The sequence below is a fragment of the Vidua macroura genome, chromosome 1 (genome assembly GCF_024509145.1).
Source record: "Vidua macroura isolate BioBank_ID:100142 chromosome 1, ASM2450914v1, whole genome shotgun sequence".
NCBI classification, from domain to species: Eukaryota; Metazoa; Chordata; class Aves; order Passeriformes; family Viduidae; genus Vidua; species Vidua macroura.
This window is the reverse complement of record NC_071571.1, coordinates 12,124,199-12,196,287: the sequence shown is the minus strand read 5'-3', so window position 1 is coordinate 12,196,287 and position 72,089 is coordinate 12,124,199. Positions and strand designations below refer to the sequence as shown.

General features: G+C 37.9%; 1 long non-coding RNA gene across 3 annotated transcripts; it reads left to right on the top strand.

The window, feature by feature from the left end:
- The first annotated feature begins 26,586 nt into the window (after positions 1-26,586).
- LOC128809335 (uncharacterized) lies at positions 26,587-46,164 on the top strand. Of its 3 annotated transcripts, none has more exons than XR_008437687.1 (6): positions 26,587-27,019; positions 33,926-34,004; positions 36,577-36,727; positions 38,023-38,140; positions 39,370-41,578; positions 44,741-46,164. It is a non-coding gene; the product is annotated as an uncharacterized LOC128809335 (long non-coding RNA). The 3 variants fall into 3 exon arrangements; XR_008437689.1 differs by having other exon boundaries at positions 38,023-38,144; XR_008437688.1 differs by lacking the exon at positions 33,926-34,004.
- The last annotated feature ends 25,925 nt before the right edge of the window (positions 46,165-72,089 follow it).

Here is a 72,089-nt window from a genome sequence, read left to right as displayed (position 1 = left end):
GGATGAGTTAATTATTGTACTCCTCTGTCAAGGTAACAGGCAGCTTGAAAAGTAGTCTGCTCCTACTGAACTGCAGCAGTGTAGTCTGAGCTGGTGATCCCTTCATGGCAGCGGTGCTATCACTGCTCTTTGGAAATAACCCCCTGAATGGGCTCTGAAGATGATATGACCTTTTTCATCATTTGGTTTGTCTTAAACTTCACTAGAGATGGCTTTTTTTCTACCAGCAACTGTTCTACATCATTTATACCACTTCTCTTCAAAGGTGCTGTTAAACTAATCCTTAATTTTATAAGCCAATCAGCTCAGTGTGTGGTACGGTAACAAGGAGATAAGAGCTCTTGGCATGTGCCTGTATGCAGCTGTGTAACCTTTCCCACCCTGCAACACTTATCTGACTTCAAGAGGAAAGCATCAAAAATACAGCATTGTGAACTATTTTCACAGCATATGGGTCTGGCTGTGCAGTGTTTTAAACCCCCTCTGGTTCAAGTGCCACACATATTTTCTGTAGCATACATTCAGTGCTGAACTCCAGTGAGAATGGCAGCAGTGTCCTGAATCAACAAAAGCATTTATTCATATTACCTTTCAGATGGCCACTATTGCCTCTGAAGTCAATAGGGACACAAGGGTTAACTGTTTAAATTTAAACAGATGCCTCAGAGCTTCTTGACATGAGAACAAAAATTAAATCCTGGGGCTGTTAAGTAAAACTCCTTCACTCTGGTTTTGGATTCTCTGATGAGTGAGAATTCTCAAAGGGGGCTGTCTGTGGAGGAAACCAAGAATTAACAGTGAAGTTACAATAATATTAAGCTAGTTATTACATTCAGGGGAAGGAAGAAGGAAAAATACACACTCTAAAGCACACACAATATTTCATATTCAAGATTTTTAAAAGTTTAAATTAATCTTGAAATATTGAAGTTCTATTTTGTTATTATTTTTGTCATACTCATAAGAAATATTTTTTCTTATTAAACCATACCAAATTTTAAAGGAAGGAAATACAAAGAAAAGAGGATTTAGAAAACATTAAGTAATTCATAATTGAAAATCCTATTTCATCCTGGAATTTAAAATGTTTCCCATTTGACCTGAAACTTAAAATTAAATTTGCATTTCTGTTGCAGAGTTATATTATCTTGACCAGAAAGAAATAGTAGCAGTACTAGTGATTTCTTTTTCGAATATTCTTTTTCAAATTACAATCCTTTTACTGAAAAAAAACATGCAACGCTAGATCCTCTGCTGAGTGATGGAGAGGAGGAGGATAGAAAGGGAAAGCAGCTTTTGATGGGTGAGATTCTGTCTTGTAAGGTTTTTTATTCTAGCAAGCATGGGGGAAGGTACATTTTCAGCCCTTTCAGCTCTTTTTTTTGGGTGACAGTTGCTTTTCCTACCTGAAGATATACTCTACGTTAGAGGAACAGATAAAGAACGCCAGTGATTGCCTGACTTTGTTTCTATTGTCATATTTGTTGATGTTATCTTGGTTTATGTGGGTCAGAAGGCAGCCACCCTTGGCTCTCTTGCTGCTGCTGTCACTTACAGCTCTGAACAGTGGCCCCACCGTGTTACCAAGTTAGAACAAAGGCACTTTTCACCCATTTATCACACAGACAGCTGAATACACATGGTGTAAAACATTACAGAACCAACCTCCAAATCCTTCTGCTTAATAGCATTGTATTCCAGTACCAATTGTTCTCTAGACAAAGAGGTGCCATAGGGCACCAGAGGGAAACATATCATTTCAGAGTGTAACATATCATAGAGAGCAGTTGTGAAAGATGTCCTTGCCCATGGCAGCAGGGTTGAACTAGGTAATCTTTAAAGGTACTTTCCAACACAAACCATTCTATAACATAATCCACACAACTGTGGCTGTAGGAGAGTTTTGTTGTGTTTTACAGCTAAGTGACATTATTTTGGAATAGCAAACAAAACACACAAACAAAACAATCAGCTGTGTCAGAATTACACAGGCAAGATTTTCTAATTTGGGGGGCTGAGGCTTCAAGGTCACTGCTGGGATTTTGAAAAGCTGATGTAAAGGCTGGGGCAATGAGTGGTCTCAGTGGGACAGGAAAATAGTACAAGGAAGGAAGTGATGAGTCTGTGAAGGGACCTCTAATTTTCCCTTATAAAAAGCATTTCCCCCTTTGTCTTTGATAAGTGCATTCAAAGCACCGAGAATGTGAGACATTGGTGGACATGGTGAACTCAACAGCAGAGCTGCTGTTACCTTGTACAGGCCACGATTTCAAACAGAAGCAGCTCTATGAAACCCAACTTGGAGCTATTTGAAAGAACCTGAATCTCCTTTCAGAGAATCCTTGTTTTACACTGAGTAATCAAAACTAGAATTTTTAGAGTGGCTCAGTGTAATTGTAAATAACCATCATCATAAATATCCACATAGCACTTCTGAGAATATGTAAAACACCACATTCTGAATAACAGTACCCTCTTTGTTCAGTATTAACCCCCAGCCATCCTGGCTTTATCTTCGAGCAAGATACTGTGGTACTGAACTCTAATATTTTCATCTACAGCTACTGTTTTAGGTGTTGCTATTTTTGTTGCTGCTTATATTATTATTATTATTATTATTATTATTATTATTATTATTATTATTATTATCTATTATCATTATTTGCTCTCTCTCTATATTAGTTATTTCTTAGCTCTGTAGCTGTCTGTGATTGTTCATATCAAATAGTGGTCTAGTGATGTACATAATCAAAATTGATTTAAAAGTAACATTTTATGGAATCTGAGGAATGAGTAATCTCTCACAGAAGATGATGGATGAATAGTTCAATACCTGGCATGTGCTGCTATTTCAAGTTCTTCAATCTTCTTTTTTTTTTTTTTAAACTCGCTAATCAAAAAGTTTGCTTTAAATACATGTATTTAATTTATATAATATACACTCAAATTTTAACTTGGGGAGGAGGAAGGGGGAGTGATTCCCTGTAGTCCAGAGATTTCTAGAGTGATTTATCCAAAATGCTGCAATTTTTGATCTCCAGCTCCAATAAGAACAACTAAAGAAAATATTTTTCAGAATCAAAATCTGTCTGGATGTTTCACTATTCCCTCAGGATACACATTACTGAGTTTCAAGAAAATCTTATGCTGAATAAGCAGTCAAATATGCAAAGCAGGATTTATCTGACAGGAAAGACACACCCTGCCAATCTGTGGTGACTTAAAGTCATTATTTGGGATTCCCAGCAGGAGATAAAGCTTTGTACTGAACAAGGCATAAACTCAGCCTAAGGTGTCTTTCCCATTTCTCACAGAGCAGCCAAATCACCAGGTTCTCAGGGTATGGGTGAGTCTTTTTATCTGCCTTGCTCTTTCCTAACCCTTCCCAATCCCTTAATTTCTTCAAAACTCTTGTGTTACTGTGGGAACTTCCTATTACAATAAAGTGGAATTTCCCAAGGAGTGAAATTCCATCATTACAAAATTCCCAATTATTTCTGCAAAGATTTCTCATTAAATTAGCTCCCTAAGCACTGCTGGGTGAGGATTCCAAGTTCTCTATATCAATGAAAAACAGCTGTATCTCCTGGGAACTTTAAAAGGCATTTCTCAGGGGAATAAGAAGAGCCCTAAGGTGATGCAACCACTAATTGTAGTTCTGGAACTGGTGATAACACTCATACAATTACATGTTTTTAAGAGATTTTCAGACACATGTTTCTTATAGTACCTAAGTTATCCAATCAGGAGAACAATACAATAGTGTATTATTTAGGTCATCATTGGATCATGTTGTGGCATTTCAATAAGAATACAAAAATTAAGAGCTTACTAAGCATTTCTAAATAACAAACAAATCCACAAAAATCTGAAATTTAAATGGATTTTAGATATTCTGCAAGCAGAAAAAGGAGTGAAATAAATCAGATACATTATTCAGCACAAAGTACTCTCCCAAGTCCTCTTTTTTTCCCCTTTTTTCTTTATCTAGCAAACTACAGAACCAGCCATTGCTTTCTGGGGATTTCATTACCATGTGGAAGACATATTGTAAGAAAGCTTGTCCACTAGGGAAGCATTATCTTTTACTGGCAATCTGTGAGTGCTACTGAAAAATGACCTTTTACTATCAAAATATTAATGTCTTTATCTCAAGAAAGAATTTTAAATCTAAACCTTGCATGAAAGTGGAATATCATTTTTCTTTGCATTCCATGGATATGGTTTCTTCATAATGTCTGTATAATTCTCTGTTTTACATGCACCTGGAGCCATATTATATGATAACTAAAAGTTATTATATTTCATAACTCTATGGTAGTGTTCCTGTCATGGGGAATGAAAACTGTAGACTACACATATTTGTATCCTGTACATAAAATTTTGGGGTTTCTCTGACACAGACATGGATAGTGGGCAGCAAGAATTAATATTTGTGTGAACCTGGAGGTGAAACAATGGAGGACCGCTCAGTTTAGGGGCTTACATTACTGTCACTCTCTTGATTCTAAAAGAAAAGCAGAGTGAGCAATGATGCTTCCTTTGTGTGCTCATGCCATCACAGCTCTTACATCACTTCACTCATGACTTTGCAGCACCTACATCGCTTCATTCCAGGGAAAGAAGTGGATAAGTCCCACATTTCCCTGTGAAGAATGTACTATACTGCTGATTACCTGTGCCCCTGAGTCCTGGGGCATCATTCCACCCAGAGGAAAATAGGTGATGGGGAAAGAAAGAATGAGAAGGGCAGTCCCAAAGCACCGGTCTAAACCTAAAGCCTAAATGTTCATATTGATTTTTGATTCATAGGTTTAAGCTTGGTCTCCACTTTTTTACAGCTGGCCACAAGGGTTTAAAAAATTATATATGAAAGAAATGCTGAGATTATAGAAAATGGAAAGATGAAGCTACATTATATGCATGTGAGAAGTAACACACAACCCTTTTATACAGATAAGAACTGAATTGTTCTTATATAGCTAGATTATTTCTTGCAGAATTTCTTTGAACCTATGCCTTGAACAAGTGAGACTGTCACTTCCTTCCTGTAGTCATGCTAATCCAATGCTATTGAATAATCAGGAAAAGACAAATTCATTTAAAAATATTTACATGGATTACTAAGGATATCAATAAGCATTTAAAAATGCTCTAGCTGAATCACTTTCCTTAGGACATAGTAGAAAAACCTTAACTCATAAGCCAAGGACAAGCTCTGAAATTCTTGCATAATTAAGATGATGGAATGGCTTGATAATATCAGAACGGACAGTCCAAATCCTTTCCCCTTACCACCATCCTGAAACTGATGTGTCTGCCTTTGATTCAAATCTGGTGCTCAGTGAGCTGATTTAACTCTCTAAACAAGTAGAAAAATTAATCCAAAAAGAAGTTGTTAACATTTTTTTTATTTGACTTTGTCAGCTCCCGTAAGAAAAGCATATGCTATAATTATATGTTGCACTTCAGTTCTACTGATATCCACAGGAATTCAAGAGCGTGCACAACATTCAACAGAAGCTTTCTTTCATGAAACCAACAGTTCATCATAAGGAATAAGCAGAATTCAGAAATTGGAGCCTCTTCTCAGATGTACTGACAACACAGGGCTTCAAATGGGTCTAAGTTTCTTTAGCTCCCTCTCTCTGAAGATACCAGTTCACTTCTAGAGGGGAGCTACTCTTTTTAGTGGTGCTAAAATTTAGCTACGGTCTCATATCTAAAACAACACACAGGCCAAAAAAAAACCTCAGGTAGAGGCATCTAATGCTGCATGGTTTAAAGTGACTGCTGTGACCAAAAATTCAGATGATAAAAGAAAGCATAATGTTTTTAAGAATTTGCAAATAGCCTTATTACCTAAACCCATCAATGTGTGAGTTTAAAAAAACAGCATTAATATAAACATTCCTACAGCAACACTCTGCAGCATGGAGATTTTAGGTCAGCTTCATTTTAGAAGGATAAATAATAAATTGAAGTGCCAAATCATTTTGTGGACACATCTTGTAATGCAAATGCCTCTTAAAGGCAAAACAGAGACTCATACTTAGAAATAACATAGAAAAATCTGTCCCTGATGAGTCCTCAGTAACTACATTGTAATTTATAATAGATTTCTTCCCTCATCTACTTACATGAAAACTTGGCTTTTTTTCTAGCATCTTCCAGTAAGGGGTCTGATTTCATGGTAGAAGTAAAGGTATTAATGTCTGTATTGTATTGCCAGCATTTTTTTACCAAAAGGTAGAAAAATGGATTTTGGCCATTGATTTCAGTCACCAAAATTCATGGTCGAGGACTGTGGTATAAAATTCAGGTGTGAACTGAAAAGATTAGGTCTCAATAGATATATTACTTGGCTGTCTTATTTCTAGAAAAAACAAAAACAAAAACAAAAACAAAAAACCAAAACAAAAAAAAAAAAAAACAAAACAAAAAAACAAAACCAAAACCAAACAAAAACAACAAAACAAAAACAAACAAACAAACAAAACACACACAAAAGAAACCAAAAACAACAGGGAAATCACAGAGACCTTTAAAGTCTTAAATTAACAATAAGGTTAGTACTTTGCTAACAGAGCTTAAAGTTATTTTGTCCCCAGATCCTAAGTCCCTCTGTTAGGATTCACTGGGACTATTTAGAGAATCAGGTTTAATGCATAAGCAAATTTCTTGTTTCAGACCTCAGTTTGACTAATTAATCAAATTGCATTATTTTTAATAGGTTTTTACAAGTTGGATTTAGGGTGAGGTTTATGTCCTATTTAACCTGTGTTTTAAATGAAGTACTGTGAACTTTCACTATCTATGACTTAGTCTTATACATGATATCAGGAGATCAAAATGAGCTAAAATAATTGGCCATTAGCATCCTTTTCTCTCTTTTCATAAATCAGCAGGAACAAATAGTTTGAGTTTCAAGGATACTAGGTAATTCTTGTCACCTTCACTTCCCAGAGTGTTGGACGTAACAAAACAGCAATCATAACTGAGGGAAATGGGACAAACCACAAGTGGGAATCCCTGATCCATTGCAAAATATAATTTCATACAGAATAAAAATCTCTTCAAAAGGGGAGGTAGATGCATTTGGGTTTTTTTCCATCAAATTTTTAAAAAGGTTGGCATTTTGCTTTGGTTTGATGTGCTTTTTCATAAAAACTCGTTTCCCAGAGCTAAAAACTGAACTTCTAGCTTTTCCACCATTTGCTGAAAGATTTTTAACTTAAGATAATGAGGGGTTAAATTTAACATCCCTTGAACTCCAGAGATCATGAGTAATGCCTCTGAAATTAATGCATTTCCTCTACTTTCAGATGCTAGATGACAATCTTGGCAAATATCCTACACAATATTCACTAAGGGGTAGCAAAATTCTCTCCACAAAATATATGATTCTCTACTAAATTATAAAATGAAAGTGTCTTCAGAACTCTGAGAATTTATTGGCCTATGAGCTGTGGTCAGCTAGCCCATCCATCTAATGATGCCTTGTCCCATGACTCTCAAAGAGGTCTTATTCTGGAGTGTGTGGGGAATGGATTTATCCCAATAAAATAACCAGTATGCATGTAGAAAGACTTACTCCACTGTAGGAAGACTGAACTGTTTGATTAAGTTAACTACACAAGTGGAAAGGAAAAATAATTTTCAGTAGCTGTTCAGTAAAAATGAATAAAGACATAGATAAATTTGTGAAATAATCTCCTCATGTCAGTAAGTCTTTTCATCTAGACCAGAAGGTATTTCTTTACATAAAATCAGGAAGAGGAGAAATTTCTAAATTCTCCAATGTGAGGTGTGGTAGAGAATTCCCACTTGAGTAATACCATTGTCTAAATAGATAGTTTATAGAGCATTTGGTAAAGTTTGAGCACATGATCACTAATTTTCTTCAATTGTAAGCAAAAACATTAAGTATCTAGAATTTGCCGACTTTCTGAATGATCTGCACGATTTCTTTAAAAATCATGTCTAATTACTACACATCAGTTAATCTCACTGAGTCATTCCATTTCAGAGCCTTGCCTTGAATTTATAGGAGTTCAGGTACAATTAGTGGAAATCGTAGCCCCTTCTTACACCATGAGGAAAGATTTTTTTCCTTACAATCAAATCAAATTCTTGATTTAATTTATTTAAGGTTTTTGAAAGACGCAAAGTCACTGAAACTCCACTGACTCAGAAGAACTACTAGATAATTGCATTCAGTCACAAGAACACAAATGCCCTGATCTGATGCTTGCACAAGGAGGGTCATGTGTCTTATATGATTCAGTAAAACACGAGTAGCATCAGCTGGTGTCCAGAAGCCAGCTTCTTCACGTGATTATAATTAGGAGCAATGAGTGCAGTGAATTCACAAGTAACTTCTCAGTTTCAGGAAAAGCAGAATAAGATGATAAATTTGAATAATAAATTGTGTCATTTACTGCATGGTTCCATTTCTCGGTCTCCAAAGATTATTTTATAATTGAGAGTCATCTGACAGCTACAATCTGCATCACAATGTTGTTTTCACACATGAGACAACACTGATTACTAGAAAACATCCAACACATTGTAACAAGAACAAACAGTGTAGCTCCAGACATTCAGCTCCTTTATACCACTCATGCTCTTGCCTTTGCCTCACACAGACAAACATGATTCCTTCAGACAAATCTTAATAACTTCTTCCAACATTTTTAAACATTGTTTTTATTTAGCACTGCATCTTCAGCAATATGTGAGACTATTATATTGATGTGAGCAGCCACATTCATTGGAATGAGAATCAGGGGCTTGTAAATCAATGGCATTAGGCAGCTGACATGACATGGACCTAGGGGCTGATTTCTCACTTTACATTGCTGATTGAGTAGATCATGGAATCATCACAGAACAGATCAATGCTCTCCCACCAGAGGACAGCTGTTTTCACTGAATTACCAAACTAGCACAGAATTGTAACACATAAGCTATTTTGCAAATGGCCAAACATGGTTCAGGAAATGGTTCTTCTACTACAGCAGCAAAGTCACAGCTTTTCTTTATAACATACAACTTGTTAATAAGTTATCATTTCTTAAAGTTATAATTGCAATTATCATTTGTATGGTTAATTCAAAGCCATGTAATTGAACCATGCAATCCTACCAGTGTTAGGAAACAAGAAGTGAAATCTCTTGTCCTATACTGAGCAGGCAGTTTAAAGAAAGGAGCACAAAAGTCCTCTCCTTCCCCAAAGCTATAGAGAAGTGCACAGAGAACTATCATTTTCCTGCTGATCAGCAAATACTGACAAGCATTTCCTTTTGGTCATGTGACCAGCATACAAAAAAAAAAAAAAAGTTTGTTCATATTTTTCTGATAGTTCTTCTTCTCTATTCTTGGAACAGGTTCTGAGTATGTGATAAAAAATATCAAATCCTCTTGATCACACTGAAATACAGTTACCTCCTTAACCCATCACATGCTTATTCATGATGCCATTGTCACTGAGGGACGCAGGAACATGGCACACAGAGAAGGAACCTGGCACACAGAGATGGATTACTCAGTCACCAGGTTCCCTGCCATTGAAGGCAATCACATCAGACACACTTTTAAGTAAATTTATGAAGCTCCACTGAAAAAAAAAAAAAAATTGAAAAAATTGTTTTAGCATCCTAGATTTCTTTAGGAAGGCCATTCTGAGACCTATCAACTGCTCTGATTTTTGAAGTAAACTGTGAGATTGTGAGATCAATTTTGGTATTGAAGCAAGCCAGAATATGGAATTTGTGTCCAGCAGGAAACCAGTGCAATAATTCCAAGTACCACAGACATAAAGTGAGGAAAGAGGATTCATACAACTGTTTTGGAAATGTCAAAACAAAACAAAAAAAAAAAGGTTGTTTATCAAAATGGAAGACTTCAAAGTTCTATAAGGCAAAACTGGAACAATCAGCTAAAAAGGGGATGTTTTCAAGATGAAATGTAGCAGAAAAACAGAAAAATAATGTTAAAGTCAATATCCCCCTGCAGTATATATCAGCATTAACAAAAATCTAATTAAGATTTTATTTGCTAAAGACTAGAAGACATGAACTATTTTCTTGAAGGTGGAGACACAGAAATGTGGATAACTGCATTGGAGATGCCTGGGAAGACCTCAGATTCCTACTTTGCTATGACAGTATATTCTCTAAAGGCTTTCCAAGAGCTACTTCTCACCACTAATCATAAAGCAAGCCAAGGGCTTGCTGAGCTGTAGATTTCTGTAGTAAAAGAAAATTAACCCCATACTGATGTTTCAGTGAGGCAATTATTAAATGTTTTGAGTGCATGTGCATAAATATTTCAAGTTGTTGCAATATTTAAATGATGATTTAAATATTGAAATGGAAATAGCATTACTATATTCACAGTAGGATGATTTATCTTTAACTGTTACTTTAGTTTTGTTGTTTCATATGCTCTTAGAGAATCCTCAAAATAGAGATGATTGACTGCTGGATTTTAACTCCCAAATAGTGAGATCTTCTGGCAGCATATGGATAATTCCATTGTATCATACTGCCAACATTATTATGCCATGAATCTAGAAGCACATCCACGTATTTATATGTATGAATTTGATTAATCCTGTTCAAGTTCTCACTTGTAGAGAACTTAGAACACATGTCACGATTTGTGAGATCAGAGGCCATGACTTTTGACAGCTGAACACTAAAGAGCCTTACTGCACTGGTTTATTTTTCCTGGGCCCAGCAGCATTCACTGGGTTCCTTTTAGGCTCACCATCCCCACTGGAGAGTTGGGGAAATGGTGCCCTTTTTCAACCCATTTTGGGGGAAAGTATGGTTACTAAGTTAATACCTGAAGGCTGAGCTGAATGCCAGCTTGCTGTTGTGGCTGAGAAAGAGGACTACTGACACTTACTGAGGTCAAGCAGAAACACAGAACAAAGAGTTGTGGTTAAATAACACCTTAAACTTCTGCAGTTAAGTAAACTAAAATCAATACCTTAGACATCAGAGAATTTTTATTTGGTAGCGTTTGATGCTTTGTACTTACACAAGGAGTACTGTACAAGACATTGTGTGCATTAATAAAAGTATGCAATTTTTAATACACAAATGAGGAGATTAATTAAAAAAAACAAAGATAACAGCAAAATATAAACATTTTATACTGAAATGGTTAAAAATATGTTGAGAAAGTATTTAAAAACTGCTCTGTACCCTGATGGCTTGGAAAAGGTAAACAAGACATTAAAAATGCAAATTAAGGAAAAAGATGTTCTTTATCCAAGTAGAACTAGTCTTGGAGGAGAAAAAGAGACAGTGAAGGGACTGAGTTACAATTATACCTTTCTAACATCTCTTTTTTTTATACAGATGTGTCATTTCACTGTTTCATGGGAGACTGCACTGGGGCTGTATGTGTATTCAGATGAAAGGAGAAGATGTGATTGAGAGAAGCAAAGGAATTCCCTTTTTGGCAAGCTTCCCTCCTGAGCACAGCACTGCCTTCAGAGACCTGAGCCTGCAAACCTATGCTTAGATATAAAGATTGCTGTAAATGGAGAAGAAAAAGACACACCCCCTCAAAGCAAATGAACAACAACAAAAAAAACCTCCTTGAAAATCCTGTGCCTGACTGAAACTGGAGGAGCTATTTCATGCTGTATTAGCACAATGATTAATTTTATTTTGAGACTTATAAAAGGACTAATTGCTCTAATAAAAATTAAAAGGCCTTTGCCTACTAAAAAGATCATCTTACAAGCTGATATTTAGTGTTTTCAAGTGACTAATTTAATGGCAGTAACCTTAAAAGGGCCTGATTTGTCAAGCTGTCTCATTACTGCTGCAGCTTGGGCTACAGCTGCTCCAATGAGAATTGCTCCTTCCTGTGAAACCAAAAGATCTTGTCTGCCAGATTCAAGAGGGACTGCTTATTTGAAAACTATATCTGGCAGTTGCAGCATTAGTTTGAATGAACAGTTCCTCTTTCCTTGAGCCGTTTTACTGCCGTGTTTCTAATGTTTGTTTTGCCCTGCCATTTGCACTGCTGTATAATTACTCAAAGTATAGGTGACCTCAATTAATGTTGATTTGCTGTTTTCTCTTCTGTTCATTCTGACCCAGCACCCACTGAAGTCAAGACTCCAATGTGCTTCAGCTGCAGGAGCTGGATGTCAGTCCACACACTGCAATACAAACACTGACTATGCCCAAGTACACTTAGCAGCTGTACACTAATTCTTTCTAGTCCTCTCCTCCTCTTAAAAGAAGGGCTTTTCTCATCCTAAAGAGCAGCCCAAACTGAAGAATGAGTTACCAGTCCAGTGTTCCTCATGACAAAAGCATCTCCCATGTATATATATATATTTTAAAACACCTGGACACCTTCAGTTAAACTTTTCCCAGTCAGCTTTTCTGTGGAGAAAGGCAGTATCTGTCTTTTAGAAGATACCTTTAGCTGCTTAGAAGTGTGTGAGTCATGTGAGAAACATCCAGGATCCTTGAGCAAAGGAACCTTGATCCCCCTATGCAGATTAGGACAACTGGATCCTGACTGGGGTAATTCACATGCTCTCAGCAGCAGAGGAAAACAAGCACATTCAGTCAGATGACAGGATTACATCAGATTCCATCTGCTGTGCAAAGGTGTTTTATCCAAATAAGTAGAAGATCCCAAGATACAGAATACACTAAAGCCTGACATCCCAGCCTTGTATTCTTATCTCTTTAAAATGCCTTATGGCTAATATCATCTTTTATTCAGCACTATCACCTCTTCAATTTTTCATTTCAATCTCAAAGCTAACGTCTTGACTGAGGTTCCTTTTACTGATTAATATACAACAGTAAAATCCATTTTAGGGGCAACTGACACTGCTTTGGGGATTGTACATGACAGTAAAATCATGTCAGTGCCTGCTCTGAAGCTATGACTTCAGCCCCTGTGTATTCCAGCTGGCAAACATGCAGACAAGGACTGGCTGGGATCACAATGCCCCTGAGGGCACCATTCCCAGTGCCTGCCCTCCTGCTGGGTGCAGGGTCACACCCTGCTGGCCTCCACCAGCCTGTGCTGGGACATGATGGGAGAGGGTTTGGCCTTCTAGCTTGGCAATGAGCTCGTAATGCCCCCGTGAGCTCGGGACACAGCTCCAGTTGGCTGGAATTGTGAGGTGAAAGTCCCACATCTTTTGGAAGCTCTCTTTTTACGTCGGGTGCACCTGGGCAGTGGGAAGGGACAATTTTCCCACAGTTCTGAGGAATCAGGGCCAAGCTGTGGGGAAGAAGGGAAGGAGTGAGGTGGGGCATCCAAATGTGCCACTTGAGTACCTAATGTTTTATGAGTGAGACGTGACAGGGATGCTGAGGATTAACTCTGTGTTATCTCCCAGCTCCCTTCTATAGCTGGCAGGAGAGAAGGCTGAGACCTGACCCCTGCTTCAGCCATCTGTGACTGTGGTACTGTCCTCTGGGGGCTGAGCTCATCAAGGGGGGCTGCTCTTCATGGGATTCTAATATAAAGCATACCATGGTGTTACCAAGCCCTGGTATGAGTTACACATTTATCTAGCACATTTTCAGAGCTTTTAAGGAAAGAGAAATCTTTGTATTTTCTTCTAGGCTTTTAACTCAAATACATATGGCTTTTCTCCTTTTCTTTTCTCTTTCCTTTTCTTTTCTTTTCTTTTCTTTTCTTTTCTTTTCTTTTCTTTTCTTTTCTTTTCTTTTCTTTTCTTTTCTTTTCTTTTCTTTTCTTTTCTTTTCTTTTCTTTTCTTTTCTTTTTTTTTTTTTTTTTTCCCACTGCCTGTTGTGATTAGGAAAATCCATTTGCAGCACTTCTATTTTTTACAAGTCTATGTTATGAGGTACAATATAGAGGGAAAACCTGAAGGTTGCTTTACTGGTCAGTACTCAGGTAAGCCAAGAATCCCAGCACTGACTCATGAGATTTGAAATACACTTTGAGAACTTTGTGCATTTCTTTCTGCTTTCTCAGAATTTTAGCTTCACAGCACTCACTTCCCTGAAATTTCCAGTAACAAAAACGACACGAATTTTACTCTTTAATATTTAACAAAGTTTAGGATAATGTAATACATTGTATACAGCTAATTTTAAATTGGCCACGAGCTATTGTTATACAACAGCTTTGGGAAATGTGGCTCAGCTGTGACAAAAGAAGTTTGAAATGTCATAGCAGTGCAGGAATTGAAAGTGGAACATGGGTTAAATCAATCTACTGTCCTATTCTTCTCTTCTTTCTTGCGGTGCACAAATAAAAAAGAAGCAAAGCAGACACCCAGCTACCTTAAATATTAAGACTTCTAGGACACTAGTGTGGACAAAGCAGAATAAGATATAGTCACTTCAGGCTTGATGTAATTGCCAAACAAGCTGCAGTGGCTACCAGGATTATCTTTCTCCAGGCAAGAATAGTGCAACATGCATGACACAGCTCTGCTCCAGTGCTTTGAGTATCTTTATCCCCAGAGACACCACACCAAATCAGAAAAAAAATCAGAAAGTTATTAATTTGAGTCAGCTAAGTAAAGGAGTGACATAAGAGACTCTGCTTTTGTGTGCTTGCCACCGAGCAATCTTTATAAGTGACGTTTCCTGGATTGCTGACTTGGGTTCTGACTGTATCAGCCGGAGGTGAGAACACAACCTCCAGGAAATGGGGTGAAAATGCACTCTCCTCTAATGAGCTGTAGCCACTTCTGTAGCCTTCACTTAAACAGTTTAACTGCAGTGAACACAATTGCTGTGCCACACAGAGTAACTCTGAGAGAGGTAAAAGTCCCTGAAGTTTTATAAAGGGAACCACACTGGAAAAGGAAAGTGTCTTGGGCAGCGCCCTCTGGAAGAGCTGTCTCTGGAGGTTGCTTGGGAAACAGCTTCTGGCTAATATCCTGTCCCAAAACCAGAGCAATATCTCCATCATATCTAGGGAAATGGACAGGACTGAAGTTCTTGAGTTTGCCTTCCTTCAGCTCTCGGAGAGAATATCAGGTCTCCAGCCTTTTGTCCATGGCAATAGAATCATCTGATGCTGCACTAGCAAAACCATAGAGAAGTTGAATGAAAAGGTCTGTCATTCTCTCAATAGCCAAGGCTGGCTCACATATGTAAATTTTACACATCCCCTGGTAGTCCCCAACATCCTTGCTCAGCAGTTCCTGTCTGATTCAAACAGAGAGCATCTGCTGGGGAGGGTGATTTTGCTCTGGTTGATAGGGGATCTCAGATGTTCCCAGTGTTGGACTCCCAAGGTGACATGAGTTTTTCACACTCTGAACTGTCTGGTGATGGCTTCATGGATGTTCAGTGGAGCTTAGTTCTAAAATCACACTTTTTTAAATTACCTAAGTGGGGTTTAATCTATATATTTCTACTAGCACTGAAAGATAAATGCTCTTGTGACTCTACTTCTGTTTCCAATCTATAAATACACTCTTTAAATTTAAATTCCCTCATATTACTCACGTGTGTGACATTTATGCAGCCTCAATAACCACATAGGTTTACACCTTATTTTTCATGATACTTTTTCAAGTCAGACACAAAAAATAAACCTGACTTTCTAAGCCCATGTGCACATAGAGAATTGGACACCGATACTTGGACCATCTTAAAAACAGGTTATTCTAATTTGAGATTCAAATATATGAATAATTTTAAATACCATTCAATGGACTGTGGTAGGAATCAGGTCCAGTTTGTACTTGAGTAGCAGAGATTAAAAAAAAAAAAAAGTTGTTTTCTTTTGCAATTATAATTGCAATATTTCAATAATTTAAAATGTACAGACTGATATTTTATGGATATCAGAAGCTCAGGGTCCTATACAACTTGTCTTTTAATCCAAGTGTGGTTTCAGGTGAGACTGTTCTTATTTCAATTAACAGATCTTCTGTTATGAGGAATATATTCTGGATTATGTCTTGCCATTCAAATAATTAGTTTCAATATTAGAATAAAACAATAATAACAATATTAATAATAATAATAAACAGCAATTATTTTAAATAATTTTTGAACCAGACTGAATCTGACTTCCAAATGTACGTAAATATTGTTATTCTTTTTCATGCAGGTGAAATCTGAGACCCAGAGGTAAGCTTTACATGACACAAGAAAAAGAGAAGCTAGAACTGGGATTTTAAGATTCTTAAACTATTATCTCATACTTCTGTAAAGACTTGATGGCTGTGTCTTGCTGGATTTTCATTGAAATATGTATTTAAATAACAACTTGAATCTTCTATTAAAAAATCTTAAATGCTGTTCACATCGTTTTCCAACTAATATTTACATTTAGCTAAGCAGAGCATAGCATAATGACTGTGAACTGAAGTTATGGCTCTGTAGTTTGTTTGTTTATGGCACACCACATGTTCCCATGGAAACAACCCACTGTACCTATGGTAACAGGCACAGTGGTGTAAACTGTGAAACCAAAAAGAGGAAGTCAGTAAGCTCAAGTTCTAAGAAGAACTTGTCAAAATGGAATACTTCCTGTAATGAAAATCTGTTAAATCCACTGGGCGATTGTCATAAATCCTTGTTTCGACCTCAGATCTACTGGAGGATCCCAGATATTCAAATATGCAGCTCAGCTGGGGTTGTAAACAAGGTCTGTGTGGGGTGAGCACATTCTTTTACCTCAGGAGCTGCATTTATTTAAAGTCATCAACAGAGCTTATGCTCATCTGCCCACAAAAATATCCTGCAAAGGGTTACGTTTTTCCTACATTGTACAAAAAAATACACAAAATTACTGGGTGGGTTTTTTTCTGTATTTTACTTGTTCACCAGAATTCTTTATACTATTTAAAAAACAAACAAAGCTTTGCCACAGTAGAAGATATCCACATAATCCTATGCTAACATTTTCCAAAGTTGTTCCGAGTCACCATCTGGAGATATTGATCTCTCTCCATTAACGACAGGGAGGACTTAAGTTTGTAGGCTTTGGTAAACTGAATTTCACAATAATGAAATGTTCAAAATAGCCTTTATAAATACCATCTCTCAAATATTCAAAACAAATACAGCACTTGAACACAAATTGTGTGTATTTCTTCTTAAATGAAAAACCAGAACCATCATTAAAACTACTTAATGAATTGCTGGAGTTCAAAAATTCAAGGCCTTTTTTTATTTTGAATTTCACTATAGATGCACCCTGATTACAAGCTCTTACTGGAAAATTGACCACAGAAGGAAGTTAAACAGGTCAAAATTTTATGTGCAAATAAATATACATATAGATTTGGAAATATATATGGTCACAACTGAAAAAAAAAAATGTATTGGAAAAAATCATGCATTTGGTGTTTGCCACGCTATCAGAGATCATTATTCAAAGTTTGTATCATTTTCTGTAGCATTGGCTCTGGTCCAGGAGGTGAAAATGCCCTACATGAGCTTTGGTCCATCAAGGATATGATCCTGTGTTTTCAGATTTCCTGCCTAAATCTTTCTTCTTCAACTAGCATTTTTCCCCAACCTTGATCCTAGCAGTGAATCTGGAACAATTTACAGGACAAAAGCTAGTATGTGCAACAGCTCTGTGTCCGAATTCACCTTTGTTAAATGCAGAATCCTTCCAAAGGAGCAGAAGATTTTTAACAGGAAACCCCAAAGAGAAGCTTGTATATATTTATGTAGCCCCATAAACTTTATGGACTCTTGCATGTTTTTACCAAATGAGATTGTGCCTCAGTGCACATTTGACCCATCCAAACCTGGTGTGAAAACAAACTTGGATTTTAACGGGGTAGAGCACACGTGGCCATCCATAAAGCAATTACTCAGAAGTCTTACACAGCAGTTGCATAATTCCTTTTCTATATTGTAAAGCAAGTGATGTGCAAGAGAAAGCAGAATTGTGCTTAACTTAAACATTGTGGTCAGGAGGCAGTAATTTATACCACAATTTTCTGTTCTACTGTGCCATTATACCACTGTGAAATTATGGAATACAAAATCCCCATGCTGGCAGAAACCTGGGGAAATAAAGTAAACACTCACGACCAGATGTTAATATTTCTGTTAATGATTTTCAAAATACATTGCAAAATCTGAATCCTTAGAAATACCATCTCTTTTTTTTTTTCCATCAAAGATAGGATTCCCAAGAAACCCAGTAGCAAAAAGGTTTAATCAAAATAGTTAAGATTTCAGTGAAAAACATATTGTCTTTCAATTTTGCAATTTAAAATGAACTTTTCAATGATATGCAGAAATTTACTTTTGATTATGTTTTGCTTTTTTTTAGCTAAAAAGATTATGGCAGCTGTGCCATATCAGACCAATTCTGATTAGGTCTTAAATTAGCATTAAAAAACATTTTTACAGCATTTAAGCACTGCTATCAGAATAGCAATATAAGTTACCGTAGCCTCTTGGAAGTTTCCTACAAACACATTGGAGCCATGTATTATATTCCATTTTTAGAATATCATCATTAATGATCTAAAAGAACATATCAGTTAAGGTTGAAGGTCATATATTGAGATGTATTTCCAAAATTCCAGAAGTAGCGTAAAAGGAAAAAATGTTCAAAACCACAATTTCCAATAAGAGGCATATATCCTGATGATAGCAAGGCCAGAATTACTTGAGATTGGTAATGGAAAAATAAATCATAAAAGACTTTTCACTTTAAGGTGCCAGTTCTAAAACCTCACTGTTTTTTGCATTATGAAAGACTGTCCTCTTCTATATAAACTTGGGTCCATGAGAGTTGGATTATTTCATCCTATGGATATTTGGGTTGATTGCTACATCAGTGGCTGAAAGCTCCCAGGGAAAGCACGTCTTGTCTCTGGGTATTTCTGGATATCACACTAAATCTGGCTTACCATCTCTACCCCATCTCCTTGACTCATCCCACATGTCACATCTAATCAGACTGTTCATGAAGCAATGCTACTTTCTTCCTCTATAAATATTTGGTGAATAGTTTGGACAAGTGATACTCAGCTGATGATTTGTTTGCAAACTAATCATTCCAGCTATTCATCACTTGGTCTTTGTTATTCACAGTTGTTCACCCAGGTCACAGAGTCTTAAAGACGTCTGAAAGATTGTGATAATTGTTTTTGGAGGAAGAGGACAGTTTTGATATTTTTATTTATTTATTTTAATTACCCATATCACAGCACAATCAGATTAGTGAATATTTATTTTAAAAAAACAATAATTGCATTTCTATATTTTTCTGACCTCTGACCAAGTAAACAAAAATATTAAGAGCAAACTAATAAACTAATGAATGGAATAGGCATTTTCTACACTCAGATGTCATTGGAACAAGATCTACCAATAAATCTTGAAGGGGAAGAATTTTGTACCACTGTAGAGATCATGAAGAAAGTGGTTTAGATCATATTACAGGAAAATCATAATTGGAAAGCCAAAAGAAAAAAAAAAGAAAAAAAAAAAGGAAAGAAAAACCTGCCAAAAAATATAACAAAAATATAACAAAAAATATAACAAAAATGCCAAGGCATTTTAATGAACAATTACTTATTTATGTATAGGTTTTTGGATGAAAAAAGGGGGAGAGGGGTATGTTTCTGATAACTTCTGATACTAAATCCCAGAACACACAATTTTATAGTGTGTGGACACATCTGTGATTTTAAAGATGACTCATTTTTCACTGGACCATGCCTGTTTTCATCTATTCACTCACAATGGATGTGGCCAAATGAGGCAGCTTAGGGAGCTTTCCTTCCCTGCTGAGCCCAGGGACTGCGCTGCTGCCCCAACACAGCTCTCTGCTCAAAGCACTATTTTAGTCATTGATTGCAAGAGCTTTGGAGCACTTCACACAACCAGCTGGCATGTTTTAGCTTCTAAATAGCAACTCTTTGAGAGGCCACAGCCTGCTCACTTGCAATTGTTATAAATAATCATACATATAGAAGTCAGAGCAAAATTATTCTTGCCTGCCTTTGTTTGTCCTTAACAGTTAAATGGGGCCAGACTAGAAGAATAGTTTTCCAATGTATATCTAAATAACTGATACAGGAGACAAGGAGACAAAAAAAAATAAATATTCATATTTCTCATACTACTAAAGTCCTAGCAACAGTAAAAACAATTGCTATTTTTCTGTGCAAAAATACTTGTTCCAGTATATTTTAAAAAATACTCTTTCACTTCCTGTTTGGTGACAAAGAGTCCTTGCTGTGGTCTGTGTTGTCTACGGCAGCCCTGAAAATGTTTGTTTGACTCTGTTTTGAATGAAAATACAACATATTAGGAAATCATAGTAGAATTATCAAGAAGGCAATTCTGCAGTTAAACCTTTAAGATGTTTTTGAATGATTAACCAAATAATAAACCTACCAAAGGTGTTCCCCGGGAGGAAAACAGGCATGAGTAGTAGCAAATTATTTACATAAAAGAGAAAGAAAATATTACATTCCAGATGAGGAAGCTGAAAATCCTCATTGTATTTTATTGTGAAAAAGTGTAAACTCATCTGGATAGAAGACTTATGTTTCTATTGGGTTCTGCTGTGAGCTTGAGTAACTAAAGATAATTGTAATTTCCTGAATTCAGCTGAAGATGTTCACCTTGGAGGTCTTTAATAATTTTGCAAAACATCACAGCCCAAAAAACATACAACTCAAAGAGGTAGTAATATGTGATTACACAAACCACCTCATTCTTCTGTGTTCTTGCAGGTTAGAGAAAGAGGTTTAAAATAGAATAATTGAGGCAATCAGGTAAGAAGTTCCTAGCAATCAAGGACTATGCGGAAGTCATGGAAACTTGCCCTTTACTGAGTAAAAACCATAATAATCAAAATTACCTCATACTTTTTACAAAGTCAAATATAAGAATACCAATCAGTCTTAGCACTGCAGTATAGATAGAAATGTGTATTGTCAGGATAAGCAGTAATATAAAATGAAGATAGAAGACAGCTACTACACAAAAGCAAACGACTAGGAAATAACATAGTCTGGAAATTAAATTTTCAAACAGTCACTTCATTCAACCTTCCATTAGGAGACGTGGGTAGGTAAAAAAAAAAAAAAAAAAACAGTTACAGGGAAACCTGACATATTTACAGAAGTGATTTTTGATGTGAGGGTATGGTGAGAGGCAGTGAATTTGCTGATCAGGAAGCTCCTACGGCAAGTGTGTTAACTCTCCTTAGGGGAGACATGAAGAGAAAATCAGAGAAATATCAATTAATGAACATTAAAATTTGTCATCAATTTCAAGCTAATTTCATGTAAAGAGAATGAAAAAAAAAAATTCAAAGTTTTTGGCTTTATCTAAACAGCAAGAATTTGCTAGAACAGGTGCCAGCCTATTAATCCCAGAAAACCATTCAGACAGAAGTCAGTCTAGAATGCCAACAGCCAATTTGCCCATATTGCTAATACCAGTTGGTACAGTGGCAAAAAGACTTCACTCTTTAAGTTCATTTACTCTTTGGCTTTTGCAGGTCTTGTAAATTCCTCCTTATTATAGGCCTGGGGGCAAATCTACAGCTGGTGTCTACGTTGTTTTACACAGTCTCTCTGAACAAATATGAGGTAGCAATTACCTTATTTTTTTCTTGCCAAACATATATTCTGATTATTTTCATGGTCCTAGAAAGTTTAAGCTTACAGCACATTTTTTCACTACACACTCAAGTTTGTTGTGGCTTTTTTGGTTTGTTTTGGCTTTTCTTTTTTTTTTTTTTTTTAACAAAACCCAAGGATTGCATGGCTTCTGAGGGTTTGAGCTCAAAGCAAATACTTAATATTGCTAGATTTGCAATAAAATCATTAAAACTGCTGACACTGAAATTTACCTCCATTTACAACCTGTCCTGCTTTTTTTCCTCTTGAAATCTAATGCAAATTCAAATCATGAGAGGAACATCTGCAGCCCTTCTGATCCTTTATTTTCTGTTTAAACTCTGAATCCCTTCTAGTTATTGCTAATTCTTTCTTGTTTTGTGATAAACCTTTTGCAAGATTTTATGATGAATCCCATTAAACAAGCAAGCAACTATTTGGTTAACTTTGAAAAGCAGGTGCCATGTGTGGAGAGAGCCTTGTGTAGGACATGCACAGGAAACAATGCACCATTGTCTTTGAGGTAAATTGCTACATTGGAGGTTAATTAAACAGAAAATGCCAACACTTTTGGACTGTTGCTATGTTCATCAAGACAGAAAACGTAGATCCATGGTGTAGAATAGCTGGTTTATGCGAAGGTGGAGTTTTCTGCACCATAATCAGCCCAGAGTTATCTGTAATTCAATTTCCTGTCTAGCAGGTGGGAATATTGGTTCTTACTTCCAAGAAAAACTAAAAGACCACCAAATTAAAAAAAAAAAAACAAACCAAAAAAAAAAAAAACAAAACAAAACAAAAAAAAAAAAAACAAAACCAAAAAATACCACAATACTTAATCTAGTTTAAACATTTTAAAGCTTTAAACAGAAACCCCCAGAGGTGTGGACTCTCCACAATGAATGCTTTTAATGACAGATTTGAGTAACATCTGTGAGTAACAGCTTCACATAGCTTGGCTGCCTAAAGGGGTGAGGCAGAACCAGATCGTTTCCTGAGGTCTTTTCAAATCCTGAGGCTTTAGGAGTCTGCTGGTAGGTGGTTAGAGCCCTTCTTTGGGATGCAGTCTAGCTTCCAGTCACCACTTCAACACCCAGGTAGGACTTCTAGGACAGAGACACCTCTCTAATGCCTGGTGGTTATGATGCTGACTCAAGACATAACTCAGGTTCCTGCTGAGAACCAGAGGGGACTTAATTAATGCCTCACTATTAGCACATAACAAGACATTTCTCATCCTTCCACTCCCACTTTGACCAAAATTTCATCAAGAATATGAAAAAGGCAATAAAACCTAAAAAAAGAAAATAAATTGTGTCAAAACTAGTCAATTCCCAGAAGCTTCTTTTGTTCCAAGTCGTCATTTTCCAGACAAAGGAAAAAAACCCTTAACTAAGTAACATGAACTAACTGAAGAGACCATAGAAATATTAATCTAGAATCACATCTAATTGTGATAGTCTGGACACATCTTTATACTTTCATATATCTTAGAGTGAAAAAAAAAGACAGATGTCATCATTAGGTTTTTTTACTCAAAGCTCCCACCTCTTACAGTCATAACTATAGTCAGCATTAGGGGAATAAAAAAAAAAATAAAAATGAGAGTGGCATGCACGATTTGAGGATACACAATAGTAATTGCCATTGTATTTTACAATTGTTGGGTCAACCAGGCAACAACAACCAATTAACTAACCAACCAACCAAAACAAAACAAAACAAAAAACCAGCAAAAAACTAAATGGTAAGAAAAGAAACCACACAAAGCCTGGAAACTACTCTGACTCCCTTGGAGCCCAGGACAAGTAATAACTACAGCAGCTTTGACATTTCAGTAAGGTTTCCACTGTGGTTTTACACTAGAACCAGATCTAATTAGTTTCTGATGATCTTATTCTCATTTTAGAAAGAAATAAAACCTGATGTAAGTTTTAAGGAACATAAAAATACTAAGAAATAGGAAGGGAGAATTGTACATATTTTTTTCTTGACACGATAAGGAGACATTCAGGTTAGTTTGTGCTATTTTAACACTTTTGGCAGAATAAATTCTACCCTCCTCTTCTACACAGAAAAGAAATCTTATGTGGCATGGGGGACACAGAACAGAACTTGTAAAGCAACCAATCCTACCCACTTTCAGGCAGCTGTCCCCAGCTGCTGAGCTAAGTTACACCAGCAGTAATGAGAGTCAGGCACCTCCAGAAGCTGGTTCTGGTGATCTGAAGTCTGTTCACTGATTCTGGATGGGAATTGCAGGACTGTCTTGGTAATGGGAGCACCTCACCTCTGTAGGACAAATCCCAGCTGGGAGAAGCAGAATGGCTCATATGAATGAAGTCTGAACCTGGGCTAGTACATTCTAAAATGTAAGTTTTCAAAAGTATCAGTAAGTATGTACTTATTTACCACAGGACTTCTGACAGCTGCTTGAAGAGTAGTTAAAATTTTGAGAAGCCTAAACTATTCTCAGCTGTAACAGAAAATGTAGTAGCCACAAACTGCATCTTAGAAAGTTTCTTTTGGTGAAAGAAAGATTTTTTTTCCACTGGAAGGATGAAGAAATGCTAGAAAAGGCAGTCCAGGGGGCTGTGGAGCCTCCATCCAAGGACATTTAAACAATTTAGGGTAGACAAAGCCATTGTTGATGTGATTTAGTGCTGGTGACAGGTCTGCCTCAAGCAGGAGACTAGAGTGATTCAGAGATCTCCTCCCACCCAAGTTTCTGTTCTGTGATTCTGTGGCTCAATGAGTATTTCTTCCTCCACTATCATAGCAGATGCTAAACAAATCAGCATGTCAGCTGGGTCATCCCATTCAGAAAAATGCAATAAATATTCTGGCTCTTAGTGAAATGCTCCAACAGATGTGTGTTTTGCATTCTTCTATAAATACATCTCCATGAAAACCAGATTTTGTTGGTGTAAGACTAGAACTTCTCCTTTGCTTATCCACCCTTGCAGAGTGATGTCTGCAGCAGCACTGCTGTGCCCCTGTGCCTACTGGCACAAAGGCAATTTGTAGCCAAGAAGGGAAAGTAATCCATCAGCCAGCATTTATAATCTGCATGCATCTTAAATTTCAGTCTGAAGATCTAATACATACTTTTGAAACTAGTGCAAATGGTCCCTGTGTAGCACCTAATTCAATGTTGTATTGTTTTGACCTTTTGTACAGGTGTTTTACATTGAAAAAAACAGACTTCTTTGTGTTACAGGGATGTCAGTTACAGGAACTGAGTATGAAAATCTTACCTGGTAAAGCTACACTTTTTATGTATGGACTCACCAAACATGAATCATATGTGATATTTGAACAAAGCATAAAACTAAATGTTATTTTATAGCAAGGGTTTAAAAACAGAAATAAAACAGGAAAAAGGGATACCTTTTCCTGCACTGATGCATTTTACTGTCAGTTCTACTATAAAGGGAATACATTAGTTCCTGGTACCTGGGGGGAAAAAGCCAAAACAAAAACCAAACAAACAAAAACAAAACAAGAAAAACCCTGACTGGATTAAGCTTGTTTCAGTAAATTAAAAATCTTCTACAAGTCAGAGATTTGGAGAGCTGGTAGGAGTCACTGCTAGACTTCCAAAGAAAGTGCAGCATCTGTGGGGGTGAAAAGTCAGTCCCTCTGGGCTCTAACTCTCTGAGAGAAAGGTTATTCCAGAACAGCCTGTCAACCTTCAGCCCAGCCACCACTGGCACTTCTCCCTCCTTGTCTCCTTCAAAAGATCCCTTTTTCTAGGACTTGGAGAGGATTTCTAAGATGTTGCACAGGACCTGCCCTGAGACATGATTATCCCACACCCCACTAGCTTTCTGTTAGTAAGGGGCTCTCACTTCTCATAGTTTGGGTACAGATGAATGACAGAAGAATTTTGTGAAATTATTGGAAAGCCCCAGCAGAATCCCAGTCCCTGTTTCTGGAACAAGCACAAGAATCTTTCTTGGGGTTAATCCTTACCTAAAAACCAAGGTATCTGGAAGATGTCCCTACTCTATACTTCAGAGTGCACCTTCAAAATTGTTCTAAGTCTCATAATTTCTCTATTGTTGCATTAAGGTGATAAATTAATCACTTTTCAAAAGAAAATAATTTTTTTTCTTATGTTGAAGGCAATTTTTGATTGAAGACTGTTTTGGTTTTTTTTTTACAATTCAAAACAAGTAATTTGATTAATGGTCATATTTTATCTTGAAAATAATCTCAGCAAAATTTTTTTCTTAGGCTTAATTTTGGAAACTTGCTGTCTGAATATCCATCAAGGTTTTACTATGCCTGGCTGTGAAGTGAAGTTCAAATACTTCACATGCTGCTGTTTTCCTGATGTTGGAGGGGAAGAGCTGTTTTCTAACATGAGAAATGGATTTGCTATCTATTCATTTGGGCTGAGGTGTTTAATTTTAGGCAGTCAAGCTTCTTGTCTCAAGTCCTTTGTGCCTCAGATTATCTACTTCTAAAAGGGATATAATGTTCTGTGTTTATCTCCAAGCACTGACAGAAGGTTTACTTAATTTACATCAGCAAAGTACTTTGCAATCCAAGTAAAACGTACCCATTTAAATGCAATGCTTTATTACAAGACAGGAGTAAGTGCTACTGTCATTTATCCCGGTGTCAAATGGGACTAATCCCACAGAAAACCAAGAAATTGCACTTGGAAAAAGGCAGTGGAGAATCAAATATGTGATCCTCTTGGGTACAAAAAAAAAAAAAAAAAAAAAAAAAAAAAAAAAAAAAAATCGTAAGTTGGAAAGGATCTTTAAGATCTTTGCGTGTAAACGTCAATGCAGCACTGCCAAGCCCACCACTAAACCATGTCCCTGACAGACTCATCCACAGGTCTTCTAAATACCTCCAGGCACAGTGAATCCACCACGTCCCTGGGCAGCATGTTCTAGTGCTCCGCAATCCTCTTGGGGAAGAAATTTTTTCTACTTTCCAATCTAAAACTCCCCAGGTGCAACTTGAGGCCATTTCCCCTTGTCCTGTTGGTAGCTGCCTAGGAGAAGAGGCCAATCCCCACCTGTCTAGAACCTTTTATCAGGTGGTGATACAGAGCAATAAAGTCTCCCCCGAGCCTCCTTTTCTCCAGGCTGAGCCGCCCAGCTCCTCATAAGAGGGTGGTGTGCCCCAGACGCTTCCCCAGCTTCGCTGCCCTTCTCTGGGCACACCCCAGTGCCTCAGTGGAACCACAGAATTACATTTGCCCTCCTTGGCTCCCCGTTGCCCCCCCGAGAGCCCCGGGCCGTGGCTCGGTCCGTGAGGGACGCGGGTGCCCAGCGGGCCGGGGTGCTGGCCCTGCCGCCGTCCCGCCAGGCCCCGGCAGCGACCGCCCGGTGCCGTGACTGCTGACAGCTGAGGCTGAGCAGCTCCGGCAGCAGCAGAAATCCCCTGGCCTTACAGTAAGTCCTGTGACACGCTATCGTTTGACTGCATTAGCTCAAATGACGGGGATATAATTGACCAAGCGCTGCCTGGAGCCGTGACTCAGCCTGTGCCAGCCGGGCCCAGGGGCTCCCCAGGGAAAGCTGGTGGCTGTGCCGAGAGGGATGCTCCACACACGGGCAAAGCTGGGGGAGGAAAGCATTTATGAAACTGATTTCAAAACCAAAAGTGAGTGAGGGTCAGAAACGAGAGGCCAAAGTGAAGAAATATGGTAGGTCAACAGAAATAACAGGGTCAGAAGTTATTTCTGGCATCGTATCTGGCGACTGTGTTTGAACATTGGTGATTAACATATCAGTTATGCCTGAGTGTGATGCAAGAGGCTGGGTGAGTGGTTTGTCTGTGTGTTCAGCTCTCCAGCCTGTCCACTTTGTCCAGACAAAATCCCAACATAAAAGGCTTATCTTGCAAATTAGCCAGCAGAGTTATCCCAGGGGTTTATTTGTTTTAAGCTGTGGGCCCCAGGGACAGACACACCCATTTAAAAAAAAACCAAAACAACTACTGCCCTCTGCAATAGGAGTTTCTAACTTTTTTTTTCCCAAAAGTGGCCAAAAAAAATTGCAGTACATTATAGACTAGCACAGACCAACAATGAAGAAAACCCCGATCTGTCTCTGTTACAAGTTGGTTTAATGGCATAGTAGGACCCAGGTCTGTTATCTCTGTGCACAGTGGTTGTGGTGAATGGGGAAGTGTGAAATGAAATAAAAGTTGGTGAGAAGTTCAGAAGGAAAAGAGAGTTAGCAACACTCTGAAACACTGTCGGGGAAGTGAAAGCACAAACTGGTAAGTAGCAGTAAAAAGTCAGATTATGACATGGAAAAATAGAAAATAAAAGGAATTAAGAATTAGAGCATTTTGAAAGAATGAATGGGTCAAAAGAGATTGTTGCAGAATATAACTCTGGACCTAACCCTACACAAATGCATGTCTGTATTCGTAGTGAGGTGGGTGGCAGGGATAAGATACCTGACATATTTGCAGAACAGCTGGGGCCTTGCAGGATGTGCTGATTTTTTTGAGAGCTTTGCCTTCTCAGAACTGCTTAATAACTATAATTTGAAATAGTCAAGAACACATGATAGTGTGAATCATGGCTCCTGTGGCAAACCTGTGGTAAGAAGTTGTGCCAGCAGTAGTGCAACAGTTTATTAGAAGGTGAACATATCCTTTTCATCCAAAAAGGGACATAGCAAAGGCATTTTGAAGACTGAGAGTCCATTAATCAAAAGAATATGTTTCTGTTTGAAAAATAAAAATTCCTTCATGTACCCAAACACAAATTATCCACCTACTGCTTTGGGTCATTTCCACTAAACAAAGCTTTTTCTTCTTTGGAGAGACAGAATTAGCAATACTCAACTGTACACCACACCAAAAATATGTTATATCTTTAATTGCACAAATATTCCACTAATTTAAAGGAGGTGGCCTAAAGCACCGAAATTTGCTGTTCAACAGCTTGTCAAAGGCTTGGAAACACTTTATAAAGAAGAATAATTTCTGACTGAAGATTTCTGCAGATAGATGTAGAGGTCACATTCTTAGCTGGTATAAAAATGAGGTAAATCCAATTAGATTATTCTAATTTATGATCTTGAGACATTTTTGAGACAGTATCCTAATTGAAGCTTGAGATATTTTTCCCTTAAAGGCTTTCCTCCCATGAGACTTACAAAGTGATACATTTTTACTTTTTTACTTTTTATTTTTTACTTTAAAATCTATTATTTTACTGTTTTTAATTTTCAATCTTAAAAAAGTAAAAGAAAGAGATTCTTAATAGGTGAATCAAAGGTGGCATTTCTCACTCAAGGCCTGGGTAAAAGAACCAAGTACCAGGTCTTTCAAGATAGTTGAAACTTGAGATTATTTCCCTTTAAAGTTTCTAAGATTTTTTTGAGAAACAGTATTAAGAATGTAAACACTTATTTTTCCTATTTGAAAACATCCCTGTCAGAATGTTTTTTGTAACAATTCCTGGATTGCATTTCCTGATGACATAGGAAAAAAATTGCAGCTTTCTGTTTTAAGTTGTAACTTTTCTCTCGCCTTAATGAGTTGAAAATGTATTCTCTACCATATATAGGTATATAGAAGAGTTTAAATGTGAACCACAGCCGAGTTTTCAACCATATGAGCTAAGGCATAGGCAAGGATTTAAATCTGACTTCTGCATGAGGATTCCATCATTTGATGAACAGCAATAGCCAAACTGGTGGACTAAATCAAGTTTGATTTATGAATTTTAGCCCCAGTCTCTGCTCTGAGACATCAGGTTTTGGACCAGATTGTATCAGAGGGTTTGAAAAAGAAGTTGTTGCATTGCTTTTTAGTGAACTGCAGGGTGTTTACTTGCCCACCAACATTTAAACACAGAATGTAATAGCTATTCAAACAGAAGTCCAGAGGGTTGATTCCCCAGAGCCTTAATCAGCCTACAGGCAATTTTACACTAGTGCATTGTTTCATTGAGAGATACGAGTCAAATCACAGTGATGTCTAAAGTCTCCAGTTTCTGACCATAGTTTAAAAAAAGCAGAATCCAAACCATCTTTTCCAGTAAAGAATTCTTGCTCAAAATGGTTCCATTTCAGTCATAACTGTGGCATTTAGGAGGAAGGAATAGCCTTGCTGCTGAGATGCTATGAGGAGTGGGTTTGCTGTTATTCCTGTTTAATAGAGCTCTCATGCAATGCTTTTGGTCCCAGAGGATTTTCGTACTGTGTTTTCTGCCTGCCAGAATAGTGGGTACCAAATCACAGTCCATACAGTCTATCCAGAGAAACAGAAGGAGAGCCTAGACAGGTCAAAATATGTAAGGCTCTACCAAAATCACACCATACATATTGAGTGGAGGCCTGAGCTGCCATCAACAGCACAACACAAGCTTGCAACACTTTGGGAGGGAAGGAAAACAGCCACAACAGTTTAAAAATCCTGGTTCCTCTGTGGTCAGAAATGGTATGCTGGAACTTGAACTAGTATGCAACCACATTTAAACATAACTGTGGCTGGAATGGTTTGAATTCTAATGTGGACAGTACCTAAATTAGAAAATGCTTGGGAGAAGCTGCATGTAAATGTGCATAAGGAAGTATAAATGACTGGCACTAGTGTCACTTTCACTTTGGTAATTAAAGCAGCCTCAATAGTTTGAAAGCAAACAGGATTCAGAGAAGTGGAACTGGCTGCTGCTTTTAGCACAAGGATTCAGAGGCCCTCTAATTTTAACTCTTCATGAATGTAGCATCTGAGCAATTATTCTTATGAAATAGGGAAGAATCTTCCCATTCTCTCAATATAGGCAGCTCCAGCTGAGATGGTGTCATGTTCTGGTTTGGAAGCAGTCACGTTTCTCCACACCCATTCCTAGACAACAGACAATTTCTTCCTTATGAGATTTTTTTTTTCCACTGGGAGCAAAGCTCTTCAGTATTTGCAGAATACAGTGTAGGTGGGGGTCACTTCTCAGCTGTAAGTTAAAGGTCATTGTCATCTACTAGAGGGCAGTTGACCAGCAGCTGTGTGTTTTCAGCATCATAGTGTATCCTGCTGGATTGTTTTGTCTCCCATGGCAAGTGGCCTGAACCATTTGGTGAGCTGCAGCCTCCTTAGCTCATTGCCTAAAGCCCACTCCTGAGGCAGGATAACACATCACAGGACTATCAACTTCCAGAGAGGCTGATCCTTCTGGGCCTGACCAAGCTTAGGTGATAACAAAAGCAGGGGTTGGATCACTGCACCACCTTCCCTTGCTGCAGGTGTTTTCCAGTGTTGATAAACATGCTATAATGTCAATTTTTACACAAAATAATACCACTTGCTTTTCACAATAGGCCTACATACCTCTCAGTAAAATGTGCTGCTATATGCTTATGACATTTTTAGCAGGGTGTTAATAAGCATGCAGGTTGGCCTTGTCACTGCTTCTGAAATAAATTAAGGTTTCTTTTGTCAAAGCTTTTAATAGACTTTTGGATTGGAAAAGTGCCGAGATGGTCACAGGATCGCATGACTCAGAGGGCTACTGATATTTAAAAGTGTTTTAAAAGCTTAAAACAATAAAAATAGCTCTACTGTGTCATTTTTAATAGATATAAATGTGTGTTACACAATTCAGACCCAGAAACTCCTTTCAGTAATGAACAAAGATCATCATCATAGCTGACATTTCTGAAATGTTTGAAAAGTAAGTTCAAGGTCATGTTTGAATGCAAACATGTTACACACAGTAATTATCATGAGTTTGTTATATTTACTGGCACAAAGTATTCCGAGAGTCATATATCAAGTAAACTAATGGTCTATTATTGAGCAAAGTTTAACATCAAGCAATGTGCTATGAATTTTAAAGTATTTTTTAATGTCAGACACAGAAACTGTAATGAGAAAAGTATTTTGATTACAGATTTACGAAAGGAGAGAAGAGGGAAGGGGGGAAGGAGAGTAGAGGGAAAATTTCTTTAAAAAACAAAACACAAGACAACATTTTCTAAATGGATAGCATTTAGACCCTGCTGTGAGCTAACAGGATGGGATCAATGGAAGTGAATTAAATTGTGTTATGCATATTAATATCTTGAATTTCCCAAGGCAGGTGAAACTCTTTCCTGTTCATTTCCAAGCTTGTACATTCTGACCCAGTGTCAAACTGAAACCGGAAAGCTGAAAGTGCTCTCAGCCTCTCCAGGAGACCTCTGTGAGTAATGTACAGGTCTCATCTCTTGACACAGGATCCCTTTGCTGGAGGCGGTTTCAGTATTAATCAGTCTGTCTGTCGCTAGGGGCTACAACCTGCTAACAAAACCCTCAGACTTCTCCCTGATTCATTGCACTCCATGCTCTAATTTTACAGGGGTTTCATTTAAGTAATGTAGTTGCCCCCAAGATTTTTTTTTAAGAAATATTTTTTTGCCAAAAATATTTATTGATACCATGATCTTTTCGTACTACTTGTTTCATATTTGTACTGTGCTAAAATCTTGGCTTGCCTGTTTTTTAAAATCCCTGGGAAAACACTTCTGATGTCACAGTGGGGACAAATCCTGGACAATTGTCCAGGAAGACACATTAACATCTGTGCTGGTGGCACAGCAATACCTTCCAATAAATTGAGTGGGAATTGGGTTCAGGGCCATATTTGTTCAAGGCATCTCTGGAGGCAAAGCAACCACATGGATTTCATCACTTCATATTGGTGTGGCCCCAACACACAAAGTTCCCAGAGATGAAATTCACTTAAAAAAAAAAAAATCTAATTAGGTGCTTAACCAAAATGGCATTACTGTGGCTATTAGAGATAAGTGAAAGGGGTAAGATTCAGACCTGAAGGGCTAACCCACATGAGAAAAATAAGAGATGTGATTTAGATGTCTCCATAAGTTGAACTCAAAGTTGAGCTCAGCAGGGAAGAGAAAATGCAGTGGTGGGATCCAGTAGCTCCATGAAGGAATTAGACACAATGCTAAGACCCAGAAAATAATCTTGAAAGGTGTAATTCAGCAAAGCATATCACCACTGTTCAGATATTTTCCTTGGCCAAGCACAGGCTGTCAAATGGGAAGCTATAGAAATCACAGAGAAAGATGTTAACCTCCAAATAAAGAGAGAAATATATTTTCTGCCTAAAAGATGTAATTGGCATTTGATGCAATCAATAGTTTTCACCTTCTGAGTGCCCATCTAGTGAAAGGATCTATTTATGGGTTGTTACTATCTTCATTATTTCAAAAGTCCTGGGAATGACCACTACAATCACTGTAACAGTCCTCAGCCTTCTTCCTGTGACAGTTTTCATTGGCAAGTCTCAACATTCTCTACAAGAGAAGTCAAAATCATTACTGTCATCTTATAAACAGGATACGTAAGGCAGAAGAGGGACAGAGGGGGCAAGATCTCTCCTGAGGACTCAGACACAAGCCCGCACAGTCCAAGGCCAGTGGTCAGCTGTGCGGGTTCCTAATCCATTCCCTCTGCTCATCTGTGTTTGGTCTCTGGTGTTTTTTTAAGGTCTATACACATAAATGTAGCACTGATACAGAATTGATAGAGTTCAGGATAGATCATTGACATTGTTTCACTCCTGTCATGTTCAAATATTTTTTGTTCCCCACCCAAAATTACTTTAGAGACAAACAAGTTTGAATAACTCTAGGAGCACCTGTGTCTACTTAAAACCATTTCCTTATGCAAAGCCACTCCCAAGCATAGTGGCATATATAACATTTTTTAAGCAGAGCATTGAAGTCAGTGGTTGTGACTGGAATTTATCTGCAAAGATATTGCAATACTTGGACATGTTGGGAAAGACTTTTTAAAATTCCACTTACTGAAACTATGGGAAAAGAATGTAATTTATATGCCATTTTTAAAAAAATATATAATTCTAGCCCTGGTTTAGGAAATAAAACCAGGAGAATGTGAGCTTAGAAACTCTGAAAATGGGATTAATTAAAAGATTCCATCATATTTTCACTTTTGCTTATTTGTATACTTTTTATAAGACTTCTTGTTTTAGGAAATTTTGCTTTTCATTTTTGATGACTTAGCAGTAGTGACTGTTTAGATCCAGAGAGGAGTTTTTTGCTCCAGAGAGGAGTTTTCATATTTCTTATGGGAGACTCATGGAGAATTATGGATCTGGGAGATAAAAGCATGCTGGGAGCAGATTTCCTGGGCACAAGACGTTTATGGTGACTGAAAGGGTTGACTGAAAGGTGCAGGGCTTTCATTAGCCTGTGTCCAGATTTCTGTGCCTAACTCTGGTAACAAACCCACCACGCAGCTCTGGGAGACAAAGCAAGGGGGCTGAGGCCCAAGGCAAAGCACTAATGGGGGCATGTGTCTGTTTTGAACAGTTGCTGGAAGATTTCCCAGAGACAGAAGGATAAACTCTAAGCCAGGATACAACTCTTTTGAAAACCTGTGGCCTAACTGGTAATTCTTAAATATTATCCCCAGTTCTGTGCCTCTAAAAAGCTGTTTCTCTTCTACCTCACACACAGAGAGGAGCATATCAATACACTCTTCAGAGGAGATGGATGGAGGGCTTAATTCACTTTGCAAATCTATGGAAGCAGCACTTTAGCACTTTGGCACAAACCGCCTCTGACACTGAAAATTAGTAAAAGAAAAGAAGTGGTGAAAATGCCAGGAGCGGGAGGACTTCATTTTTCTCTTGTTTAAAATGTCATCTGTTATCTGCAACAATCAATGCACAGAGACAACTTCCCATACCATAATGATTTACAGTATGTTTATAGGCACAGATAGAAGTAATCACAGGGTTAGGCGAGTGTCTCTTGGTGAATTCTTCAAGCCTCAGAAGTGCTTAGTTCTGCAGTTCCCTCTTCCCAGGAATGCAGGGGAGATCAGCATGGAGAGCTGTGCAATTTCTGCCTCTCCATACCCAGACCATAAAATCTGCAGCCTATCTGGCTTCAGCTGTGTATAAACATACCCCATGATCACATGCCTGTGACTTTAAAAAAAAATATTGTCTTTGCCTCTGAAGAAAAGGCAATAAATATTTTTCACTCTTTTCATATCTAAACAAATATGTACGAAAGGAAGTACATTCATAGTCTTGGTGCTAGATTTAATGTTTTAAGCTTTCCATTGTTTGGAATTTCCTGTTTAATGCCTTGGGAAAAAAAATTCCATTACTGATTTTTGTCCTTTCCCAGTGAGAACTCATTGTCCAAATCTTTTAAATGGTGCTGAGATGAATGAGTCCAAGTTTATTCATTTCCTTTGTGTCCACCAGAATTTGGGATACTGCTGGATACAATATCTTCTTTGCCCCCAGAATTCCTGTTTAATATTCCTTAGCAACAGAACCTTGGATGTCTTGCTGGCTTTTGTAGCCACAGAGATCCACAGACATCACGTGCTCTTTTCCATCCAGTATTCCATGTGAAGCAGGGAAGTGTTAAACTCCCGTTCTATGGATGACAAAGTAAAATAAAAACATCTCAGCACTTAATACTTCTGAGAAGTTTTAATCTGAAGTTCAGTGCACAGAGGTAGAGTAAGGAACGAGTGTCAGGGTTTCATATCTTGGGCCAGAGCCACAGTAACTTATTTGTCCTTCTTGTCAGCGTGTGAGTGATGGCTTTTAATAAATAAAATGATTCCTGCATCTTGAGGCCACTCCCCTTCACATTACCACTGTGGTTTTCCACAGGAGTTACTCATACTGTCCCCACAGCAGCTGCTACCAAACTCCACCTCATCCAAGTGAAAGGTGTGGTGTTTGTCTCATGTTCAAAATTAGAGCTGGTCAAAAATTTTCAGTTGTTTTTTTTGTTTTGTTTTTTTTTTTCTTTAATAAAGATGCTCTCTAATCTTACAAGTCCTAATTCTTACAAAAATTCAATTTCATTCTTTTCATGAAAAAGTTGAAGAAACCCAATCTTTTCATCTTTTACCCTCTGAAAGCATTGAAAACTTTCCAAACCCAAATCAGCTAAAGCCTTTAAGTCCAAGTCTTACACACTCACAGGTATTCTAACTATTCTTTTTCTAACAAGCTCCTGCTCAGAGGCTGTCATCTCTTGCATAACACCCCCAAAGCCTGGTATATTGTGAATATTATAGAGCATACAGTAGGTTAGTTAGATCATGGGTTAATTTATTCAAGTGGTTCCATTTTACACACTCAGTGGTTCCCTTAAAAATGAAACATATGCTTTTGGCCCTTGGCATTTTCACAGTGCTCACTTGCCAGTTCAGTATTTATTTATTCCCAGATTTGCTACTTTCTTGGAGGGTGACCTTGAACAAACACTTTCATTTGTCCATATTTTACCACCATTTCCTCTTTTTCTGTTTTCAGGAGCTTCACAGCAAGTGTTATCCAATAAAGGGGCAATCTGATTTTTGAATTTAAGAAAACTACCACAGTGAAGCAAAAAAGTATTTTCATGCCATTAAGGCAGAATAATATGAGTAATAAATAGTAAATAAGTGGCATGACCTGAGTTATAAATTTCAAGGTCCTGCCCTCTGCTTGTTTTACTACTCTGTGCTGCTTTTGAACAGATTCTCAAATATCCTCCCAAAATAGACCATATAAACACAACTCATAAAAATCAGAGAAAAGACTATAAGCTCATGCAATATAAAAATAAGGGTTAATTCACAACTATAGATGGCATTTCAGCTCTGTTTGTATGGTACTCAGCATATACTCACTAATAAAATCTAACTTGATGCTTTATGGCAGTAGTGATGTTCCTAGAAATCCTTAGCATAGTAACATTTTGGAAAACAACCCTCTACGTGAGGGGATCAGTCATTTTCCTTCTGCAACAGTGAAAGCTTCAGGGCTTCAAACGGATAAACGCTGCAATTTGAGCTTTGTGAGTCATACTTAACAAGGCAGATGTGTGCCGAGAATTAGCAGTCCATAATGCATGTGTGTTCCTTGTCTCTGGTTAAATTACGTAAGACAAATCAGGCAGAAAATGCAAAGACTTGCACAGCAATGCATTTCTCTTTGTTCCAGGACACAGGGGTCGCTCCGGTGATGGCTGCATGGGGAAGGCTGCAGTGGAAGAGAGGAGCCACTCGCACATGACGGTGCAAAGAGGGATACGAAGCCTCCCTGACACAGGGACAAGGATGAGCCCGGGGGCAGCTTAGAAATTGACTGTTAGGTCAGACTGAACTCTGAGCCTGTAAATCACTGCTTCTGTGAACCCTATTCAAATACATAGTTTCTTTGAAGTCAACAGCTGGTATGAAAAAAAGAAATCAAATTAATGACATTACTTACCTGCATAAAAGCCATATTCATCTGAAGGAGAGAAATAAAGCTCTGCACACAGCAGAGGAACATCCTTTTGCTCGATACAATCATTCCTGACTCTTTCAAAACCACGTTTCGCATTTTGCTTTACCTCTTTGTCACCTTCATTTCATCCTTGATCCTGAACTTTTCTCAGCTCCTATTTTTCCTGCATCTATTAATCTACTTCAGACACTCCCTGTGACTGTCACCTTTGTTTAAATTCCCATGTATATCACTCTTCCCTCACCTTGACTGCTGCTCTTTCTTTTTCTACAACATCCACAAACTCCAGCACACAGTATTTGTAAAATAATGCTGCCTGATTTCTAGGATATTCAGAAAGCTCTGCTCATCCTACTCTCAAATAATTCCACATACCTCTGTATCAATTTCAAATTGCCTGTCCCACTGCACACCTACTGCCCAGTTTAGAATTTTCATTCCCATATTGCAACCCATTTCCTTCCTCAATAAATTTTTTTAAAATGAAAAGTCACTATTGTTTAGAAAATTCAGTTCCACCCAGAATAGCTTTTCTGTTTATTTCTCCCTCGTTGAATTTTGGAGCCAAATTCATATCTTCTGTAGTATTTCTTTTGAAGGCAGTGAAACTCTGTCCATTTGCTACTATTTTGCCCCATGGAGTTAAATCTGGCATTCTTAAATGACAGAAAAATGAAACAACATATTTTATAACCTTTGATTTCACTTTCTGAAATTCTGTATTTATTTTGTAAAAATCTATTGCATATAATGACTTACTCTATCAAGTGCTTTATAAAAGACATACAGATATAGATATATAAAATAGTTGAAATCAAATTGCCCCGTATCTCTGCTCCTGTAAATCCCTGTGCTATCTTTGAATATATGGTACGTCTTAATCATGGAATCACAGCTGAATACTAAATATTTGTACATGTAAGCCCCAAGGAATGCTAAAATTCTTTTTTCCTTTTCAACTAGGTATGCTATTAATTAATGCATAGCAAAATGATTAAAAGCATTTTTCAAATAATGAACAATACAGAGACAGACAAGTTAATTGATTGATTGGTGTATGAGCAGGGTCCTAATGGATTAGCATTTGCATATTAACACAGATGCAATCTCTCTCTCTCTTAATGAGCTGCTTGCCACATTTTGTCTTCTTTTAAGCAGCAGTGAGAATGATAAAACAAACCCACTGGATTGCTCTCTCTCAAGAGACCAAAAGACAAACTTTAAAAGAGGCCTTTCTCCAGCGCTGATTTATAGAAACCCTCTGCACATCTATTTGGTAGGTATGTGGGGACAATCACTCTTTATCTCAAGTTACTTGTGAAAGGAGCCATTCTGAAAATCATGGAAAATTAAAGCTTCTGCTTATAAGATGCTCATAACATAATTTTCCCCACAATGATCTGGCATTTGCCACAGCTGTAAGGTTTTGCTGTATGGCAAGATGGAGTGGGATGTCACTGGCCAGCTCATTCCATCTGTGGTCTTTCCATTGCCATTGGCAGCTGGACTGTGCACATCCATCTGATTCAGCAGTTCACAGGGAAAGGATCTGAATAATTTCAGGTAGGTAGATGGTAATTTTTAGTCACTGGACTCATTGAGAAGGATTTCAAACCTTCCAGCATCTCCCATACTCCAGGACTAGATGTAGGTAGTGTAATGAAGATAAAAGCAGTGAATGCATCTCCCACCAGGAGCTTTACCACAATAGCATGGCAAATCTGTTGTCTTGTTTATTCAAGCATATATCAAAAGAAAAAAAAAAAAAAAAAGAAAAAAACTCAGGTGATTTGGTTGTGTACAAATTCTAAGTACTGCTGTCACCAGGTAAATCTGTGTGACTTTAGGTGCACTATTGTGCATGACAGGACACAAAGATTTCTTTGATACCATCCATACCTACCAGTGTGTATATATCTGTGACCATGTGTTGTAGCCGAGTTATCTGGCAATCTGAGTGACTTCTGGGGCCCACATTCACATCACAATAAGGAACTGCATTGTGCCATCTAAGAAAGTACTTGAAGCCATCTCAGAGATCTGTAATACACCCCTGGTTTGAGCCCTGTAGACATGCCCTTTGAGTTCTTGGCCCACAGCCTTTATTAGAGTCAATTGGCATAGCCGTGCTACAGTCATTTCCCTGTTTACATAGGATGAGGATCTGGTGCATTATGTATTTTGGCCATGGAGTACAGCTCTGCCTTCTGCTCAGCTGGCTGGCTGTGAAGCCTGCAGTTGCTGGGTTTTGAACTCAGCATTCAGGCTTGGGCTGGGTGACACTGCAAAGCCTCCGCACTCAGGCAAGTTTCCAAAGCTTCCAGGAAACCCGTGTGACCTCCTGCTACCTGATTTTCTCTGATTGTTTCACTTAACTCTGATGGCTACTGGGATCAACATTTACTGGGTGCTCAGAAAGACTCATCCAGGTCCTAGAGGAGCTGGTGCACCAGCAGTGAAGGGGACACCGGCACCCAGGCACTGAGGTGATGTGCTGTTTTGCAGGGGAGATTGCCACACCATGAACCAGAGGCACATTTGGGTGTCCAAATGCAGCCATGAAGAGACTTTGCTGCTGTCTTGATTGACATTGTTCATAAGATGTGAAGAGAAGAGTATTTCCATGAGGGAAGTACAGATACAGTTTAAAGCAACCTATAAAAATAGACTTATAAATGGTTTTAAGTCCCTGTTTGAGTAAGATAGATAATTAGTCCACTTACGTAGGGTTCTTTTACTGTTTCTCTCAAGTGGGTAGTCTTAAATAACTTGTAATCTTATTTATATTAGTTTAACACAGAATGTGGGACTGATCTTTTTTCATTGTATGAATGCTTTTTTAGGTTACATCAACCTGCTCTAGTAATTTCAATTTTGAAAGAAATTTTTAAAAACACTAATTATTATTCTGTTTATGCTATGAATTATTATTACAGGTTGCGTGTTCATTATTAATGAAGTCCATCAAGGAATTCTAGAAATCAGTGTTGAAGCATTATGTTACTGTAGTAGTGTCTGGTGGTATCTGTCATATTTTTCATGGAAAAAAATATTCCAGGCATGTGTAGCACTCTATCTATCACCTGTCTATCTGGGCATGATAAATGCAGCAAAAAACCCCAAAGCATTGACATTGATATGAGTTTTCCATTGACTTCTATCAAACAAGAAATAGACCCAGTTCAGGGGCCTGGCCAAGGTTTCTACTTGTAATAACTATTTTAAGCCTTTTTTCTTTTTCCACACAAAGTTATTATTTTATGGAAAGAAATATAAACAGAAATGAAATGCCACATATATCCAATATAAAAATTAAAAACCAAAGCAGGAAAACTATCATCTACAACCTTCTTTGCTTTAATTTTCTAATCTGCCTAAGGAGCTACTGAAATAATTGGGGCCTTTAAGATTTTGATAAAATCTTTTTTTTTCACAATTCTGCAAAGCTGAAAAAGGCATAACAACTACGGCCAATATTTGTATACTTGTCTATTCCTCTCTCTTTGTGTTTGACCCGCTTTAATGTAAAATATTTCTGACTGTGCAGTTAGCCAGAAAACCAAAAATAGGAAATACTACTCCAGCTCGGTTTGCTAAGGTGCTAAAAAGGCTTGTGGATAAATTCACAGAGTGTGTAATGCATCTGTGATTCTGCCACTTCACAGCCCCTTCCCTCTCCCCAGCCTCCCCCATGCCTCTACTGCATCTGTGCATAATCAGGGAGAACAGAAACCTTTCTTTTACACGGTCTTATCTCAATATCCTTTGTTCATGCAAAGCAGCAGCTCATGAATGCCAGTTGCTTTGCTCTTCCTCTGTCTCACAAAGGTTGTGGTTTTTCAGTTCCAAGGGGAGAAACCTATCATTCCCAAACAATTGAAGAGATTTGTATCTGAACCTAAATAAACAAAAGCTGTCCCTAGGGGACATGGAAAATGTTTTTCTCTAGAGAAGCAGTTCCTTCAGGTGCCCCAAGTCCCTGGGGCCATGCTGCAGCTCCTGCCGAGGTCCACCCTGCAGCCAGTGCTAGATGAAAGGAAGGCACATCTTGGGCTGAAGGGAAGGAGTGCAAGGTACCAGGGGCTACTGCTCCTTCTGGGGCACATGGCAGGAGGTGTCTGGGGCTGAGGCAGAGAATGGGAGGCAGGAAATCCTTCCCCCACCAACCCCGAGTGCTGGGAACCCCAGGGTGCTGCCCATCCTCCCCAGGCTGTCCCAAAGGATCAGGGCATGAGGGGAAGAACAAAGGGCAGCTAGAGGGACAGTCACACTAGGATTTGGAGCTGGTGGACAGAGTCTTCAAGGACAGAAGAAGAGCTGTGTAAACCAATGAAGCTAACTGTTCACCTTCACAAAGGTAAAAGGCAATTTTGAAGGCTTGCCTAAGAACCTCACCCTTACACAGATCTCTGATAATACCCTCTCCCATCCTTAAACCTTTCCTCCAGTCAACTTTAACTCTCCCCGTCTTTATCTTCAACCTACAACCTAATTCTTTGCCTTTCTACTTGACAAATCTTGTTTCTCATGGTGTCTTTTCCCTCTTCTCAGAACTTTTAGTTCTGCAGAGGACAACACACCTGCTTTGATCCACTACTCTCAGAATTCAGAAGTTATATCAAGATAGAAGGGATCCATAAGAATCACCAAGTTCAATGCCCTGCTATCCACAGGACAATTGTTTCTATGTCTGTTCCCTACAGCAATTTAAATGGTGATGTTATTTAACATTATGTCATTTAAACATCATGTTTAAATTATGTTTAAATAACAGGGAATGATGCTATTCCCTGTTGTGTGTCTTGCAAGACACAAGAAGGGGTACATGCTTTTTAGCTGGTGTGATTCCTCTCCAGGGACAATTACATCTCATAGAATCATAGATTATGCTGAGTTGGAAGAGATCCATAAGGACCATCTAATCCAACCTCTGTACAACTCTTGGTCCAGGATGCTCCAAGAATCTCACTAAGTACTTGAGAGCATTGTCCAAACATTTTTTTGAATTCTGCCAGTCTTGGTGCTGTTACCACTTCCCTGAGGAGCCTGTTCCAGTGCCCAAGCACCCTCTGGGTGAAGAACATTTTCCTGATATCCAACCTAAACCTTCCCCAGTACAACATTGGACCATTTCATTGCATTCTGTCGCTGGTCACCACAGAGAAAAGATCAGTGCCTGCCTGCCCCTCTGCTTTCTCTTGTGACGATGTTGAAGACTGCAATGAGGTCTCCCCTCAGTTTCTTCTTCTCCAGGCAGAACAAGCCATGTCCTCAGCTGATCCTCTTTTCAGCTGCATTTTGTAGCCAAAGAAATTCAGAATGAAACACTATGTAGGCATGAATAAGCATAGATTTACTGAATTAAATTTTATATTCACTCTAAGGTAGTCTAGGCCAGAAGGTACTAAACACTTGGGGAGCCTCTGTCAAACAAATTTAATGCAAATGTATGAGCTTATATCCTATCCTCTAATTAGAAACCTAATTACATCTACAGGCCATGGGTCACAATTTGTGTAATTTCTTTTCACTGTAAAGCATTCAGGACATTTGCAAGAGACTTTGTGCTGGAACCCTTCAAGTAAAACAATGTGTTTTCAGCATATTCACTGAGAAGAAGGCAGAACCATAAAAAATATAATCATGCAACATCCAATAACATCATTGCAGATGGAAAATAGGAGTTATTAAATAAAACTCAGAAATGGGTGACACAATTGTCAACAACTTGTTCTTGCAGGGAACATTCACAGCTGGTGTAACTGCACTGATTCCTGCAGTGATACTGACTGCAATGACCTGGAAATGTATCCTTCCAGTATGATGGTCTTCACTTTTGAGGGGATATTTTGCTGTCCTTTTATGTACCTCATTACAGCCTATTTCATCTGACTCATATCCTCCATGTCATGGCATTATTGCACCATCAGTTAGTGAGACAGACACTCATCATCTCAAAATGCTCATCAAAACTCTTGCTTCTTTGTGAGAAGCAAACTGAATTGCCAGCAACAAGAACAGACTTGATAAGAGGAGCTGGCCTTTTGCTCCTCTCCTAGTGCTTATATTTTGATAGGCAATATGTCAGGAATAATTAGACAGTTTGGTTTATTTTGCATCAGCTTTTTTTTCCCCCAATAAAATAGAAATAGAAAGTAGTCTGCAAGAAACAGACATTTCAGACAGAACCATTTCACCAAGATGTATGAAGCAGAGAGGTCTTTTATAATGCCAAAATCTGTTTTAAATGTAAACATTGCTTACATTTGAATATGAACACTCACAGAAATGAGATATGAGAAACGTGTGATTTGGCTCCTGTGGAACTCCTGAGTTTTCTGTGACTGGCATTTCTCCCTGGGGTAATTTATAAACTAATATTCCCTGTTGCGAGAACATTGGCAGGCTTGCAGAGAGAATAGCTCCAATTTTCACTCTAACATATCTGGCTTGCATCCAGAAATTGCAGAAAGAATTTGCCACAAAAGTGAGAAAAAAGGGAAATTCTTATAATGTACACTATTAATGACACTATTAAAAAATAAAATAAAAGTCATAATTTGAGAAAAGGTAGATCAAGACACTACACAGAAAAATAAAGATGCAGAATATGGATTAGCAAGGTGAATTTTTTTTTTTTTATTACAAGCAAATATAATTTATAAATTGTACAAAAAATATAAAGAAAACTACATAAATAAGAACACCTTGCTAGCACACAACACTAAGTGGACACTGGAAGCTGCACAGATTCCCTTCTTAAGCACTGGAGTTTTTTGATCTAGGTCAAAGGTTCCATGAGCTACATGAATCAACAGATGTAGTAGGTTTGAAAATGTACACTGAACCTCTTTGGAACTTCTTAAAATAGAGCAACTGCTGAAACAAGATACAGCAGCGTTGTCGGCTGCCTAGACACCGTTCTATTTTAATAAGTGTCATGGATGCTTTGGGGCATATCAAAAATAAATGGCAGTAAGTAGGTAGGAAGCCAAGCAGTCTGTGACTTCCAGCAGAATTGCAATGCAAATAAACTCCAGTGAAGTCTTTCACAACCTCTCCAGGGTTATCTCTACACCATTGTTTCCAGTCAACAATTTATAAACTTGGATTTGCTGATTATCCTTGTCTGGACAATAGACTGCAGCTGCTAATGCTTTATATAATGTCAGAGTTTGACAAGTGATTAACAGTCTAAACTAACTAATTTCACCTTTACGAAGGTACTGCAGTCAGTGTCCATTAAAACCTTTGATTTTCTTCTATCGGTTTTTACCTCTGTGCAGTTTCACTGACTTCAAAGAAGATGAATACCATTTGTTCTAGAAAATGTGAGAAAAGAAAATTAGGGCCAAGAGATTTAAAATGTAGGCAAAAAGAGCCTTCCAAAATCCTAAGCAAGTTTCAGAAAAATCCTATGAATGAGGGGAAACATCATAATACATCAGGCATTGTCCCCAACTTCTGCCCTTCCCCTCTTGTCTTACCTAATTTTTATTTTCAAATATAATTGAATATTTCAAATAACAGAAATATAGTTAGGCAGTTATATTCACGACTAGACTTGTTTGCCAAATTGTATGAAAAATTAGCTTTTTCTTATTACTTTAACTCCATCAAATTATTGTTTTTTAATCCTCAAATTGTCTATATAATGGAAAATTAATAAATTATTTATACATTATTACAGCAGCCACATGAAACTCTTAGTGTATGAACAAGTGCATGTGAAAAAGATTTTGGACAAGAAGAAAGCACTAAGAATACCAGAGAAAATGCATACTTTTAGAGAAAGTCTTTAGATAATAGTGAGATGCAATAAGAACATTCAAACCCCCTTGTGTGTTCGCATTAACACTGTTTTGTTTTTATTCAGGAGATTGTCAACCGGCGACACCCTGGAGGAGAGTTAAACACGTGGACAGAACTTCTGTGTGGAACGTTTTGTTTCCAGCTATGTACATGAAAGGCATTTTTGAGAAGAAAGTTGCTGCAGTCACAGCCTAGCAAAGCAAACTTACTAATTAACTGCAGGCTGCACCACTTGCACTTAGCTACGTGCCCAGGCTGACAACACCGCCTTCAGTGCCGGTTTGCAAACAAATTTAAATATTCAGTGCACAGCTTCTGGGAAAAAGGCCATCTTTCTTCATGCTGTAGCTTTGGGATGTAACATTTATTAGTGACTTATGCTTATTTCCACTGGCTTTGTGATGCCAGGAGAGTTAGCAGCAGGCTGAATCCTCTAGTTGTATACACCCAGTAGGAACAGAGAGGGGAAGGAGCTACCATGGGGGATGGAGCAGAGGGAGGAATGTGGAGATGCCTGTGTAATGCTGGTTGGCAGTATGGCTGTCTGGAAAAGCAAAATCTCCTTTGTGGCATATGCAGAGGTTTAAAATCTGTTTATACTGTGTGTCAGAATGTAAATTATTTCTATTAAAAAAGTACACCAAAAGTAAGTAAAAGCAAAGAATATCTCCACCAAGTGTCTGATAACCAGCCTCAACATCTTTTGGTCTTCTCTGTGTCTCCTTCAGCCAATTGGCCATTCCTTTTCTGCCAGGCTCACAACTTTGATCCTCTGCTAAGTGAACTCCCCCTCCCTTGTCCTTTTTTCCTGCCTTCCTGGAAAAAGGATGCCTTTTCTTTTTTGTTGGTCCCTCAGTCTGAGGAATAGCTGCACTTAATTTGAGAGGGAAATGTTGAAAGCTTTTGTCAGACTGTTTATTGTGAACTCTTGGAGATGACTGGTGTTAGCTTTATGCAGCATCAAGGGTTCACTACTTCAGGCAAATAATGTATTTCTTCCCCTTTTAAAACACTGTTCCTAAAAAGGTTTCTTGCTCAACTTGTATAAACCTTAGAATAGCAACTCCAACTTGATAGAAAGCATCAAATCAAGTCTCTATATCTGATAGAGAAAAAAAAAATAAAATAAACCCAGGTTATAGTATACACTTGTAGAGAAATCTGACCTTATTACTGGATAAATAATGTTCATCCTCACTTGGGATTGCCATAGTTTAAATCTCTGGACAATGAAGAGAAATAATTTACAGACGCACAGCCTTTTTACTAAAGAACAAGTTTCCAGAGATTTTCCCAAGGCTGACCTAAAGTAATCAATTTGCAGTTCTGACTTCATAATATGACTTGTGATTCCTCTAATGCATGTGCTCTCTCCTGCAAGTGTGCTCCAGCTGGTTTATACTCACCATGACTGAATTCGTGCTTCCTAATAAAATTTCTGAGGGAGTGTGCTGTGGTGTTACAATGTACTTGAAGTGATAAATGAAGTGATCCTGACGGAGTGTAAGCTACAAGATGACAAGTGGTGTGTCTATAAATGTAAGGTATCATTATATGCTCTCCTAGGCCATGGAGACCATTTCTGCTCTTTAGTGTCTAATATAATTTGACTCTTAATTTCCTCTGCAGAAGAGACTAAGCTGGAAACAACTCCTACTTCTACCTCTAACACCTTCTGAAAGCATTTGATGCATGAATTAGTTTATTCCGTATCATAATTAATCATTTTCTCTCTCACTTTAAAAATGTACAGTGTCATTTACATTGCACATGTTCATTTACTATTTACACCAATTTACTATGAACATGCCACTGCCTACCAAGAAGATGTTAAGTTTTCCAATCCACACTTGAATCTGCACTATGAAGCAAAGAAATGCACATAATTGACATTGCTGACAATGTGGGAATTTTAGGTGCTCACCTTGAATCAGCTTGAAAAAACCCACATGATTTTGAGGATAGGATTGTCAGTAAAAGTCATTATTGTCAGACCACACTGCTATTTATACTATCCATGCACATACGGCACAGGTTCATGATGCTGCTTCTGCTCTGTCACGGTCATTACAGACTTCATCAAAAGCACCATCCTTCTATATTCTCTTTAGAGTGATGGTAATCAAGATGAAAGACAGCTAAAAAGGGCAGGAGCCCTTCTATGAAGATCCTTGATTTGAAAGTATGATAAAAATTTTCATCTTAAGAAAAGAATATTAAAATCAATAAAATGGATGAAAGAACAGAATCATATTTGATGATAGGCTGAATTTGATGCTGAAAAATGCTGCAATGAAAGGATCTAATCATCAAGTAAGGTTAGTCCAGTTAATTTAAAAAAAAACAAACAAAACAAACAACCAACCAGACATAAAAAATTCCAATGGGTCTGCTATCTTGTTTTTCCTTTTTTAACACACACTGAAAAAAATGTCTCAAGAGACTGCCCATAGTACTAATAATATACCACACCAAGCTAGCAGGAGACAATACATTGAATGGCCAATCTATCCCTCTTAAAGAATATTAGACAGATACATAGAAGGACTGAAACGATCATGTTAGGTACTATCTACAGAAGAAAAGACTCTGGCTCCATCCAGGCATTCATTTTGGGTTTGAGACTGGTTGTCACCAGATCACTGAGAAAATGGCAGAAGACCCTCCAGCAAACATGTGGATATAACTTGTCTCTTCTGTCAGGTATCAACTGGTTGTGTCCAGCACTTTTGTCATTGAGCCCTGGAGCACAAGATTTGATGGCCATTTCAATGAGTTTAATTGCATTGTTTGTATAACTGCAGGTACCACTGGGATTATTCAGTCTTGCTATGAATCTTCATTGGCCTCACTTCCTCTGAGAATGAACTCTATCACCTAATAAAACACTGTAGAACAAAAAGTGTTTCCTTATAACGGTTTCTGACTTGCACTTTCATTTTTCTTCCTTTTCTCTATGTATCAGAGAAAAGGGATATTCCCCTTCTTCCATTTCAATAGCAGTCAACATTCTATGTACTTTTGATATGTTTGCTCAATTCCTCTCCTTTCTAAATCAAATAATTTCATCTTTTGAAACTCTCCTCCTTAGAGTTCTTTTTGTTCACTGCCATTATCTTTCTCTGATCACAATAATATATGATGTGTAAATTCAAGACTTGATACTGCAAGATCCCTAACACTGCTTGTCACTCACCAGATAATTAATTTAAAGCATAGAAATATTCCCTCTGCTCTCAGTGGGAATTTTTGTGTAATTTAATAAATATTTAGAAGACATTGCTGCTGGATGCTGCCAAATACATGTTTGTGCCTACAACCAAAGAACTACATGCAGTTTTATTAATCACCCCAGAAGGACAATCTATGTAGCTATTGATTTCAGCAATGTATTCATATGCTTAAAAATAGGCCCACAGTTAAGCTTTTGCTTCTTCAGATTAATGCCAATCTGCATGTGTTTGCTCCTAGAAGACCACACACTTACTACTATCTGAACACACAATGAAAATAATCTGCATGGAAACAAAAAGAGATGCTGGGGGAAAAATGAAATGAAAAAAAAAATGCAAAGAGAAAACTGAATTATGGAACCAAATTATGGCTAAGCACAATGACAATAAATACTTTTAGCCACAGGCAATAAAATATTGCATCGTTAATAAAGCTAAGTGGAGAAAAATTTTGCTTGTCACTTTCACTTATAACCTAAATTTTATAATTTAGCCTTACATGTTAGCTCAGTACATTACACATCTCTCAGGCAATTCCCCTCTGGCCCCAGGAAGCATGAGTTACTGTGGTTTCAAAAAGTGGTGAACTGGGTAAATGGGAACTGATTTTAAAGGATGAAATAATGGCCTAATTGAAGACTGTAGCAGTTTTAAAGGAAAGACACTTGAGACAGGGAAAGAGGAAGTAATTGATGATATGGAGGTTAAAACTCCAAGTTCTCATGGTGGTGAGAGACAAACTTGAGAGGAACTTTCAGAGCATTCTTAGCACAGGTGTGAGATTAATCATTCATAGTTTTACACAAGCTGACAGTAATAGATACAAATAGTGCTGCTCTTGCCTTTCCCAGTGATCCAAACACCAAGCCCATTCCATGTCCTAACTCATAGAGACCATTCAAGAGACTGACCAAATTTGAAGAAAAGCCTGAAGAATTAGGTTAAAAGAGCTCTTCATTTTACCACTTGGCTCCAAGAAAAGCCAGGAAGAAATAGTGACAAGTTATCTGTTAGTTATGCAGTGTAAAGAGCTCATGCATCATTGATGTTTGTGAAGAAGTGTCTTTGCTACATTTGCATTTCTTCAATAAATTTAAATGGGAATAACTCCACTTATGGCCCTAGTTATGGCTGCTTTGGGTCTTATCTTCCATATTTTTTTGGTATATCTCTATTTCAGGCATCAAGGCTAGGAAGATTTACTGGGTAGGAGCCCAGCACAGCAAGTTCTTCCCATATGAAGTGAATTTTTGAGAGACAGGCAAGAAACAGCTGAAGATAAAACTCCTGGTATTACCAGCTTCATGAGGAAGCAAAAAACTCACCTGCAATCTCAAGGGAAACAGATATCAAGGGATGTTAAAAAAGACTAATAGGCTAAAAGTTAATTCCCTTGAAATCTCCCTTCTGCCACTACAGAAACTAATCATTCCTACCAGCTCCTGTCCTTTCAGACATTTAAAGGATATGGCATGTCAGCTAAAGCCAAGTATTACTTTTGGTTTTACTGTATGAGTGAGCAAGCAGTGAGATAGATATTTTATTATTTTACTGCACTGTTTTCTTGTTCTATGCTCTTATGTGAGGGCATCTTATGGACACCTTGTTGTAAACTGCAGAGTTTATGGTTTATTCCTCTAGTATGTTTCATACTGAAGTTGAAAACTCTGTTGTGGTAGACAAAATTGAATCTAAGTAAGTGAGTAGCCTAGAAATAAAAGAGAAAAAAAAAATAGCAGGAAAAAATCACATCAGCTCAACCTAAATGTATGGGTAAAGATTTTGAGGATTTACTATCCAAGGAAGTAAATGGAAAAGTTGGTCATGACCTTGGGTTCAGTGCTGGTACCCCATAATGTCCCTTCCATTTATCCAGTAGCAAAAGAGCCTTCCAAAAACTCTTCTAAAGAAAAAAACTGTGCAAGAATCTTTGGAATTCACAAATCCATTTGTTAAATTAGTGCTATTAACAGTATTCCTTTATGTGATGTTTTTGTGTATACATGTGTACATTAAATAGCAACTGCTTCCAGATTCCTAGTGATTCCCAGTGTCATTACTGCTATTGGATTCAACCATATTCATTTAAGCTCTGATTAAAACACATGAGGGTTCCTTGGATCAGGAAAGATTGATACTGGCAGCCTGGAGATTAAAAGGAAAGATTTAATATAAAGATAAATAAATGAACTTCTCGCCAGTGTCATCTGAACCTGGACACAATATAAGAATCTTGTGTTAGGTCTTGTGTTAAGAATCACTGCTTGCTACATCGATTAAATAAGTTCATTTTTGCAGTTAAACTTTTTTATATAAACAGTATTAGAAAGTGTTTCTTATAACCTTATATAGAATATGTCTGTTCCTTGCCTCTTACATGCAATAATTGGCATTTTAATGCACTGCCAGGCTGTAAGGAATTAATGCATGACATTATGTAACTATGTACTGGGATTCATTCTTCTGCTGCAAAATGTGCACATATTCAGTATTAGACCTATTATTAAATCTTTTAAATAAATATTTACATGTACTTCTATATTTTTATCTACGGGCACTAAAATTTCAATTTTACAGATAGACTTCTGATTACAAGAAAACTGAATAATTCAGTTACTACCATATGTTTTCCCATAGGGTTTAATGGGAGATTACTATTGACTTCAACGGGTGTGTATCAAACCATTAGGAAGGTGCATGAAAATTAGATATCTGAGTCAGTTAAATCTGAATTTGACTGAATTTGAATTTCTCTAAACAAAACTCTCCCATTGAAACCACGTGATTGAAAACATATTTATATACCAACATATGCACTGGTAGATTTCATGTAATTAAAACCTGTTTGCATAGAAATGTTGTGATCTATATATTTAAACACTGCTAATGGGGCCCAGCTTTAGTTAACATATTGAACAATTTGTCAGATACAAAAGCTGCCTTCTGACTTTGCATTGTATTGATTTCTACTGAATTCTTAGAGAACTACAATTCTGTACTCTGAAAGGAAAATTAGTCCCTTATTTTCTTATAATTTTTCTTATTTTTACTTGGGATCAGTTGTAATTATATAGATTTCTCCATAGTGAAGAAACAGGTCTGAGCTACACAGGGTGACTGATCTCGAAAATGGATGCTCCAGACCTCCTGCAGTTCTTTAATCCTCTTGATATTATGCACTGTGATAGAAACTAACATTTTTTTAAAGCATTATTGTACCAGAAAGCAACTCAGTGGATGTCTCACTCATGAATGAATGGCTGAGATGTCCTTTTTCATAGTCACTGATTTATGGATCAAGCTGTCACTGTTGAGCTGTGGTGATATTTATTTTCAACAAACACATTCCTGAATAACTGTTGCTATAATTATAGACAGGTAGCTGAAGGCAAAAATGGAACAAAATAATAGCAAGGAAGGAAAAACAAACCAAAACCAAGCTGAGCCAATAAACAAACAAACATTAAAAAATTAACAACAAAAAAAGCAAATGAAAGGGAACGAAATAACCATTTGCTATAAAGATTATGTACTGAATAATCCCAACAGAATATTGTCAAGGTGTTGAGGCCAGTCAATGTACCAGTAACTTTTAACATTAAAAAATTTTTTTGAAAACTGAGCAAAATAACTAGTTTTTCAAACTCTTTGAGATGTCTCTCATATTAGGTTCATTTAATGTCTGGTCCACTGGGAACCATTTGGATTTTCCAAGGGCAATAATATCTCTTAGTACACTTTATCTTATTTTCAGCATATTTTTGTCTGCATGTCACCTTTTAAATTGTTTTTAATTTCATTATTTCAGCTCATATTTTCTTTTCTCCAAATGTTTTTTTCCTTATGAGTCCATAATTCAGTATTCTTCCACCAGCAGATACCTGCTTATCATCTCACGTAACAGAGGTCTCAAAAAGCTTTCCTGATGGAGAATTATCTGCATCATGACTTCCATAATTTTCATCAGATTTCTCTTCACCATCCCAGCATTCACATAGGCATTTTGCTCCAGCTGTACAAAGTATGAATTGTCCTTTCTTCCTCACTGGCTATCAGTCTGGAACAGTTTAGTCCTGAGCCTATACAATTTGAAAATTAGTATCATATAATATCCCTACAGATTGTTGTCATCACCTCTGTGATTTGCATGCACTTTTCTGTGTATTACTCATTAGACTTCTACAATTCAGGATGCAGAGTCCAGTTTCCCAGGCTTAATGGAGTCAGTAGATACCTAGGAAACACAATTGGTGGAGGCACAGGATGCAACACCTCTTTTCCTGCAGTAAACATCTAAAATATATTAGTTAGTGCATTCTAAAAATGCCTGTGCCTCCCCATTGACTACAAAGGGAACTCACCCACCCAGTCAGCTGCAGGCATTTATACTGTGGACTTCTAAATTGTGTGATGTGTACTCCCTCTTGATGACCACATCCTTGTTTCTGTCAGAAATTTTCAGCAATGAAAAGAGTTAATATCACAATGAAAATAATAAATTATAAAACACTCCACATGAAGTTTTAGGTTGGAAAAAATCTTCCCAGGAAAGGGGTGGAAACTTATTTGTAACATTAGATGCAAAAATACAGGAAATATTTCTGTGATTAAAAATATTTATCAATGATAAATGCTTCTCATGAAGCAGTTTCTTCTTACTGTCTAAACAAAAAATGAGCAAACTTATCGAAACCCACAAATCTACTATAAATAAGAATGTTCCAAGTTTCTATTCCATATCCTTTTATCACCATAAGACTGTTATGCTGACATAGCAACTGGAGTGAAAGAAAGAAACAAAATAACAGAAACTGAAACTACTGTACTGAAGACTGGCTCTATTTTTATTTCTATTTATTCGAGAGGGAAGCTTTTATTTAATTGGTAATAATTACCTTTAATTGTCAGATGTCATGAGTATTTTCTCTTGCTGGTGCCCCTTGAGGCCATAAACACTATTAAAATGAATTCTCTGTCTTTCAGGAATATTCTGTGAAAAAAATTGTTTGCTCTGCTAAGTGTACAGTGATTTTTGTGGTTGAAAGCCCTTCAGATTTCTCAGGCCACCTCTCTGCTTTGGATCCTAAAAGAAAAAAAGGTCTAAAATCAGGCAAAATGTTAAATGAAGAAACCAATGTTGAGACTGTCTTTTAAAGCACATATTTTTTAAAAATAGAAATTATTTCCCTGCCCAAAATAAAAGGAAACATGAATAAACATTTTACTTTGTGTCTTTTCTTGGAAAAGTTCATTCCCATGCCCAAAAGACTATGAATAGTAGTGATCATCTCACTACAGTGAAAATAGTTAAGCAACATGCAGAAGTAATAAGTTCTTATTTATAGTAGTACTGAGATAGTAATCATTCCAGCAGTCCAGTAATATTCCAGAAGCACTTATTCCTGACAAACTTTTAACTCAAGCTTGAGTTAAAGCAAGTTGCAGCAGTTTTTTTCCTTTGTGCAGTTTAACATGCACTCAACTACTTCAGCTGAAAAAGTTGTGATTGAAGTTTCCTTTGTCTTTGGAGCTCCAAAACCAGGCAGCATTATCTCAGCGCTGGATTTGATGCACTCCTCTGATGCTGCAATAGGAACTAATAAGGTTGCTCAGTTCTGTAGCAAGAAAACCATGTAAGGGTCATCTATGTGCAATCAAAATAAACAAGGAGTGAGTTGTCCTGCTGAAATTACCTTCCTTGGAGAGAATAAAAACAGGTGTTAAGAGATCAGTAGAACAACATCTTTTAGACACTTACTACAATCTCCTTTGAAAAACTTGTAGTGATGGAGCAGCTGAGAGATGTCTCAGAAAGGTAAAAAAATCTTACAGATATAAGAAAGGTGAAACGTAAAACAAAGTAACAGAACAGAAGCAATTACTGAAACCACAGTGAAAACCACAAAGACCCCTTAATATCTACCCAAAAGAATTTATTCTCAGTAAGTTTTTGACCTCACATAAGGGTTTGTCTTTGTATGTAAGAATTCTTACATAGAAAAATGGCAGGTACAGAAGCTAATCCAAAGAGGAAAATTCTGGGAGATAATTTTCTGCAACAGGAATTGAAGGATTAAGCACCTTCATTCAATGAGTGTTGTCAATGTTCCTGTGCAGCAGAATGGCACATCCTTAGCAAATATGATGGTTGCTATCTGTTTCCCTTTCTGAGCACTCATCTTTGCTGCTTGGACCTTCATTATTTAAGAATGGATAGCCTAAAATTCACAGCAATCTCTCTAACAAAGACAAGATGGTCCAAGCAAGATATAAATCAAAATATTCACATGATAGAGAAGATAGTGTGGTTTAATTTATCTGTGGGCCAAGGCACACAAACTTGCATAGCCTGAGCTAGTCCCCTAAGTTCAAGCATGGCATGAACTCTGGCATGCTCAAAAGCAGCATAGTATGGCACTATGTCTGAGCAAATCTCTGTCAGGAGCAGAAAGGAAGAACATCAATAATTTATGACATCAGGAGTCCTTTATCTGATCAAACAGTGGAAAAAAAAATATTAATGAAAGTAAGAATAGGAAGGTCTTTTACTAGATACATTCAAAGTGCTACTGAACATCTCCAAAATAAAGACAGAGATCTTTAATGACACTGTTGTGTTGTATTCACTCCAATTTAAATAATATCTAAGAGCCTCTTACCAAAATGCTTGACCATCCTGATGCACCATTAGCAATAGAAATAAATCATAGCAACATTAAATATCTCATCAAGACCTTGGCCAACCTACAAAATTACTTTTCTATCCTTTCATTTCCTTGGAATGGAAAGTGGAAAGCTCCCACTCAGTTCCTGTCCACACAATTTCCTCATCCATTCTTGAGAGTCCCTGAGGAACTACAATGGAGCTATGAAGGACTGAAGGCATTGACAGAAGCCTGGTAAAGTCTGTTAAAGGTACTTGTCAGCACAGACACATGAAGCAGCACAGAGCTACGTGGGGTTTTGGGCAGGTCAGATAAGGGAGCAATAATAGACTTTGCAGCTGTGTAAAGCAACTACTGTCTTGTACTTTGACTTTCTCTGGATAAAGTGAAGTCCTGCCCATTACATTAGATTTGCTGTTTCCCTCTCAACGCCTTTCTCAAGAGCATCAGGCAAAAAAAAAATAAAAATACCACCTCTGAACCAGAGATCTCAGAGAAATAGATTACTGCCCTCCTGGAGAGTCAGGGCAGAAAACACAGAACTGTGAGTCTTCTCCAGTTCTTCTTCAGTCCATGGCTGAGGCCTCTTACCACTGCCACAAATTCCACAGAGCATTTGCTCTATAGTAGCAAATATACAAGGCCACATCTCTGCCTCTGTGACTTTTACACAGCCAGTGGACGAGTGCCAGCCAACAGAGCTCTCTGGAGTACTCTGGCTGCTCATGCAGATTCACTCTCACCCCACTGACACAATCTGAGAAGGATCTATAAATAACCGAAAAAATTCACTCAGTGCTGAAATAAACACAAGGGGCCAGATTGTATTTGTGTTACTGTCACAAGGAATGTGTTTGGGCCATTGGTGTTCATCTCACAATCAGATTGCAGCACTGTGCAGATGTCTGTAACACACTGACCTAGCATACCATGGAGATAGAAATCAGCCACTGTGTCATCTGTCCTTACACTTGGTAAACAACAAAACCAAAGATGTATTCCTTAGTACTCCCTGTTAATGCTGCCTTCTGACCCAGTGTCCCTGAAAACGAGAAGCAACATTTAATTGTCATGGAAACTTTCTCTTCTTACACTTGGATTAATCTACTCTGAAGACCATGCAACTAAACCATCAGCTTGACCTTCAGTACTTTAGCCAGCAATATACTCTGCCTCCCTAGCTGTTCTTGCACCATTGTTTTGATAAAGAGGATCCAGAGAAAGAATGGCTGACTTTCCTGCAAAGCATCTCTGGATAAAATTAAAAAAAAAAAAGCTTCACATTCCCTCTGTTTAAACAATGCCTTCAGCCACAGAGGGGGTGACATTGCTGAGAACAATCACATCTATTCAAATTTCTAAAGCAAGCTTTTGATAGACATGCTGCCTCCTGCACAATAACTTCACTGAATGAGCTGTTAGCTTATCTAGCTTCTGCACTTTGAAGTATACATTTTGAGAAAGTCAAGCACATACCAGCAGCCCTAGACTTGTTTATTAGCTAGAGAAATGTTTTCAGTTTCACACTGAAAAGAACTAAAAATGTGACAGCTCATTTTATTTGCTCAGCTTTTGCTGATTGACAGAAATGAGAGTGAGCACTAATTCACCATGCAGTTATGAGGACTCCAGTAGAGAGTGATGAATTTCTAAGAATCATCTTTCTTAGGCCCTGTTACATAATCTTACTCTTTGCTGTATTCACAGTTGACATCCTACAACACTTAATCCTACGGAAGATGTCACCTAACACGGATTCATTGTGCACATTAGTTGAAGAGATCTGTGCATGAGGTGCTTGTCTCCTTATATTTAGGCCTGGAGCTGATCTTGATGCCACCAGAAATTATTTTATCAAGTAAATCAGTCATTCAGATATTTCTGACATTTCTAGCTAGACAGGATAATTCACACACACACACAAAAATAAAAGTAGAATAAACAAGTTAATATTCTATTTTAAAAAGGCTTCAAAGTTACCCAGAAGTTACTACCTTAAGTAAGAAAAAGAAGGAATGACCCCAAGACAGACCTTAGCTGATCCTGACCTAGGAAGGAAGATGCTTTTTTTGATAACACACTCTGCCAAAACCAGCACACACAAGATACACTATAGTCCTCACTTCAGCTAAAAAGAGAGTTATAATATTTAACAAAATATAAATTATGGAATTCAATAGCATTGTCAGATCACACTAATTTTGTTTTTTAAACTTGAAATAGTTTGCAATGTTTGCTAATTTTTGAACTTCATGGAGCCTGCTTTTTTAAAAGAGCTGTAGCTCAATTCCTTACAAAACTTAAACACTGTTTAAAAAAAAAAATGCAAACATTATAGAAGTACTCATACTGAAAGGCAGAAATTATGCCTGTTAAGATCATCAGGAACACTTAAAAGGATTTACAAACATAACAAATAAGTTTATAAACAGAACACAAAATGTTGCTGTCAGATTTGTAGAGATTCCAAACTGATTTCCATTATGTGAACACAGCAGCTGAAGAAGAATACAAAGAAAGATATTCCTGTACTCCTTAGAGCATTTATTTAGCATTTCTTCAAAAATATAATCCCTTATCATCTATAGAATATTAATTTATAGTATTTTAGAAAATACAGTGGAAAACAGTCATGACTATATTGTGACACAGATCCCGTTTGCAATGCACCATTCAACAAAATCTCATATTCAATATGAGCTGATAATTTGAGTTGATTTTAACCTTTCTCCTATTTGGCATGGAAAAAGACAGGAATACCTTTAACTACAGCAGTCAAGCAAACATTCTTATTTTGTGATGAAAATACAGGTGTACCAGCAATCTCAGATGATTAGAGCCATGCACAGACATCTACAAGTCATCAAGTGGAAGAGAAAACTTGGAAATGCCTTGTATTGTTTCATGCAATGACATAGATTTTCAAAAGTTTGATGTTCTCTTCCCATGCAGAACAGGCCAATTTCAATTGACCACATACTGCTTGTGATTATTTTAAAGTATTCTGATTATTCCATATTATTGGTGAAATGAGAATTGCATGTGTAATAGGCAACTTCCAGCTGTCTAGTATTAGCCCCGTAATGAAAGCGCATTACTGAGCCAAGTAGAAATCCATTGACAAATTTTCATTGATAACAAGAGGTCTGCAGCTAAAAATATTTTATAGAAGAGAAAAATAAGTCCTATTGTGGACTAACCAAAAGTTTTTGCCAGTGTGATAAGAGCTGAACATCACTGTAACACCAGGAGGTGATTACAAGAATGAACACAGGCAATACCCAACCTTAGATAAATCTTTAAAACACCACATGCTTTAAACTTACTACTTCTGTAGTTTCAGTAAATATATGGAAAAGGAATTACTTTAGGTAACTACACAGACAAATCATTAGACTATAATTTGCTATAATAACTGTATTAAAAGAACAAGAAAGTGACAGTTTTGAACAATATCAATGTTATTTTTCTTGAGCACGTTACACAGAACTTTCAGCATACTTGCAGGTGTCTAAGTAATCATTACCTACACAGAACAAGTCAAGAACTATCTACACTACAGGGGTTTATACAATCCAACGATTTTGTTAACTATTCCATGGTTGATGATATCATTAGAGAGCATCTTACCTAGTGAGTCAGTTAAGCAGGAAATCAAGAATGTTTCAACTTAAACAACCCTTCATCAAGGGCTGCCCTGCTCAGAAGTTCTGTTTAATGAACTTGTAAACTGCACTATAAAGTTAAAGGAAAATCTGACTGCTCACTTTCCATGTTTATACCTTCTTTAGGAAACATCTGTTCACTATTCTGCTGCTTCTTCTTCCCCTCCCCCACACATTTTCTTTGCCCTGCTACTATTATTTCTTACACTCAGGCATTTCTTGTTTCAGGAGTTGAAGGTATAGGCAATCTATTAGTCTTTAAAAATTGGCATTTCTGGGTTTCACTGAGGTCACCTAAGCAATGAAGGAACTAACAACTGTTTGCTGGATTGTAACTGGCAAAATGATTTTTTTCCCCCAGGGGGTAGAGTTGTGACCTGATTACATGGTGGGACCAGAAGGGAGCTCTTTTTGAAGGTTTTACCCTTCTTGCAGCTGTGCCAGCACATGTACACAATCCTGAGCTATTAGCCTGATGGAAAATGCAGTTTGAAAGCTCCGTGCAAGTCTGACTGCTACAAAGCTGACATTTTATTAACAAGTGTTGTATTTGTGACTTGTGCAGCCCCAACTTTACTCTGGAATTTAAAAGGTCACTGCAGACACCAAATAAGGCTTCAAACCTTTAAGACCTGCTGTGAAGGACAGCTGGCAGGGCACGCAGAACTCTGCCACAGGGTGATAAAAGAATAAAGGGAATATTTTAGCAGAGAGCTGTCACTAATTAACACAAAATTTATTTACTTGAAAGATATATATATTTGGAAACGGTAAGTGCCCCAGAAAGAATGTTTGGCCATCAGTTGTGCAAGCACTTGCTAAGTCGGAAACACACAAGTCATGCCTTAGAAAGCATCAGAAGCAGCGAGGCCGAGGATCTCCAGACTTGGAGACATTACTGTGTGGAATTGGATGGTTATTTCACACCAACTGCAAAAAATCTGCTGCTTATGGTGGACCAACCCCTGATTTGCACCTTTCAAAATGAAAGGAGCAGCACTTTCTGAGCATCATGCCCAAAACTTGCACTTTTCTTCCCCAATATCCAGGTGCTGTGGAACACCGGCACTTTGAAACAGCAATAGCAGGGACTTTAATCCAGTGGATTACAAATATGCATTACTAGAAAAAGCATTTTTCCTATATTTGTATCCATGTACATGACATGACAGCACTGACAGTACAATTGCGCTTCCAGCGAGGTTCAGGGATGTGCAGGATCTGAAGGGAGAGGTATAAAAATAAAGTTCCCACTGACTTTTTTTCTCATTCAAGTATATTTTTTCTTGGTTCTTTGCTTGCAGAAAGTTTTAATATACCTGGAACTCTGATTTCTGTGGCTTTTTTTTTCTTGTATGAATGTAAAATAGAGCAGGGCTGAAGCATTTTCTGCTAATACAGAATAGTCTCACAAGGTTCTTAGCCAAATGACACTTGATAAAAAGCTGACAAACTGAAGGCCATGGGAAATCCTGCACATATTTTCTGCCTGGGATCCAGGGGGAGCACAAAAATATGAATAATCAATCATTATAATTAGAAGGTGCTTCTTTGAGGGTTACCTTTACAAAGGACCACAGGGAATTCTTCGTGAAAGAAGACCAAGATGGTCAACACTGAGTCAAAAATGTCTCATGATGAATCAAATATATTTAAACTCTGTTGTAACATAAAGACAAGTCATTGTGCATTCCTTCATGGAACACTGCATCCCATGTCAGCAAATCTTAAACTGTCTTTCCTCTGCGAGGCCACCAAGAACATCACGTGTGGCCTCTGTGTTGAATCATATTCTCCTAAATAACTCCAGTACAATGCTTTAATAGGCACCAGCAGAATGCAGTGGCCACATCTCAATGAAATATACCTTGGGGAACATCCATCCCAGGATACTGATGTACAGCACCAAACCTGCTCAGTAAAGCAGCAAATTGCCGGTGAGGTGGCCAGGCAGTAAGAGGCTGTCTGCCAGCCACATCATTCACACTTGCAAATTACCAAAGCCTTGCAGGGGATGGCAGACAATGGTTTTAAAGTGTCCCGATGTGCTGCCCAGCCCATCTTCAGAGCAACTGGAAAGCACATACACAGGTTCTCCAGGAAGGCATCTGAGACAGTGAAACAGACATGGTGCTTATCAAGGTGCTGACTGAATGGATTTCACTGTGTTAACTGAGAATCCATCTGCTTTTGCCAGATGTTAAATAATTAACCTCATCTCAACCTGACATAATGTATTCTTAATAAATACTTTTTTTTTCTTTTTTTTTTTTTTTCTGAAGACTCTTGTGTACGTTAACACAATTAACCCAGAGCCAAGAAATAGCTGTGAGCCATTCCACATGGCACCATGCCTTGTTCCCATGGGAGGATGAGTATGACGTCCACCTCTTACAGTGAGGTTATCTTGGCAAATTTTGTGTCACTGAATTTACCTGAAATCAAATTGGTCCAAAACCAAAGCAAAGGGAGGCGAGTCTAAAACACAGTAGCAGCACTTCAGATCTTGTACAACGCCAGGACTGCTCATTCTACAGAATAATTCAGTGAAGCCTTTGGATGCCTAGATGTCATCCAACAGAGAAAATCCACTGGAGTGTTGCAGAACTCTGGAGCTGCTGCTCCGCTGGAAGCCATGGGAAAGAAAATGTCAAAAATTTCTATGTCATTTTAAAACACACTGTAACAAAGAAATTCACCAGTAGCAAAATCTAGACAAAGTATCAACCTTCTGGGTCCCCGGAATAACACAGAGGGAACGTTGAGTGGCAACATGAGATTGACCTTTTGTCTGCTTTCCTTTTACAAATCTTAAATTCAAAACACATTCTATACAGTTTAATAGAATCTCAGAAGGAGTAATGTATAGCCTATAGGACTGAAAAGGGGAGCAGAGAAGTGGGCAGAGTCAGAATGGTTTTCTTTGTAATTGCCTACTGCAGTTGGAATGAAACATTCTACTTAAATTATACTTTATTCTGTGGGGTGTTTTTCTTATTTTCAAAAGTGCAGAGAAACTGCTGAAATGAAACATTCAGACTCCACTCAGAGTTAAATGACTGAAGATGATATGCTTCCATGTAGTACAGTATCTCATTAAATCAGGGTCTAATCAAGCCATAAATGAAACATGTCAAGGCACTGGCTGGCCAAGCTCTCATTAGTGTCCAACCTCCATTTGCAGAAAAAACTCCACAAAGACTGACTTTCAAAGTGGGAATACTTTTGTTTCATGAGGAATACAGAGGTGAACAGTGTGTAGTTATGATAGAGGGTTACTTCAGTGTGCTCAAGAAGGGTTTGAAGTTTAATTCTGCACAATGCACTGTTACTTTAGAACACTTTCAACGCAGATTAATTTAAGAGAAATTGAAAATACCAGTGAATCTACATCTGAACCAAAAGGTAGGACCCATCTTACCTATTGATCTGTGTTCTGCAGAACCAGTGTTTGACTCCAGTAGCCATCAGCCTTTGACTCTGAACCTAGATGTGATGTCAGTTCTGCTGTTTTGAGGGCCATGTTCTGCCCCGTATCTAACAGTACATTTAGAATCAACATGTTGAAGCAACTGAACATAGTAAACCCATTTGTAACAACTCCACAGTTCTTCACAGATACATTTAATTTCTTCTGAAACATGTTTTTTTACCTCTTAGCAGTGCCAAAGCTAGAGAAAGATACATAGAGGACACAAAAATCTTTCCAGCATGCCTCTGTTTCAAGGGTGAGAAAAAAGATATGGACAAATTTGTCATGACTGAGAATAAATATAAACTCATTCCATATTTCTTTGCAAATTAACCTTGACAGAAATATTCAGCACCTTCCATCTCTTGGCCACTGTCTCTGAATGACAGAACTCCCACTAAGATATTTTATAAAAATTGAATCAGAGGATAGAATGCAATTCTGATGCAGATAGCAACAAAAATCCAGCATCTTGGAAAGGAGGGCAGGGTTGAGAAACTCTTATAAATATTATCATGAGAGCTTTAAATGTTCAGATAAGTAGACATGTCATCAATCCTTAACATCTCCTCCAAAAACCACAAAGAATAGTATAATAAATGCTGGTAATAAACTATATTAATAAAAAGAAAATTGTAAGACTTTCAGTGAGCATTTTGGAGAGCTGCAGGACTGAAATGACCCTTCTGCAATGTTGGAAAGTTTTCGAAAAAGAAATGCGTAAGGCTCATAAGCAGAGAGCTTAACTCCCAGCATTACAGAAGTCAGTGGGAGTTCTGCCACCGACTTAACAGATCATATTTTTCTAAGTGACTGTAAGGGAGGAGAGCATGTAGCAGAGTTCGCATTTGAAAGAAATGAAAGGAGTGTTGAATTTGCTGGAAGATGTCCTGGAATAGTAAGGTTGCAAACATGAAGCATATGTGAAATTTGAATCAAAGTGGCTCCTCACGTGCATAAAGCCAAGCCCAGCACCAATATCCCATGGAATTGGGATATTGAATGTTCTTAAAGAGAGGTCATATGTGTAAGTCTGCTCTGAGGACACCCCATAACCACATCTGTCACTTCTTATATTTCATTAAGAGACAGCTATTATATTCATCTTGGTATCAATAATAAACCATAACAGAATATTTTTCTTTTTTTTCCATTTCAACTTTTTAGGCTCTTTCTCTTCATTAAACTTCTCTACATCTCCCTCTGGAAGTTAGAATCTTCACGTTAAAAATGAGAATTCAATAACTGTTATGCTAAGTTAATGCACAGAAATTCTTATATCATGGTTTGTGGCAAAAAGTTGTAAAATTTTTCTATCACTTAGATCTTTGCTTTACTGGTACCACTACCTTGTGAAAGCAACTGTTTTTATTTTCAAATGTGTTGGAGCTTCTTCCCTCAAAATGACAAAACTTCAAAACAAGTATTCCTAGAGTACAACCAAATTCACTCTTTCTGCAATACCTTTTCAAGAGAGATATTAAAAACAAATTAAAAGAGGATGAAGTGTACCAGTGGAGATTGTCCTGTGCTAGTTCTAAAAACTGAAGCAATCACACTAAATAACAGAAGTCTAAAAAACGAAAAACAGATAACATATTTTTTTCCATTTCCAGAGCTTGTTTATGTTTTTAAAGAAAGTCACAAATGACAAAGTCTCCCAAACTTCCGAGAGGAATTATCTGAATATAAGCCAATATTAATTATACACTTCAGTCTTGGGAAGTGGGAGAAGTCAATCAAAGCAAAATAATTCTGTTGCAGTCACTGAAGTATGTGCCTGCCTCTAAGTATAAGAACTGGGGTTCAGTGTATGTTTCAGGTCCATGGGATCAGCTGCATGCCAAGAACCTTAATTTCAGCAAGTACTGCCCATATGTCTATCATAAATACTGCTTTGCTTCTGCTGCTATGCATCAGAACAGCTGCAGGTGTGTAGAGTTGCATGGGAGATGTGGTAAACACACGCAGAGAAAAACGTCCACCTCCCCCCATTTAAGGAAACAAAAATACCCTTATAAATGTCCACTGCTGTATCAGCAACAATACGTGCCAGCCAACACTATTGCTTTTTTATCACAGCTGCACTTTTATCATGTTTGAGCACTGCCTCTCCCATCACAGCACTCCTCCTGCTGTTTACCCCTTTGCCCTATCTTCACATTCTCTCCGTGTAAGTGTAATAAATGTGTAATGCGAGTGGTATTTCAGCCAGCGAAACCAGCAATCACTCCCTGGTGCTGGCATTTCACCTTTGACTCAGCGCCCTGGAATCCTGCCAGATCCCGAGCTCCCAGGTTCTCAGGCTGCTGCCCCCGGCTGCAGCCAGAGGGGACAGGTACCAGACATGTCACCAGTGACATCACCGGTGACGCCGAGCGCGCTGCTGGCTATTACTAAATGTTATTTGTTTCACTGGTGCTACAAACTGGACTACAGTACTTCTTGGTAACACTGCAAGTCCTCACCACATTTTCTAACTTTTGAAAAAAGGGCTAACTCTTCCATTTCTCCCATCTCCTCCCTCCCCCGCCAAGTTATGTCACTGATCAAGTGACACAAGAGCCACATGTGACAATTGAAATACTATTCAGATGGTCTGAAGAGGGTCTTTATGTAAAAGGAAAAAACCCACAAAGTAAAATATTCTGCAAGATTGTTTCAGACATTCAGTTTATCTCTTTCATTGGAATGCTATTTGCAGAAAAGGCTGAATCTACAAAGCTCCTCCAAGTGCTAGCCTTGCTAACTCCTGTGATTTTATCAGGAGTCTTGTGATACTTGTCCTGCTAAAGCCTCACTGCAGCATGGAAAATATTACAGAACTCAGTAGTCCATAATTAAACAAATCAAAGTCAGGCTTCACTTCTGGGAAGAAAACTCATAATGCATAGACCCTACAGCTTAAAAAGCTAAATTCCTCAATTTGTGTAGGAGAAGTTTGAGGCAACTTAAGAGATTTATGTTTGCTACTGGCATTTCAACACATACCCTGGGTTCGTGGCTCTAGTATACATGATGGTCCTGCTATAAAGGCATAGGACAGCAGCAGAACCCAGATCCAGATAGATTTAAAATTTCAGATGTCCCCAAGGCTGGTTTGGGCCTCACAAATGCTGTAAAGCCGTCTGTCAGCAGGACGAGGAGGACAAAGCCCAGTCCAGGTCACAAGCATGAAAAAGCTCAGCAATCGCTCACTTCCCCATGTGATAGGCAAGACGGGAGAAGGAAACAGTCATGGTGTTGTATCACTCACCCCCTTTTCCGAGGAGGAGGACTGGCAGCTTGCCAGGACCTTTCATTCTGTTCTTTATGCTGTGCATGCAGAAAGGAAAAAGTAGGAATCTGCCCCCTCAGGTTTTGATTGCTAATAAGTTATCCATAGTGCCTAGTGAAAGGCATGCCTTAAAAGACATCAACATTGACACCTACTATTTTGTTTTGCAAAGGACTTCATCCTGTCCCCCCCTCCCCCTCTTCCCCACTCACACTCAGACTTCTGGGATTTTTCTGCTCCTATCATTGTTTTCATTAATGATAAAAGAATGGATTCAGCCTCATTTTCAAAACAATTGTTAAACAGTACAGAAACAGACTTATTTTCCTAAAAGTCTTTCACTGGCATTCTGGTTAAAAAAAAAAAAACAAAAAAACAGTAAAGAAATGTTGAGAGAGAGAGAAACACCTCTATCCCACAGCAGGGAGAGGTTTTCAGTGCTTGGAGGCCCCTAGAGAACTTTGAACACATTTACTAATATCAAAGCAGGGCAATAGCTTTTCAATGACATCATCTTCCCACTCCCTGTAACTGAGAACTCACCGTTCCCTGAACCAGATAGTCAGGAGGTTTGAGTGCCAAAGGTCTTACACCATAGTTTCACCTAAAAGCATTATGATTTTCAGGCAGACAGTGGCTGACCTGCTGCACCTGAAATAATCTGCTGGTGGCAAAGTTTTTTACTGTCTACACAGTAAAGAGTTACCCATGTCAAACTGCAAGGTTTATTTTAAGACAGCCCTAGAGAGCTTGAGTCTAGTATTAGGATGATATGTGTTCTTAAAAAAAAAAAAAAAAGTATGAGATTCTTAATATCCAAACTTAGGTGTAAATTATATCCACAAATGTATTCTGGCCGTAAGTCAGTGCATGGACAGGGAGAGCTGCCCACAGCAGAATGAATGTCCAAGGTATGCAGCAGCAAAGCCTTGTGAAAAATGAACCTTTGGGTCACAGTGATACTCTTTGGTGTCTGATACATTACACCTGAAGCAAAGACAATCTCAGGCAAATACAATTCCCTTCCACTGATATAGTCTGGAACACTGTAAGTGCAGTTGAGAGCCAACATTTGTTCTCTTTTAGGGAAAAAAGAAACATATACAAAGTGTTCTTTCCCATCCTGAAACAATGGAATAACACATGCTCTCTCCTTTACAGTGGTGAAATTCTGACAGTGATCTGAACAGCTGTTTAGCCACCAACCACAGCTTTTACAACTGGCTAATTACAGACATCCAAATCCTTGCAACACATTTTGCATTCATGGCCCAAACAGTATAATCAGTTACTTTATCCAGGACTGGACAATAACATCTCTGTTTATCAGAGAACAGAGCATAGTAACTTATCCCAGATTCATCATAGTCAACTGAAACGTATCAACTTACATTTTCTGTTTTCTTATTTAAATGAAAGAGAAAGGAAAAGAAAAAAAGTGAATTTTCTTTTTCTTTTGTAAAAATGTGAAAGCAAGAAAACTGAAGATTAAGCTCAGCTAACTATTAACAGGATCCTTATTCTGTGCCATGTTTATTACAATTTGATTGTAAAAATGGGGGGATGAAAAGGATGTTCATTGACACATTTCTCATGAGTGATGACCTTCCTCTTGTGAGTAGCACTTTACAAGTATGTTCATTCAGTTGGAGTCCTCTGGATTTGGCTGAGGAGCTCTGGCAAAAAAGACACAGGCCATATAGGACTATCCATCACATGGCTCTCAGGAAGAATTGGCATAAATGATTCTACAGGACAAATATTAAATAAAGCAAATGCAGTAAAACAAGACCAGAACCTGGGGAGATTATTTTATTTGTTTGAAAGGACCAGAGGTTTTTTTGTGTCTAGTTCTGCTTGTCCACGAGTGCCAAATCAATTTAAAAGTTTTAAATATCTCTTTCCTGAAGGGGGAAACTGAGGCACAAAGAAGTGAAGGTTTTCCATTGGCCCTAAAGTTTGGGGACTTGATATGAGACTTGATTTTTTGGACAGACAACCAGGGTGCAAGTCCCAAAGAATGTGCAAGATAACATGCACTCCCCCCATATCTTATTAACAGGCTCAGAAAAGTAATTTGTGTTGCAGAGAATGAGTCAGTCACTGTGATTCACATACAGATCTGACAGATCATCCAGAATACAGCCTGCCAGACACTGCTCCCAAATAATATTTAAAACATGGGGCATGGAGGGGGTAGTAATGGTACTGAAGCTAAACACTAGATTTAGCTTTTATTTTCTAGCTGCTTTAACGGCAGAAAGGTCTTTTGCCAACTGATTTTGCCCAGGAAATGAGTTCCAAGCTGTGATATAAAAGCCCTAATGAATTCCTGCTCTGCTGACTCAGCGGTGCAGCAGGAGCAGCCCCCCATTGCCTGCAAACCAGGCGAGTGCCCGTCCTGCAAAAATGTGATCGAAACCACTGTGTGCTTAATGTTTTCAAAGATAACTTAAACGGGTCTTTAAAACCCACCACAGTCCAGAAAGCACTAGAGGTTATCTGTTAGGTGACAAGTGGAATGAACTTCCAGGTACTTTTCAAATCTCATTCCTGTAAATAAGAAGCAGCTGACTGTGATCCTGCAGATTCCAGTTGAGAAAGCTCTGATGATATTAATGCACTATGTTGTGTCTAGAATCCCTTGATAGAATTACAACATTACTGTACACAGCTGGGTGGATATTATTATGTTGCATGAAGAAATAAGAGATTATACTATCAGGAGTAAATGCAACCCAGATCCGACACTAGTGCACTTGAATGCAAAGCTGGTGCCTCCAAATTTAGTACAGTGTGTTTTTCAACGGTAACTTTCTAACAACATGGACAAATAAAGCCATGCACACACTGGCAAGCTCCACTGTGTGGCTAGAGAAGTTTGCTGATGACAGTCTTGTTATTGTAACAGGAAGTGACTCAGCCTTGGCAACAGGAGATCAGATATTTTATTCAGAAGCATTAGGTCATTTTTTTTCCCCTAACCAACCAACAGTTTCGCAAGGCAACTGGTTTTGTTTGAAAATGAATATCTATTTTGAAAGTGATTTACTGAGGGAGTGTAGTTAAACATTTATGGTTAGGAATAACCACTCAGTTTAATGCAAGGCATCTGGAAACCTCTTGTCCTTTTAACTCTCTAAAATTTGCTGCCTGTACAAAATTCAACCCCCCCAGGCAAGAATTCTCCCACATGGGTGAGTAAAGTATAACCAGCCACATTACCATCATGAGAATGAGGATGAGTGGGGAGATTTGTGTCTGGACCAGCAACTTTTCATGACAATTAACATGACTGATGTCGCTGTTTCAGTTAAAGTAAAAGGACTTCACACAGGCATTGCAGCTGAAGCAAATATGTGCCCTGTTGTAACGGCCTATTACATGATCTTTCATCAAGTACTTATAAATGGCACATGGTGTTATGCTGCTTCTCCTAAAATCAGCGTAAAAGAAAAATTCTCTTAATACCTGGCACCCAGCCTAGCCCAGAACAGTTTCCTTCCTTCTCCACTTCTGCACTGTCACTTACAGTGTGTATCTTTTGCATTACATATAAGTTCACATAACTGTGTGGAAAGAGAAAAAGCTGTTTTACTTCAAATGCTACACTGCTGTTACTCATTTTTGGCTCAAGTACCTTTAAGCACAGTTCACAACTGCATAAAAGTTGCACAAAAAGAAACTAACTGTGCAAGCCAAATTCAAATTTCCCCTCTAACAACAGAGAGTAAACATGCCACCAGCTGCAGCACTCCTGGAACAGGATTTCATCATCTTCTGAATATTTTTCTGGTCTGTTGTAAGTTTTGTATTTTTAAAATGCCAAGGAAATGCTATACTCCACACTACAATGACTCAAATATCCCATACAAACATATAAATAACATATAAATACTAATGCCAACTTTTTATCTTGGGCAGGGAGCAGTCAAAAAAAGAGTTCATGGAGTAACTTAAAAACTCTATAGCAACAGTGTTTATCTATTGCCTCCACGCTGTGCCCAGAGCCTAATTTTAGGTATTAAAAATAAAACTCTGGACTATTTCCTGCAACAGTCACTGCAAGAACACAGTGAGGCCTCAAGCATTCTTCTTTGACATACAAACACACTACTTTTTTAAATGTGTAAACAATTTCTTTGGAAAGCCATTGCAGTGAATATAAATTTACAATTCAGCATAAAAGGAAATACATCCTGAAAAGCCACAGCACCCTACATAATTTCACTGTTATCTTCCTTGTGACATAAGCATCATTTTATAATTCCAGCCCATGAAAACAGAAGATTTCATAATTTTGCTGTTAAAGCAACATGGTTTTCTGTGCTCTGTCAAATAGCATTTTTATCTTCTAGCAGTAAAAATTAGCTACCTTGTTCCACCATCTGCCCAGAACTACTAAACCACAGGGTGTGCTTCTGTGATTTCAAATTGCAGAAGCTTAAGTAACGCCAGTGTTATACCTATTAAATATACTGACAATCAGACCCTAACTTTTTCAAAGTACTGTGGCATATTATTTAAGAAAGGTATTTCAATCAAACTCTTCCAGGGTTTAACTGCTATCAGGGTTTGCTTTCAGTCAGCTGTCCCATCCAAGCACTGCTATGAATTAAGTGATTTTAACATCCTGAAGTGCTGGACAAATCCTTGCTACCTATTCATAACTTAAAACTAAATCTGAGAAACCATGTTTCTTTTTCCAACTGTACAACCATATAACATAATATGAAAACTATTTCAGCTCTACAGCAAAATTCTTCGCATCCCGTATCTAGTCTCATGGTACAAGTGTCTGAAAAAACAACTGGGAACCACATTTTTATATCTGAATACTCACTCACACACAGATATGTAACTTTTTTGTATATCTCATATTTGCTCAGACAGACTTGAAACATAAACCCTCGGTGCTTTAACACTTGAAGGATAATAAAAGGAACTTATTTATTATCTACATTTCACTACTTTAAAGCCAATGCTGTACTTTTCTGGGACCTCACATTTAATATATGAATGCTTGGAGTCAGCTTTCTCTGCGTTATGTTCAACAGGCACGAATATATTGCTATCTTCCATTGGAACCGTGTCACTTTTATGGTTACAAATCCTCCATTCGCATGTGTTCTCAAAAGCACTCATGTTTTAATGGGCCTCCATCATATGTGAAGCCTTAATCTAGGAACTGACAAGTTTCAGCCCTGATGTTATATTTCTTACTGAAATAGAGCCTCCAGAGCTCTGATTTAGCACACTCAGCCAGGAGCAGCAGTTGACAGGAACAGATAAACTGTAACATGCTTTTTACTGTGTGCACCTCCCAGCGTCATGTCAGGGCCAGCTGACCCAAGAGCTGGGGATGGAGAAAGCATTCTGAGTTTTGCAGATTAGTGGCCTGTTTTTATTTTTTATTTTCTTTTTTTTTTTCCCTTGGTTGGTTTTTGGTTTGTTTTTTTTTTTGTTGTTTTTTTGGGGTTTTTTTTAATTCCTTTTTTCTGGGACAGGATATTATTTTAACTTGTTGTAAGGCACAGTACCCACTAATGATATTCATGATTTGTCAACTTAAGAAGCTAACAGAGGTTGCATTTTCATAATGATAAAGTATTTTTTCAGTTGTATACATTTGGGATGCTGCTGTAATGAATTTTAATGGCCTCGAGTTCTAAAATGGAAAGATTCTGAAAACTCATTTTGGGCTTGCAGAATGAATTCTCTATAAAATACACAAGCTTTTGGTGGAATTCAAATATCACACATACAACGAGCGACCTAGTAAATCATATTCTTGGTATGTTTTCTCTTCAGTATGTACTGCATCATATAAAATAAGGGAAATAAAGAAATTCTGCAGAAATTTTGTAGAACCGAAAAAGGAAATGGGCTGCATAGGAGACAAGTTCTCCTTGAAACTAAAGACACAGTCAGAAAAAGTGCTTCAGAAAGTGGCCTTCATTTGCCTAACTCATTCTAAAAGCGATCCTAACAGGGCCACAGAAGCAATGGCCGGAGAGAAAAACAAACTCTTATAAATCCCAGGAATTAAAAGAGAAAATGTGTTTTACTGAAATGATATAATAACCTAATGTAGAAAAAGAATGCTCTTGCTAATAGTGTCCACTTCCCTAAGGATCTCACTGTATAATAGTGTTTCAATGTATTCACTGCATAATAGTGGTGGGTGTTGCCTCTCAGAGGCCAGTACTGGGACCAGTGGTGTGTAAGGTCTCTGTTGGTGACAGGGACAGTGGGGTCAGTGCCCCCTCAGCAGGTTTGACACCGAGCTGTGTGGTGTAGACATGCTGGAGGGAAGGGATGCCATCCAGAGGGACCTGGACAGGCTGGAGAGGTGAGCCATGGGAACCTCCTGAAGTTCAGCATGGTCCTGTGTAAGGTTGTGTGTGTGGGTCAGGGCAATCCCAAGGACAAGCACAGGCTGAGGGATGAATGGCTTGAGAGCAGCCCAGAGGTGAAGGACTTGGGGGTGTTGTTGGATGAGAAGCTAAACATGACCCAGCAATGTGCACCAGCAAAAACACAGCCCAAATTAGGCTACAGGGATACTAACAGAGAGCTGGGATGCAGCTATGCTGCACTGTAGAATCTGAAAGCTCAGAAACATTCTTCACCCTTCCCAGCTTACATGCAAAGTTTATGAGATTTATTGACAAACTAAAGCTCAGGATACTGAACTGACTTTTAGAGACATCTAATCATCCCTTTCCTCAGTTCTTAATGTGATTGTGATCTGAGGTTGTGCATGCCTGGAAAAGGTTAAAATTGTGTTCAATATTGTCTAACCAACAAGCCACAAGTCCAGCACCTACCAGAACCTCTGGATGTCAATTGCAAATATGAATCTCTTGCCAATACAAATAGGATTTCAACTATTAATCCTTATCCTCAAGAAAAAAATAAAAATCATATGCTTGCAGTTTTGTCATGAATTCTAAACTCACCACTGCAGATTATAAACATTTACTCAATATTATAAAATTGTACCATTTATGCAACAGGCTTTTCTGCTCCAATTCCTCTTCTGAGCTGTCTATTCTCATGTCACAATTTAAACATATTTCCTGTTAGCCACAAAATGGG